The sequence below is a fragment of the Oryza glaberrima genome, chromosome 2, assembly GCF_000147395.1.
Source record: "Oryza glaberrima chromosome 2, OglaRS2, whole genome shotgun sequence".
NCBI classification, from domain to species: Eukaryota; Viridiplantae; Streptophyta; class Magnoliopsida; order Poales; family Poaceae; genus Oryza; species Oryza glaberrima.
Genome location: NC_068327.1, coordinates 13,003,090 through 13,075,178, shown reverse-complemented (window position 1 = coordinate 13,075,178; position 72,089 = coordinate 13,003,090). Strand labels below are relative to the sequence as shown.

General features: G+C 41.1%; 4 protein-coding genes and 2 pseudogenes across 4 annotated transcripts in view; 2 read left to right on the top strand and 4 right to left on the bottom strand.

Moving 5' to 3' along the window:
• LOC127761129 (AUGMIN subunit 6) overlaps positions 1-1,177 on the bottom strand; it is a 10,660-nt gene extending 9,483 nt beyond the window's left edge. Inside the window, exons 1-3 of the mRNA XM_052285357.1 lie at positions 536-1,177; positions 387-443; positions 199-293 (exon numbers count right to left, since the gene is read on the bottom strand). Coding sequence (XP_052141317.1) covers positions 199-293; positions 387-443; positions 536-754 — 371 coding nt within the window. The 5' untranslated portion in view covers positions 755-1,177. The remainder of the gene's footprint in view (positions 1-198; positions 294-386; positions 444-535) is intronic.
• A 9,222-nt stretch (positions 1,178-10,399) lies between these two features.
• On the top strand, positions 10,400-11,187 carry LOC127761199 (uncharacterized; annotated as a pseudogene).
• A 17,223-nt stretch (positions 11,188-28,410) lies between these two features.
• LOC127763797 (uncharacterized) lies at positions 28,411-33,080 on the bottom strand (annotated as a pseudogene).
• On the bottom strand, positions 29,330-33,415 carry LOC127763798 (uncharacterized). Its single transcript, XM_052288589.1, has 3 exons — positions 32,948-33,415; positions 30,728-30,793; positions 29,330-29,574 (listed from the first exon to the last, which is right to left on the bottom strand). The coding sequence occupies exons 1-3, from the start codon at positions 33,186-33,188 to the stop codon at positions 29,537-29,539; spliced, it is 345 nt and encodes a 114-aa protein (XP_052144549.1). The 5' UTR covers positions 33,189-33,415; the 3' UTR covers positions 29,330-29,536.
• A 20,506-nt stretch (positions 33,416-53,921) lies between these two features.
• LOC127762515 (uncharacterized) lies at positions 53,922-55,918 on the top strand. Its single transcript, XM_052287027.1, has 4 exons — positions 53,922-54,275; positions 54,596-54,788; positions 54,876-55,262; positions 55,869-55,918. The coding sequence occupies exons 1-4, from the start codon at positions 53,922-53,924 to the stop codon at positions 55,916-55,918; spliced, it is 984 nt and encodes a 327-aa protein (XP_052142987.1).
• Positions 55,919-56,009: 91 nt separating this feature from the next.
• LOC127763025 (fruit protein pKIWI502-like) lies at positions 56,010-67,726 on the bottom strand. The gene is made up of 5 exons (XM_052287596.1): positions 67,115-67,726; positions 63,096-63,195; positions 62,926-63,021; positions 62,756-62,836; positions 56,010-56,404 (listed from the first exon to the last, which is right to left on the bottom strand). The coding sequence occupies exons 1-5, from the start codon at positions 67,636-67,638 to the stop codon at positions 56,342-56,344; spliced, it is 864 nt and encodes a 287-aa protein (XP_052143556.1). The 5' UTR covers positions 67,639-67,726; the 3' UTR covers positions 56,010-56,341.
• Between the last annotated feature and the right edge of the window lie 4,363 nt (positions 67,727-72,089).

The following is a 72,089-nucleotide window of genomic DNA, read 5'->3' as shown; positions in this document are numbered from 1 at the left end:
GCAAAAGATGTAGAACACGGTCTAAAGAAGGGCAAATCAACCAGTGATTGATACGAACTCTCCACAATTTCAATTATGAAATGAAACGTTTCATACGTTTCCAGAATACAATTAAGCTGCATTGCTGCTGAAAGCTGCAAAAATAGTACTAAAAGGTGGTTCAACCCAAGAAAATGCAGCTGTGTGCTTGGTACTAACCTCGGCCCACAGCAGGTGGCGAGTGAAGATACCCTGGAGTTGCTCCGTGGCAGAGCTCCCTGCTGCTCCAGCTCGCTGATGATTCCTTGCACGATCTAAACAACCAACAGATGTCAAGGTCAAAGCATCAATATGCTTCTGCACGTAGTAAATTATCCGAGAAGCAAACTAGATCTGCAAAATCTTACCTTCCTAAACTCTCTGGATTGTGCGGAGTCGAAGATCGGCCACACCTTATCAAAGTCCTGAGAGTCCAATGAAATAAATCAAATACGATTTACAGAAAACCTAGAAACAAAATCAAAAAAGAAGAAGAAGAGGGCATCAGTGCACGTGCCTTGGCGGACTGCGCGGGCCCGCGGAGCGAAGAGAGGAGGAAGTAGAGGAGCTGTTCGCCGAGGCGGGGATTGGAGTGGCGGAAGAGGCCGACGCGAGGGCCGGCGGCGGGGGACGAGGGGGAACCGAGGACGGCGAGATCGAGGCCGAGGAGGAGGCAGTTGGTGTACATGGCGCTCTCCAGCTCCGCTTCCCGCTCCTTCTCCCGATCCGTCGCCATGGCCGCGCACTCCCGCCGCTGCTAGTCTCGCGCGGGGGTGGATGCGCTGCGGCTAGGTTTAGGGGGCGGCTGGCGTAATCGGAGTCGGAGATCTCAGTGAGGCCGAGGTGGTGGGATGGGAGAGAAACAAAACTCCAAAAAGCATTGCGAGCCGAGAGGAGCGGGTCCAGTCGCGAATATCAGATCTATGCGAGGGGGACGCGATAACTTTGGATAGCTCCGCCTCCGCGCGGGGGCGGGCACGACGCGAGACGGCAACGGGAGCCCGTGAAGGCGAAAGCGCGCTGTGTGCCCGGCGCGCGGCGGCCGTCGCGGGCGGCAGCGGTGAACCCTAGCGGCCTGGAATGGGGGTATGACCGGCTGCGCGGAGGTGGGAGAAAGCTGCGGATGGGTTGGGTTGGGTGCGCAGAGGGAACGAGGGGAGGGAGGGGAAAGGAGTCCAAATTTTATTACAAGTATAACATGTGCGTATTTCGAAACGACCTTTTTGAGCGGCATGGCGGCAGATCAAAAATTCGTCCCGTTCCCAAAGGGAATTTCATATAAGAGTAAATTTCCTATGCAGCCTGAAAACTCACTCAATCCCTTTCATACCCTTAAAATTTACCTGATCCCTTCTATACCCCTAAAATTTCAATTTGATCCCTTCCATGCCCCTACCGTAACATTTTTCATCATTTCACTGTTACATTTGGTTGCAAATGTCCTTTTTGCCCTTGATGCTTTAGGTTCAAATATAAGCTTGAAAAATAATTAAAAATTTTGTTTGAATGTACAGTATGTGCATTTTATAAAACTAAAGAGACTAAATAATTAGTGCAGAAAATTTTGACATAAATTTTGAAAACAAAATAAATGTAATAAATTAAAATTTTTATTTGAAATTTTAATAGGACAATGGATTTTTTTTATCGGGAGCATTCATTAAAAGAATGTTGTGAACATTGGTAGTTATATTTTTATATGAATGCTCCTCATTTTTATGACTTTTTTTTAAAAAAATAAATATGTATTTTTATTTCACTATCTAACAATATTTTTTGGGATAAATAATGCATCGAATAACAAACTCATAACTATAATAGTCTCATGCGAGAAGCTTTTATATTTTTAATAATGTAACACATGAATTTCTTTGTTCATCCAAGGGTAAAATGGTTATTTTTATGGAAAATAGACGGTCAACTAACGGTCAACTGACGGGAGGGGTATGGAAGGGATCAAAATCAAATTTTAGGGGTATACAAGGAAGTAAGCAAAATTCAGGGGTATAGAAGGGATTAGGTAAAATTTGAGGGGTATAGAAGGGATTTTCTCTTCATATAAATATGTCGATATTTTTAAATAGGTCCACCCAGATTTATAGCACATGATTCTTATTTTTAAGAAGTCATTTTAAGATATTTTATGAACCGTGAAATTTATTGATCATATTAGTTTTTCAAAATAATGAAGATTTTAACCAACAACTTTAATCAAGAAATCCACGATTAAAAAATTTCTTCTACACTCCATATTTTAAAATTTTAAGTAAATATGCGCTGAACATTTGCAAATTTATAAGGATGGGGATTTATAAAACTTTATAATCATAATGTCCTTTTACCACTGTCCCATCTATACTCATTTCTCTGTTGCCATTATCATCAGCTAACGCTAGTTGGTTGTTGACGATCCTTAAATCATAATATATGACCGTCAATTCCTACATATAATGAAATAAAACATGGTATTCAACTTAGTGGTAGGGTTTATTACTAATCATTTCCACTAGTGTGGATTAAAATATGTGTATACAGGTATTTTAAGGAGAAAACACACATGTCATGCGACAAAATGCAACTTCGGACAATTAGGATGTGTTTGCATGAATTGGAGGGCCCATATGTCAATAAAACCACTTAGAATTGGGCCAAATCATAATACATGATGTTGGGGGCCCATTAAGCTACCTCCCAGCCAAAGGGAGGGTTTTTGGGTTCGGCCGAACACATCCGGAGGCCGCTGATCGCCATCTTCCACATGTACGCTCCTGATTTCATCCCAATAGGTGTAACCATCATTAGGAGCCTATAAAAGGAGGAGCTCACTTCATTCCAACACCCACAACTTTGAGCTGAATTACAAGAGACTCTATTGTATCTTTTGTACGTTATAAAATAGGTAGAGTGAAGGGAAGCTTTGGAGGAGTGACCGGAAGATTGGCGCTCTCTCTGACTTCTACCTCGGCTAATGTAGCTTTCTAAGAGGAATTCTAGAGGAGTACCGGAGTTGTCGATACACTCTACTCTGGGTTCGGAGAAACTTCTTCTATAAAGTAAGCATTCGGGATCATTTCTGATGTTATTTAATTACTAGAAAATATGTCCGTGCGTTGCAACGGGTGAAGTCTATTTTAATCTTATTATTGTTATATGGTTTGGTTAAGATGAAATTCACTGTGGGAGTTCGCTTGGATATATCTATTTTTAGAAAATCATGAGCTGCAGTTAGGAGTCCGATCGTCTCAAGTTAGTATGCGAGTTTTTTTAAACAGATTTCTTATATGATGCCTTCTGTATTACCAAAAGTGAACGATCTTAAAAACCGACTCAAATACAGATATATATTTCCAAAAGCAAACGAACTTAAAAACCGACTCATACACGGATGACGTACCAAAATACCAACAAAACATCTCCAATTTTTGTAATAGTAGAGATTTAGTCTAAGTAAGATAGATTTCCATATTTATGGGTTCATTGTTTAGTATTCATACTAAGTACTCTAGTACTAGGACTCCGGATAAAGAAGGAAGTTCCTAGGCAAGTATTAGAGTAGTAATTAATAACTTAGATGTGGTGTCTAGGTTACCTTTATTTGCTGTGTATCCCATGAATTTGTCAGAGGTAAACGACAGGTGGTGACAACCATGAATCCCGTCCTAGTAACCCTCCACGTTAGGGTACATCATAGAGCTATAGCGGAACCACGCTGGCAGACCAGCAGGGGTCGGTGCCTGAAGCAACAGATAGGAATTTACCTTTAACTTAGGTTGGATAACTAAAACACATAGAAAGTCATCTCTAGCCTAGCTAGCCTACCAATAGTTGTTGTCCTTGGATAGTCTTAGCCTTAAGTAGATTACACATGTTCCCTGAGTTTGATATCCTTTTGGGGTCACCCGAAGGTGAAGTGCTACATCGGTATTCCGTGCGCTTGCGGATTTATCAGTGGTCGTAAGAAATACCAACAAGCATATCTAGCGTCGTTGCCGGGGAACGGTTGCTAATTTATCCGAGTCTAGGTCATCCTCGTATCTTTATTTTTTATTTCTTCTTCTTTTATTCCTTTCCTTGATGAAGCAACCCACAATTTAAAACCTTTATGCTCCTCAGGTTGATCTTTGTGAGCCGTCCTGTTCTTCAAAACCAATCATTTCGAATGGCTACGAAATCAGTCCTAGCTTTATAGCCATGATTCAAGAGCAAAACTTCGCTGGTAGTCAGGGTTGGCAACGGGGCAGGGTGGGGGCGGGTTGGACAAGAATGCCCCCACCCCCGATCGCTAGCTCTTCCACCCGGCCCCAGCCCCGAAGCAGAAATCGAAGCCAAAGTTGCCCTCGTCCGTAGCCCCGTCGGGCCCCCAAAACTTGGTCGGGGGCCCGAAGGTAGGGAGCCTGATGACCGGCGACGTGTTGAGGGGGGGAGAGGCTAGCGAGGTGCGAAGAGAGAAAAGACCGCAAGTAAGGGAGAGGGCCAACATGGTGTGGAAGGAAAGAAGTAGTCGATGAGCTCTGGACGGAGAAGAAGCTGGAGCGTGGAGCGGAAGCGAGACCTGCTCTCGTCATCATGCTGTGGGAGAGAGACTACAAAAATACCGTGGGAGAGAGGCCACGCCAGCAGCGGCGCAGGCACGCGATGCTGCCGAGATGGGAAGTCGGCGACGGTGCAGAGGTGGATGGGACGCGATGATGCAGATGTTGATGGGATATGACGACGCGGACGCATGGAGCACCGAGTAGTCCGGAGTCCCTCGATAGAAGATCTGCACGAGTGGATAAGATCGGTGATGTCAAGGGATTTCTTCACAGTTGTATACATGTTCACCAATTTGGGCCTATTGGGTTTTATTTTGATTGGGCCATATAATGGGATATACACTTTCGGGGCCCATAGGGTCACCCGTGGGTTAATTTTCACAACCCGCCCCCACCCCCGCCCCCAGTAACAATCAGAGCCCTGACCCGACTCACCCATGGGGCAAAAAACAGCCTCGTCCCCGGCCCCATATGTGGGTGTTGGCATATATTAAATGCCGATTCTATACTGCCAACATCTGCATAAAGTCCCGATAATAAAGCATCAAACATAGTGATAGGTGTTAAAATCTCACATATTCCACAAGTGTTGGTGTATATTTGTATGCAGGTGATGAACCCCGAAGTTGTGAGGAAAATCACACTAAAGTGAGAGAAAATATGTATCCATACAAGGATAGGTTGTGGACTTCATCAAAATACCCGAGAGTCAGCCCAAAACTTCGAGAAATGGATAAAGGAGGGCCAGAAGAGGAGCTAGGCCAAAGGTCAGGCCAAGGGGTCCCAGCCCAGGTTCGGCCTAACCCCCTGGTTCGGGCGAACCCTGGTGATCGCCGTTGATCCCAGGTTTTGGCGTGGACGCTCCAGATCACCCCCTGATGACGGTTGCGGGGCAGTTCGGACAATTCCCCTTCCTATAACCGTCATACCTGTCCTATAAATAGACATCACTTTATTCACTCTCACAAACACTTCCAAGCTTGAGCTGAATTATAAGAGGCTCTATTGTACTATATTGTATACTAGAATAGGAAGAGAGTAGAGTAGAAGAAGTCGAATGAATTCCGGAGTTGTCGGTAATCTTCTCTCATTTCTTTTATTTTGTTTATTACTCTAATTTCAATATAATATTCTTCCTGAGTAATTTAGATTTATCTTGTGAGAATTATCTCTTGGTTAGTTCCTAAATAGCATATGGGATTATTGTTCACTATAATCAACTAAAATATAGTGATTGCTTTGATGAGTTATAAACACTAAAGTAGATATTAATTACTTAGACATGGTGTTTAGGTAATTGTTATCCAGTAATTGCTGCGTATCCCACAGTACGTTTAAGGTAGGTGTAGAGGTGGTGACAGCCATCGAGATCACTTAAGTCCTCCCTGTCCGGGTACGTAGTAGAGCGATATCTGGGAATAGCAGGTTGTCAATGCCTGAAGTATTGCGTTAGGATTAAACTTAAGCTTTCACTAGACACTATTTCTCACCAGTAAATCATCTATATCCTAGCCTATCCTTTGCGTGGTGTCCTTGGATGAACCGGAGGAAGATCTGACCACACACGTTCCCTTGGATTCGATACCCTTTGGAATACTCCGTAGAGAAGTGCTACATCGGTATATCTGTGCGCTTGCGGATTTTATCTGTGACCGTAAGAATTACCAACAGTGGGATTCTAGAGGCGTTTCATAAAGGATTTCTCCAAAATCGCTAGACCCCTAATAGCCTTGCTAGCTAAGGATGCTGTTGGTATTTCTTAACGACATTACTAGAAATATAATTCCCAGCAATGGCGCAGAAATACTTCTGGTATATTATGGTTACAGAGTTCATCCGCAAGCGCACGGATATACCATTGTAGCATTTCACCCGAGAGTATTCCAAGGGTATCGTATTTATTTTATCCCATGGGAAGATCATGTAGAGAGAACTCAACTAATAATTTATATATTACTTGTGATAATCATATTCTAAGCAGGGGTTAAGATAATCCAAGGGTAGAGTGACACACAAGCATTAACTACTCATCCTCATAATATATCATCTAAACTAAGTGGAAAGAAAAGAGAAAGGAAATCTATTCCTATACTTCTAGTATACATAGTATACATACATTCTAGCTAACTGATATACTAGCTAATACCCTCTATCCGATGCCCTCCTGGTACTTCGAGAAGCCACCCTGACTGCCGAGTTCCTTACGACAGCCCGTCATGACCATACAACCGGGGCTAAATACGGAGGAATACCCTCCCTAGGAAATTAACTTAGGATTATATATAGGCGCGGAGGAATACCCATACTGAGCTGTCACCATCAGCGGCCCACCTCTCGTCCGCAATATATAACCCCAAATAATAATATCACGTAATCTAGACACCACGTCTAAACTACCAGATACTACTCTAATATCATCGTCATGACATAGAGTAATTGCATAAGCAAACACTATACTCGCACCAAAGCATCTCCTAGATAAGCTAGCCGTATATTCAGTATAACATGAACATAATGTAAAGTAGGTACTCATATACTTGGAAAGTATTTCAATACCATAAATGTATATAGAAGAGTATTCTAATAAAAGTACAAGGCTTACAAAAAAGGAAAGGAAAGCTGCTAGAGCCATACCCGAACTCTTCCGAAGACTTCCGGACTCCTGATTCCTATTCTAATTCTATTCCACCAGCTAGATACTACTAAACTAAACTTGAGAGAAATGAGAGAGCTCTTGCTTGAGGTGTGTTGAAGTGAAGAGAGTGAGCTCCTTATATAGAGGTAGTTATGACGGTTGTGGAAGGGGAATTGTCCGAAGTGCCCTTCAACCGTCATTGGGATGCAATCCTGGACGTCCATGCCAAAACCTGGATCCAATGGCGCCAGGATTGGTTCAGCCAAACCTGGGGATGGCCCAAACCAGCCCAATTTCGGCTGGTGGCCTCCTCTATTGCTCCACTCCGCAGACTTGTGAATTTTGGCCCAATTCGTCTTGTCAATTCTAAGTTCTTGGCCTATTCACATACAAGTCTGGTTCTCGACATCGTCCGATTGATTTATCGTCTGAATTGATGTCGATTCTCCTCTATTTTATGATCATTCTCTGCAAAAGGTTAGTATACCTAATACTAGTGGAATATTATTATTCTAACAAATATATGCATTGCAAGCATCACTAGTTCTCCCCTATTTTGGTAATATTGATGGTCGAAACTGATCGATAACGACCGTCAACAGATGCCCCGTTTGACTTTGATGATGAGTATCTAAAATCATTTAAAATCTTTAAGGAATCACTCATCTCAGCACTAATCATCCGACCACCTGATTGGTCGCCGCCATTTGAAATCATGTGCGATCCTAGTGATTTTGCAGTGGGTACTGTCCTTGGGCAAACTAAGGATAGGAAACACAAAGCTATCGCATATGCTAGTAAAACTTTGACTGGAGCTCAGCTTAATTATGCCACAACTTAAAAAGAGCTCCTAGCCGTAGTGTTTGCCATTGATAAGTTCATGTCATATTTAGTGGGAGCTAAGGTAATAGTTTACATTGACCATGCTGCACTAAAATACCTGCTCACTAAAAAAATATGCTTCTACTCCAAAAATTAGGAGCTACCGATAAATGACTATCTGCGAGACGACATGCTGTTGAAAGTCACAGACTCTGACCCGTGGTATGCAACCATCGTCAACTTCATGGTCGCGTGCCATGTACCACCAGGAGAAAATAAGAAGAGGTTGATCTACGAGAGCCGCATGCACTTGTGGGATTTACCTTACCTTTACAGAGTCTGTTCAGACGTTCTACTACGGAGATGCGTTCCAGTAGCCGAAGGCATAAAGATCATTGAGAAGTGTCATGTTGCCCCATATGGAGATCACTATGGAGCATTCAAGACACACGCAAAGATCTGGCAGAGTGGATTCTTTTGGCCAACAATGTATGATGCAAAGGAATTCATTCGGAGATGCACAAGGTGCCAGAAGCATGGAGGGATCACTGCTCGGGATGCGATGCCACTAACATATAACCTTCAAGTCGAGCTATTTGATGTATTGGGCATCGACTTCATGCGACCTTTCCCAAAGTCCTTTGACTGCGAATATAACCTGGTGGCCGTTGACTATGTGTCCAAGTGGGTAGAGGCAATACCATGTAAGGCCGCAGACGCCAAGCACGCCCGCTGGATGTTCCACGAGATTACCTTCCCTCATTTTGGAACTCCGCGGATGGTGATAAGTGACGGAGGGTCTCATTTCATCGATAAGACCTTCTAAAGCTTTTTGCAAGAGCTTGGGGCTCAATACATCATTGCCACTCCATTATCATTCCCAAACAAGTGGACAGACAGAAACGAGCAACAAACAAATCAAGAATATTCTGTAGAAGACGGTCAACGAGATGGGGAAGGCATGGAAGAACAAGTTACCTGATGCACTTTGGGCATATAGGACTGCTTGTAAGACACCCATCGGTATGTCACCGTACCAACTTGTCTACGGGAAGACTTGTCATCTTCCGGTAGAGTTGGAACACAGGGTGCATGTAACATACCCGAAATTTCAGGACTTAAAATTTCTTGTCAAAATAGTTAGATGTTAACTTCTCTAATTTTGAGAGCCAAAAATTTCCCTTTTAATTTAGGTGATGACCAACTTAAACCATTGCATGATTAAAATTTGAGAACAAAATAAAACCTTTTCATTACCAACATTAGACTAGAAATGTCATCAAGCATTTGAGCATACATGTGCATAATGCATGCCTAGGCTTGAGTCCATTGTGCATTTGGATTTTGGTCTCGCTTTTCATAATAGGTCTCATAAGCATAAACTAAAAGGGTTAAAATTACTAAACAAAACTATAGTTAATCTTGGGTGATAACATGTGGACTTAATATTAAATTCTAATATATATTTTTTCAGCCAAAAGAAGTTTAATGTAATTCCTATAATAATATTAGGTGCAATTATGAAGTAGGAACACATATACAAAGAAAGGTTATTCTAATTCTTTAAAATAATCTATGCAAGATGAAATCATGGAAAAATTTATGTAAAAATGTATGTAAACTATGTTTAGCATAAGCAATTCACTATAATATTGGTACAAGTTAATAACTAAGTTTAATACCACAAATCAATCAGTCAAAGCAGAAAACTAAAAGAAATCAAATTAAATTTTAATCGGCTAAAGCCATACTTCATCCAAAAGTACATTTAACTGCACATAAGTGAACATGGAAAATAATTTATTCAAATACTAGATTATTTATCATGCCTAAATATAATTTTTCTAGAATTTTCCTCCTCTGTTTAGGCTTCCTAAAAATTCAATCTACCTTTCTAATAGCCCATCTTTGTTTAATTTCTGTGAGCAGTCTACCCATTATTTTTGAGTGAAACCAAAGAAAATGGAATCTAGGTTAATCATTTACCTCCAGAAAAATCAACACTAATTAATTTGTTCCACACATTAAGTTATGAATCTACAAAGTTAGGGGAGAGAAAATAATCTAAAAATTCGTCCAAAACCGTGTTCACCCAGAATCTTACCCACACCTCTCTCTTCCACCTAGAGCACTTCGTCCTGGGCCCACTTGGCAGCCTCTCCAGCTCGCCCTTTCTCTGTGCCTCACCCTCAGCCGACCAAGAACACAGAGAGGGAGAGATCGAGCGAACCGACGCGTGGCCACAACGTGTCGACGACCTCGGGCTTTCCTTTTCTCGCTCTCTTCTCCTCCAGTCTGAGTTGCCATTCCTCACTCATCACTCAGAGCCGAAGAAGCCGAGGGGAGCAGGTCCTCTGCCTCTCCGTCACCAGCGACCTCACCACTGGCCATGGAGGTGACGACCATCGCCATCTCCGTTTGAGTCAAGGTCACCTCTATCTCTTTCGCGTTTCCATCTCTCCACATAATGCCGAACCTCTTCTCTGTTGACCACCTCCCGTTTTGTGCATCATAGTCACCGGAACGTGACCACGCCAACGACGCCCTGGAGCACGCACCGGAGCGCCGCCGCTTCGACATCGTTGTCGTCCGGCCATTCTCGTCCATCCCAAAGCAAGCCGTTGTGCCAAGAATCTCGCGTCGACCACCTCTTCAAGACGCCTCAAGAAACATCAAGAACACGGAGAACACATCCTTTTCTTCCTTGACGCCGATCCGAACTCGCCTCCACCGTCATCATCGATTACCGCTGCCTCGGTCAGCCATTGTTCGATTCCTCGCGCATACACCATCTCCTTGACCTCACAACCCTCGTGCATGCCTTCCTTTAGCAGCTCGTCGTCCCGTTCGAGCCGTCGCCGTTCACCCGAGGAGGAGCGCCGCCGTCGAACCGTTCCAACCGAAGCCGCTGCTATCCAAGCTTCGGCGATTTCTTCCTACAGCTTGGTGAGCCTCCTGGACCTCTTAGGAAACACATGCATGGATGCATCTAGCAAAATCAAAGCCCCTAGGCAACATGCAGTAACAGCTCACGTATACCTTCCGCTCACCCTCACCATCGGCGCTACTCCGATGTCTCCTAGCCACGAAAACTAGAGGAATGGAATCGTGAGAGCATTCTCTTCATTTTATCTTTTGACCTCATTCCCAATCGAGCCACCAATCGTCGCCGACGAGCTCGCCAAAGCCATGGCCAAGCTCCCAGTCCATCGGGCTGCTGGAGGTTGAAGATGAGGACTTTGTCCTGTAAATGATCAAAAATATAGGGTTCAAACTATAAAACTTCAGCGATTTACATGTGGACCCACGGACCTAAATGCAGTTCATATAAAGCCTAGGGATCTTTTTGTATATTGGTTCAGCCACCGATCAGTGGACCCATGTGTATAAAAATCTGGAAATGCAAAGGAAAAATAACTAAAACATTAAATGTTTAACAGGAAAACACCCAAACTTGTAAAATCCATATAAAATCAAATGTAACTCATTTTGAGATGATTCCAGTTGCTGTAGATTCTTAAAGTTATGAACTCTATTTTAGAAATATAAAACTTGACACTCACTGTACAAAACTACAAATAATGTCTCTAAAATTTATCTAAGATAGGTCATACATAAAACATGTACAAACTTATAAAATACATAGAAAATTCATCTCAATTCATTTTGAAACAAAATCAAATTCTACAGATTCATCATCATGCACTCTTTGATTAGGTGAAATAAAAGTAATTACTTACTTTGCATCAAATGCCTCTAAAACTATTATCTCTAGAATGATTAGTTTAGATAAGCTAAACTTTAGAAATTCATGTAGAACCCAATTTAGCTTAAATTTGAGTAAACTTAAGTTCTGTAGGATCACAAAAACATGTATTTCCATGTTATGAAATAAGATTATATACTTACTGTGTAGTAAAAGTCTCTAAATATTCATATAAGGATTTACTAACATAGAGCAGCCTTTAATTTGTAAAATTTGTAGAAAATTCATTTTTAGTCCAAATGAAATGAACAAAGTTTCTATAGAACCAGCAAATAGTTAGCTTCAACATAGTAAAATAAAATTTGGCACCTTTTGTAGAGAACATAGATCAAAACCTTAACCTAGTGAAATAAGAATTTAAACACAGTGTTGTTTAAGTAATACATAAACATGTATAAGTATATATACACTTTAGGTCGAATTAAACCTAAATAAAAACTTGATTGACCAGTGAAGCCATGGTTCCATCCTCATCCACTAAAACTTAGAAGAACTTAGCTCATATAACAATTTCTAGGTTAATATAATATATTGCTAGTTTAGATTAGAGCATCTCTAGTTTATAAAATATGAACCATAGTAGTAAAGACCATAAACATGTGAACTAAAAATGTTTTAGTTAACCAAACTACTTCTTTTGTTCAACTTAAACATACTGTAGTATATTCTGAACCTACAACTAAAAAGTCATGAACATATGAAACACTATATGCCTAAAACACGTTGTAACTTGTAAAATCTATAAGAAAATCATTATAACTCCAAAAATTGTGAAACCAAATGAGTTATTCTTATAAAACACACCTCTACACCCTGTGAAGTCTAATATAATAAAAATCACTTTACAAAAGTACTTTATAACACTACCTAAGACTATACTACTATAAACCGATAAAACTTCTAAAATTTATAACTCCCTAAAGGAACAAGATAAAATAAAAATTCTTTCACCTAAATTCATTTTAGACCAGTACCTAATCACTGCGCATAAATCATGCATTTTAGATTTTCAGCTCTTTCGGTGTTTAATTGCATAACGTGTCCTTTATCTAGATAACTAGACGAAACCCAGCGTGTTGCTGCGGAAAACTAAGGATAATCCATAGAAATAGCAAGCAAGATATATCCCACAATCAATATAGTATTTTGTCAATTCATGCAAAGAATGGGCCAATGTATGTACAATGAACAAATTTGAGCGGGCACTGACTGGATCCATGGGATAGAGGAATGAGTGGATAAAATTTCCTCCCTAAAACACCATGGGATCATCCAAGATTTCTAAGGGTGTATTTGCACTGACAATAAGTAAATGCATGTGCGTCCGGTTTATAAAAGTTAAAGCCTACGAAAACCTTTTAATATCTTTTTTGATTCATGACAGGTTCTATAACAGAACTTGGGCAAAAAGTATATCAAATAGCAATCAAAAGAATGGAATGTATCAGGACATATATAATACCCATATTAACCTGATTATAAGCATAAGCGAAAATATATGCATGATGATAACTTTTGTAACAACGCCGTCAGATATCTGTAGGCTCGTAAACTTAACTTGTTTAAATCCTGTGTAACATAAATCTGATAGAGATAATAACAAAAAAGATAACCACTATTCTGTACTAACTCTATAAAGAATTGGAGTAAACACAAATTCTGGAGTATAAGGAGAGGCAAACCCATATCCAGATCAGCACGAACAGGGCAGTTGCAACAATCCAGCGACCAAGCAGTAAACAACACAGGGCGAATGCAGAAGCTAAAAATTATTGCAGAAATGCTGAAATTTTTTGGTATACATACCTCAGTTTTTCAATACACTTGAATGACGCCTAGTAGAGTTCAGAAATTAACTCAATTTTCAATATTGTCATGTGGATGAATGGGAACTAAATGGATTTCTTGACACTGTCATCAAATTGGATGTGAATAAAGTAGCGCATAGTGTTAAAAATAAAGCAATAGCCCTGTAAAACAATTTTAGTCAAAGAAAACCACTTATCATCAGGACTAAAAATAAAAATGGATAATGAATTAGATTAACCCATGATGCTTAAGAGCAGGGAGAACCTACGCTGCGTAGTGTTTGAACAGTAGTATACAGCTCCTATACTGCAATGGCAACAGTAAGATCAGTAGTAGCATCGTCTCCTCTTACTGGAGTAGTTGTAGCAGCAGCAGCAATATTAGCGTGGTTTCTGGATGAGGTTATGGAGGTCAAGAACATAGTGCATCATACCTGTAGGGAGGATCGAACCATAGTGATTCCACCAGCTTCCGCCCCGCTTGGTTGGTCTAACCAATAGGCTCTGGCGCTTCTCCATTGGTGTCCAGTGCGGATGATCACCCTGTTGGCATTGGGGATGAATCGAGAGTCCTGAAAGTTTACGACGGAGTGTGGTTTTTAGAGGAACTGAAAGAGGGAAATAAATGGAATTAATCGCAACTAATGGACCACTCATTGTTGGTGACCGTTCCTGGTGATAAATGCTCTTGCTCCTAGAGGGAGATGATGGGTAGCTCAACAGCCGATCAGAAGGTGAATAGATCAACTCTGGCTATTGAAGTCGGAGATCAACATGGAGAGCGCACATCTGATATCGGATGGTTAGGACTAAAAGAGATGACGTGGCTTACTCACAAAGCAGCAAATTAGCTAGTGGGGATGACTCCTATAGGTATATAGGATTGCATAATCGGTGAAGGAGTGGATTAGGTGCTAACATTTCTTTGATCAAGGCAAGTTTTCTCCTCCCATCCTTTGAACACATTGAATCCCATGATTTGAGGAATGAAAATATTTGTTTGTAAAGTTGCATGTGAACTTAGACTATATCGGTATTTAAAATTGGGTTAAGGTAGTTGTGACCTATTTGCTGCATACCCCACCTTGAATAATTGATCCTCTTGCTGTTTGAACCCCTAGAAATGGTTAGAGTACACTCTTTGTGCTCAAATGGGTTTATATATGCTCTATGTGCAACTACTTGCTTAGCCATGCTTAGAAATATGCAAATGCTCATTCCATCTATAATTAAAATGTGGTTTTGATACTTGAACCTTTGCTGGAATAAAATGAATATGATGGGTATTTGCGAACTAAAATGTGTAAAATGTGATTTTATACTTGGGCGGCAAGTGGTGTGCATATGGTGTTAGTTGCATACCGATAGGGGGAGTGTTTGCCCAAGTCCATAAGGACCGAACTTGTGTCACCCATTTAAAGTTATTCGTACATCCACTAGTGCTAGTATGGGATGGCCTAAGCTGATTAATCTATTTAGGACTAGCCTTGCATTCTGTTAGGCCGGTGTGTATGAGTTAGTCGATAATTCTGAGGAATTAGTCGATGATTCAGAGGAACTTCCTATTTGCGCCGACGTGGTAGTTTAGGTGACTAAGTCTGTCCAATACAACGGTATTGTGCTACGTGGGTGGGTTCTCGTTGTGTCCGCCACCACGGCGTTAAGTTTAAGGCGTGGGCCCGCCACTTAACGGTTCTAGGCATATTCCAAGTATGCCTAGGATGGAGGATCACGTATCGTGCTTGTGCAAGGCTAGGCTCTAAGTAGTGTAAAGGCTTCGCTATGACCTCTAGATCACATTCAACATGAAGAGTGTGGTGGAGTCTTGCAAACTCAAAACAAACTAGAGCGTTCATATCATGTGGGTAAAGCTGTACAAACTTTGCAGAGTTCTTTAAACTCATCGATTAGCCGTGCTCATGGTCATGAGCGCTTTGGTGATGTGTCATGAGTATAGACTTTATGTTTTAAAATGTGATCATGTGACATTGGTTTGAAATTGATAAATGTGTTGAGTTGTGTGTGTGAGGTGATATATTATGACTTGTTGTCAAAGGATGACAACAAGAGATTGATTATGATGGAATTATGATGAACTTAATATTGAAACTTAAAAGTTGTTTTGTTAATTGAAGCATCAACTCCTTTACAAAAGAATTGCGAAACAAAACTTGCTTTATGCTGAAATTGAAGTACATATTGCCTTCCTTTGAATATATGCCTTACATGTAGTATGGTAGGATTGACTTGTGCTTGCCAGTACATTAACTTGTTTAATGTACTGACTCTTGCTGTTGATATAACATTTTGTTTGCAGGTTTAGATTTAGTCTTTTGAGTGATGCGGGTTCCGATTGCTTCTTCTAGGATGAGAACTTAATGGGGTAAACCCCTAGTCGATGTGCTTGTGATTGGGTAGTCAAGCTTCCGCTGTTCTCTAATATGTCTATTTGGCCGGTCGGCCTATGTATTTATTAAGTTGTTGTAAGTCTTAAGTTTCTTTAATCTTAGTTGGTTTGCTATGTATAATCATGCTTAAGATGAAAGTGTGGATCTAGTGCACATCCTGGGAACTAGATTCACATGAGTATAAGTTAGGAATATTTGAGAGGTTGTAGATCTTTAGCCATTTTTGTCAAGTCTCCTGAATGTGTAACACATCTGGTCACCACCTTCGAGTGGTTTGATGGGCACATCTCAGGCTGAAGTTGACTGGCAGGCTAAGGGCTCAGCAATGTCTCCAATATTCCTCTCTCGAGGCGTCGGATGTTTCATTATGCTTGTTTGATGACTTAAATTATTCACTTCATCTCTCAAATATAATGGAAGGTCCGAAGTGCCTACGACAACGCACTAGGCTATCCGGACTTGGAACATGGACCTAAAGGGAGACGGACATCACAGGAAGATGCAGCTCTCTGAGCTGGAGGAATGGAGGGACAAGGCCTATCACAATGCCAAGATCTGTAAGGACAGAACCAAAAGATGGCATGATAGACAGATCAAGCACAAGGAGTTCAAAGCAGGGGATAAGGTGCTGCTGTTCAACTCACGGGTGAAGCTTTTCGGACATGGAAAACTTCGAAATAAATGGATGGGCCCATATATCGCCGTCGACACTTCATCACATGGAGCCGTCATACAATAAAAGTAATATCTTTAAGATAAATGGCTATCATTAAAAAGTTTTTCTTGATCTGTTAGAAGTTGATCGTGCTAGACGTAGTGAATTTAGTCGCTTCTAGCTTCTACCCGGAGTCCTTAGGCCCCCCCTGATCCGTTAGTTTTCAATGCCCCGAGTCCTTAGGTCCCCCTCTTGTTATCTTAGGTCTAGGTTCTAATAGGTGCACTTAGGTCTAGGTTGTTTAGCTTATTTTTATTTCATTTCATTCTTGTAATGTGCCTATCATTGACGACCGTATTTGCCGACCGAAAGACCATTATGCACTTGTACAACTAAAATGGTATAAGAAATTCATAAAATCAAACTTTTAAAGGTTGTAAAAGAATGTTCTCGAAACTTTTCAATTAGTCGAGGGGGCATATTTAGAGGAGGTTTAGATTCCGAGAAGAGCTGGTTGGAATCCAACTAGTGAAAATCTAGAAAAGCTGGGAAAACCACTTTCTGCCTTCTAGTTCATTTTCAAGATTCCGCAACTACAACTTTATAGAATCTACAAAAAGGTGGATATTTTAGGGGAGCTTTCAATTCTAGGAGAAACTGTAGCTATTAGAACCTTCCCTAAACATGTTTTAGAATGTTTCTACATGTAGCTCAAATGAAATATTGAAATGAAAAAAAATATTTTATGACTCACAAAATTAGAAAAAAAATACAAAATATCCTTGTGTATATTGACTCGACATAAATTATTTTGTGAAACATTTAAGGATTAAATCATTCCCACGATGCAATTTAGAAAAACCACAAATAATTCACTTATTTTATGTTCCCAGGAAAAGTTAATATCTTTAAATGAAAATTGCTTCCTTCATATTATGTGGCATTTGATAAAAAAAGTGTTATTTCATTACAAAACATATGCTAGGGCATAAATGGTCCTTACAAGCAAACTTAATGGTCAATTGTATTGTGGTATCATTGGAATTAAGATGTTTATTGTACCGTTTGTTAGTTGACGGATAACAATATCATCTCTGTTCTTTCTTTTCCTCCACACCTTAAAAAATGTTAAATGACATCTTATCAATAGACAACACCTCCTATGGCCATATGAAGTGTTGTCACTTCTTGATATGGTTACAAGTGATATTTGCTATCCAAATTGAAAGGGAGCATAATTTGAGGATCATAGATCTCGCCTAGATGGAGATGAATAGGTGTTTCCTGCAATTACAAACACTTGCAGCGAAAATTAGTATTGACCGGTTAATCAGGTATCATTGCGGATAATCTAACAATACACAGTGTCAGACAATCTAATCACAACTAGACAGTGCAACCAAACACAGAGAATATAGGAATTCGCCTATGCACAATATAGACCCGTACAATCCAACTAAGAGTGGACAACCTTGGCCTTATAAAGAGAGTGAAAACCGTAGGGAGATGGAGCACTTTGCACACTAGATATGAGCAAGACCAAGAGGCATCAACAAGAGATAAGCATGCAACAATATGATCACCAAATAGCTCAACAAGAAAGCGGTAAGTGCAGAGTAATGAGAGATAGGAGACATTGCAGTTCAAGTCAGTCGATCCTACGTCTCCGTTGAGGGCCCCGAAAGGCCAAGTCTCTCTTAACCAACTGCAACCAATCATGCATTGGTCTCTTAAAGCAACCACCAAGAGCAAGCTCATGCTCCAAGCGACCCCCACCGGTCCAAGCTCGAATGTCACACAACTTTCGTTCGACAAGGCGAAGCTCGGTTTCCACTGTTTACCTTTTCTCTTCTTGAGGTAAGGTGTCAACCTTCGCAATCTTCTCCCAAATACACACCACACCTTCACGAGATTCTCTTTCTCCTCTTACAATTAAGAGTGGCAATTTCCCTGTTGGATCTGGGTCCCCACAGGGGGTTGCCACAACGAGGGTGTGGACGGATGCAGATTTTCTCCCACGGGTCTGTCGGGCGGGGCCCTGACTTTAGACATGGGCGGGGGTCACGCCCGGAAATATACACCATTTCTAAATGCTCAGTGCATTAATCCTCGTCTCAGGAGGTGAGGTACACATAGACATTGTTGATTATTACAAGCCACACTTGCAGAAACGTAAAGGAAATACTCCCTCTATCTACTTTTGATAGATATATTTCATCTTGACACACAGACCAAGGATAAGTAATTCTACTTATTATCCATTTAAACATGCTACTAGTTATTCCTCGTAAACAAGCAATTCATTAATATTTACATTTCTCGATGCCCATGTAGCCAATCTTGTGTGGAAGAATGGAGAGTCACGTATTAAATCCGAGAAAGTCATTAAGAGGGTAGGTTGTTGGATTGAAATATGCCTATCAAAAATAAATTTTTCAGATTTGGAAATATGCCTATCAAAAGTAGATGGAGGGAGTACTTTATTACATGGGCGACTCTAGGCCCTCACACTCAAAGATAAACAAATAAAACAGCAGAAGACTACGGAACAGCAGCAGCCACAAGCACTCGACAACGGAGCGAACTAGAGATCCAAGCCTTCATTTTCTTCAGGTCCATCCTCTGGATTATTTTTGTGAGCAAGAGTGAGTACCACCACCGTACTTAGCAAGTCACATCGGAAATGCAACAATAATGCATAGGGAAATCAAGGAAATGGCCTAATAGGGTTTATTTTGCATAAAACCATAGTTTAAACATTTTAATCAGGTTAAAGCTCATTTTAAAACACAATCCTGTTCTAAGCCAATATTTTAATCACCAAGGTCGCATGAGCCTGCGAACCTGCCTTAGCCCAGGCTAATCTCCACATGACTACACCATCATGATTTCACCCTCCCAAGGTTTTATAAAACAAAACTAACTTTTGGTACATTGCTCAGCTTGCCCATAACCGAGGGCGCGGCTATTCGAATAGTTTTTAACTCTGATCAGAGGTGTACAACTTTACCCACAAGACACAACCTCAACACGCGTTGCCACGCGCCGAGTACCACCACGGTACTCGGATAAAGGTCGTGACAAGACTATCCATCTAGGTCTACCCAAAACATGAGAACCCGCTGAGGTTTCACCGCCCGCCGGTCCCCGACAAGGTAAAGGTTGCCGGATCTTATAGAGAATCAACAATGTCTACCCCCCTTACAGAGAATCTTGTTCTCGAGATTCGAAGACGCTTCCGAAGAGGTGAGGATGGGTGGACTTCAGTTCGTCTTCTCTTTCCCATGTTGCTTCCTCTTCTAAATAATTGCTCCATTGAACCTTACAAAAACGGATCACCCGGCTTCGGGTATGTCTTTCAGATGTTTCTAAGATCCTTATAGGCTTCTCCACATAAGTCAGGTCTTCCTGAATCTCAATCTGTTCTGGATCTGCTTGCTCTATCGGGACTCGGAGGCATTTCTTGAGTTGTGACACGTGGAATACATCATGATCTTCTCCCAGAGATGCCAGTAATTCCAATTGATAAGCAACTTTCCCTCTTCTACCAAGAACTTTGTAAGGTCCCACAAAACATGGTGCCAACTTTCCCTTGGTGTGGAAACGACGAACTCCATGAAGCGGTGTAACTCTGAGATACACAAAGTCTCCTTCTTCAAAGGCTAACTCCCTTCGACGTGTATCTGCGTAGCTTTTCTGTCGGGACTGGGCAACTTTCAGGTTCGCTTGGATAACCTTGACCTTCTCCTCTGCTTCTTTTAAAATGTCGGTTCCAAAAACTTGACGTTCTCCGGTCTGGTCCCAAAGGAGTGGAGTTCGACATTTTCGGCCATAGAGAGCTTCAAAAGGTGCCATTTGAAGACTGGCTTGGTAGCTATTGTTGTACGAAAATTCAGCATATGGGAGACTCTTATCCCAACTTTTGCCAAAGTCCAGGGCACATGCCCTGAGCATATCCTCAAGAATCTGATTAACTCGCTTTGTCTGGCCGTCCGTTTGAGGGTGATAAGCAGTGCTGAAGCTCAAAAGAGTTCCCATTTCTTCCTGCAATTTCTGCCAGAACTTAGAAGTGAATTGGCTGCCCCGATCAGAAACGATTCTCTTTGGTACCCCATGAAGACAAACTATCCTGGCAAAGTATAATTCGGCCAACTTACTACCAGGATAAGTGGTTTTGACTACTATGAAATGTGCAACTTTGGTTAGGCGGTCGATAACAACCCAAATAGTCATATCCAGATTGGGTCCTTGGAAGACCGGTGATGAAATCCATCCCAATCTCTTCCCACTTCCATTCTGGGATCTTGAGTGGTTGTAGCAATCCAGTTGGCCTTTGGTGTTGGGCTTTAACCCGTTGACATACATCACAGAGTGTCACAAACTCTGCTACTTCACATTTCATACTGACCCACCAATATTTCATTTTCAAGTCTTGATACATCTTTGTACTGCTGGGGTGTATTGAGTATTGACTCTCGTGAGCCTCTTCCAGAATAAGCTTCTTGATCTCAGGATCATTGGGAACACAAACACGTCCCCCGTACCAGATGGTCCCATGTTCATCTTCAGAAAACCCAATTGCTTTCCCCCTCATCATATTCTTCTTGATCTCTTGGATACCATAATCACCTTTTTGGGCTTCTCGAATTTGGTAAAGGAGTAGAGGTTTCACCCCTAAGGTCACTATTTAGCCATAACTGACTATTCCCAAATTCAAGGCCTCAAGCTCTCGGCACAATCCAGGTGGACACTGTTCATAGATGATAGCATTGCAGTAACTCTTCCGACTCAAAGCATCAGCCACAACGTTAGCTTTCACCGGATGATAGTGGATTCCCACATCGTAGTCTTTAATGAGCTCTAACCATCTTCTCTGACGGAGATTTAGATCTGGTTGAGTGAATATATACTTCAAACTTTTATGGCCGGTATATATCTCACAACGGTTACCGATAAGATAGTGCCGCCAGATCTTTAAAGCATGCACCACAGCAGCTAGTTCCAAGTCATGCGTTGGGTAGTTGCTCTCATGAGGATGAAGTTGGCGGGAAGCATAGGCTACCACTTGTCCGTCTTGCATTAAGACACACCCTAGTCCTTGTTTAGAGGCATCACAATACACCTGGAAATCCTTGTGGATATTTGGCAACACCAGCACTGGGGCAGATACTAGCTTCTTTTTGAGCAATTGAAATGCCTCTTCACACTGCGAGGTCTATATGAATTTCACTTCTTTCTTTAGTAGCTGAGTCATTGGCCTTGTTATTCTTGAGAAGTTTTCGATGAACCTGCGATAATAGCCTGCAAGTCCAAGGAAACTGCGAACTTGGGTCACTGACTTGGGTTGATTCCAATTGGTCACTGATTCGACGTTAGTTGGATCCACTGCCACTCCTTGAGCTGAAATTACGTGTCCAAGAAATTTCACTTCTGAAAGCCAAAATTCACATTTATTGAACTTGGCATATAATTGATGTTCTCTAAGCTTCTCTAGCGCTAGGCGAAGGTGTTGCTCATGCTCTTCTGCTGTCTTGGAATAGATCAAGATATCATCGATGAAGACCACGACAAACCTGTCTAAATATTCCATGAACACTTTATTCATCAGATTCATAAAGAAGGCTGGTGCATTCGTCAGTCTGAACGACATAACCGTGCATTCATATAACCCATATCTGGTCGTGAATGCCGTTTTGGGGATGTCTTCCTCTCGGATCCTTAGCTGATGGTAGCCGGATCGAAGATCAATCTTCGAGAACACGGTTGCTCCTTTCAATTGATCAAAGAGGTCATCTATCCTCGGAAGAGGATATTTATTCTTGATGGTGACCTCGTTGAGTGCACGGTAATCCACACACATTCTCTTAGTTTTGTCCTTCTTTTCCACGAAGATAACTGGAGCTCCCCAGGGTGAAGTGCTTGGTCGGATGTGGCCTTTTTCTTTGAGTTCTTCCAACTGCATTTTAACTTCAGCTAGCTCATTGGCAGCCATGTGGTACGGTCTCTTGGAGATTGGCGCTGTCCCGGGCACTAAGTCATTCGAAACTCGATGTCCCTCTTAGGCGGCATGCCTGGTAGTTCCTCCGGAAAAACATCTAGATACTCTTTCACGATGGGTGATGAGGACATAACTAGCTCGGATATAACCATTGAAAGTGCATTAATCCCCCTAGTGGGTTTTGGTGATTAATGACAAATGTGGTTAAGGGACTAATGAGTTCATTGAGTTACTTTCAGGTGCATTAGTCCAAGGTGTGGAAGATGGATGCTTGGAGACCCCCCCAAAAGTATAAAATCAAAGCGGACCGGAACTCGAGAAGTGCATGGGATAGTTTATTTATTGCAATCGAGTTTTTAGGAAAAACCGTACTATTAAAAGGGGCTCCAGGTGATGCTCTGATATATGTCAAAGTGCTCTTAGTGTGAACCAAGTGTCAAGTTTCCCTAGGAGTTATTTTTACAAATACTCCATCTGTCCAAAAATGCAAGTCCGGAACTTCCTGTCTTCTAGGTCCGGAAATTCCGGTCTGGTGAAAAAGATTTTCCTAAATGTAGTCTAGAAGTTCCTGTCTTCTAGGTCCGGAACTTCCTGTCTAGTTTCCAGTTCAAATTGTGAGTAACGGCTAGATGACGTCACCTCATCCAATTCGAATCTGATTTTGAGTTTTGGGCCTTGTAATTGTGTCGTGGGCTTAGCCCAAAGGGGTGTGCGCACTAGGGCAACCCTAGGACGTCCCCAATCACTTTTATTCAGTAGCCGTCATCGTTTAGAGTCGGGTTTTGCTTAGATTATTCTGTTGAGAACAGTTTCGCCGCTAGATCGGTTTGTGGAACCCTAAATTCGTGTGCTTAATCATTCATATGCAATTTGCTTGCAATCTATCTTGTTCTTGCTTGTGTTCTTCGATTCACATACAGGGATTAGCCTTCTCGGCGAGGTCAACCGGGTTTCGGCACGGTTGATAACCAGAGGAGACGTGGTGCTGCGATTGCAGGGCTCAGTAGCGTGTTCGTTCAGAAGCCGGATTAAGTTGTAACAGGACCATGCACTAGGGTTCATATACTTCTGGTCAGCACCACTTTGATCCTTGCAATCGCCACGTCACGTCCTTCAAGGTGTCACGAACCAGCCACCGGTTGTACCGTCCTTAACATTGCTGGTAAGACACTTGTAAGAGCTTGGTAAGGTGCTCCATTTGGCTGAGTTGTTGAGGGGCACCACTACACCGCGTAGCAGATTATTAGGGATAACCTTCATTGTTTTTTTTTTGTGTTTGCAATGACAGGTATGAGTGGCGCTCGAAATCAGCGATACCAACAAGATGCACGTAATGACAGTACTTTGGTGTAACAAGTGCTAAGCTCTCAAATGGAGAAAGCGGAGCAATGGCAGTACCACGAATTATTTGAAACAAAGTTTGTGGTTAAGGATAGAGCATGTCGTACTATAATCGATAGTGAGAGTTGCAATAACATGGTGAGTTCAGATTTGGTTGAGAAACTTGAGTTGCCTACACAACCGCATCCTCATCCATATTACATCAAATGGTTCAACTCTTGTGGTAAGTTCAAGGTAAATAGAATTGTGAAGCTAAACTTTTCGATTAGAAATTACCATGATACTGCCAATTTTGATCTTGTCCCTATGCAAGCATGTTCTTTGTTGTTTGGTCAACCATGGGTATATGATAATAATGGATCGCATAATTTTGTTGCTAATACATACACATTTAGACATAATGGTCGGAAAATGAAATTGGTACCCATGAGTTTTACTGAAATTTTCGAAGATAATCTTGAAAGGATGAAGAATGGAATCGAGGAAAATTTCAAAGATAGTATTGAAAGGACGAAAAATAGAATCGATGAGATTTTTAGAGATACCAGGAAAGATACTATCTTTGAAAGATACCAGGGCTCAGTAGCGTGTTCGTTCAGAAGCCGGATCGAGTTGTATCGCGACTCCGCCCAAATCGACTGTTTGTCAATACCTATCGAAAGATCGGGACCTACATCCCTCATCAGTTTCAGAAGAATATATATGGAGCTTGGGAGGCACAATATATAGTAGCAAAGGAACGCAATTGTACTAATCAGAAAATGCAAAATTGAATAATAGTTCAAAGTACTAGTCAATGTGCTGGCCTAGTCTAGACTCAACTCTAGCTCAAGCAAGCACCCGACAACACTAAGGACTAGATATGAATCAATGCACAACTCTGCACTCTGAAAACATACTCCAAGGATGAATGGTTTTTCTTTCTTGCTGTGGCTTTTTTAAGCACCTTTCTGCCTTTTTTTTCTTTTTTTTGTGCGGCTTTTTCTTTCTTTTTTTTCTTTGCACCTTTCTGCCTTTTCTTTCTTTATTTATTTTTTTACTTTTTATTCAACAAGAACCGACCACTGACCTCGAACATGGACTCAAAATATAAATATCAATATTACAGGGACTCAAATGTAAAATGCAAAACTAAAATTGGATCATCTTAAAAATGGAATGCTCACATCATGTAGGTTCCGTTTTTATAAAAATATCTCAAATCCAATACTTAACAATTCTAGACAGAGAAAAATATAGATTGTCACAGATAGATCTGATCCCTCTCCTCAGGCGCACAGTACTCCCCTCATGCACGCGCACAGTGGTACAGGAGCTCTAGAAATCGAGTAACTCCCAAACCGTTGGATAAAAATTTCTCCAAAATACAAAAACGGAAACCCGACGACGAAACGATTCAATTTTTCAAGGTCCCGGCAAGAACTGACAAGATGCAAAACTGGACCTAAAATTGATGTACAACTCACACGTGATAAACCCTAGACCCAAAGTGATGAACAGATGCAATACTCAAAACTAAAAATTAAATCTAAAACTAAACCAGCACTCAACACGACGATGCAATCTAGAATTCAACAAAGCAAAATCTAATAGAACAATGCAACGGCTCAAATTGTCTAGGTAAAGAATAAATATTTTTATGTGGCAATTTTCTGATAATGGGAAGATAAATTACCTAATGGGCAACCGCGCTCTGATACCAACTGATGAGGGATGTAGGTCCCGATCTTCCGATAGGTATTGACAAACAGTCGATTTGGGCGGAGTCGCGACACAACTCGATCCGGCTTCTGAACGAACACGCTACTGAGCCCCACAATCGCAGCTACCGTGCCGAAACCCAGTTGACCTCGCCGAGAAGGCTAATCCCTGCATGCGAATCGAAGAACACAAGCAAGAACAAGATAGATTGCAACCAAATTGCATATGAATGATTAAGCACACGAATTTGGGGTTCCACAAACCGATCTAGCGGCGAAACTGTTCTCAATAGAATAATCTAAGACGATGACGGCTACTGAATAAATGTGATTAGGGACGTCCTAGGGTTGCCCTAGGGAGCACACCCCTTTGGGCTAAGCCCACGACACAATTACAAGGCCCAAAACTCAAAATCAGATTCGGACTGGATGAGGTGCGTGGCTCGTTTTGCAGATTCCCGGCAACTCGGTAGGAGTTTTGACGTGGGACCAAAACCATCTGAAAGTAGACTTCATAAGCTTTCCAACAAGTACTCATGGGCCCCGAAATTCCTTCTAGATCAGTGACTAGGTCCGTTTGAAGTTGATGCTGTCAGGAGGCCCGAATCCGAATCCAAAACGTGTAGAACTTTATTTCTTGTCTTCTATGGACCAAAAGTGACGTGGTGAGATGAAAGAAGACTTAGAGAAGGTCTTGGTTTGGTCCCCAATCAACTTCTTCAATCATCCATGTATTCCTTACGCTCGGTCTCTTTTCTTTCGCCCAAGCAAGTACCTCTGCAAACAAAAACACACGAAACTCATTGTGTCGCAACGTTTGTTCAAATATATAACAAGTAAATCTAATGTAGAACATATGCACCTTTATTTGATTAATACATAAGGTAGTCATGGTTATATCCGAGCTAGTTATGTCCTCATCAATGGGTATTTCATCCATACTGACTTGGTTCAGAACTTGCTTACAAGGAAATACAGGCTTGGCATGGAAAGTGACTCGCTGGCCAGTACCCCTAGTCATAGATATGGATCGGCTGGCACAATCTATAATACCACTGTGCTTGGTCAACCAGTTCATGCCAAGAATGACATCCAGATTCTTAGAGCTTAGAAGGATGAGATTAGCCAGGAAAGTGACTCCTTGGATCTCAATGGTTACCAATGGGCTAAAGAGCTTAGCAGGTAGTTGGCTTCCTGGGGTTGATACTATCATAGGTTTGCTAAGATCTTCTACCCTTATTTGGTGTTTTGCCACAAAATCTCTTGATATAAAGGAATGCGTAGCTCCTGAATCAAAAAGTACACATGCATGAACAGAATTAATCAGGAACGTACCAAGTATGACTTCTGGCGCAGCCTGTGCCTCCTCAGCCGAGACATGATTCACACATCCCCTCACCAGGTTGTTGTTGTTGCAGTTGCCATTGTTGTTCTGGTTGGCATTGCGTGCAGATGCAGGAGCTTGCGGACGTTTTGGCTTTGGGCACTTGTCGGCGAAGTGTCCAGGCTCATAGCTGTTGTAGCACACAAGTATCTTCCCAGAGCTATCTCTGCGTGTCGATCCAACCTGGGTAGGGGCAGAACGCTGACTGTTGTTCCATCCTGAGTTCTGCAGCTTGTTGTTCATCTGTGGACGGGATGCACGCTGTGCTACCGATGAAGAACCAACTTGAGGGGGAAACGCATAACGTGGTTTCTGACTTGGTCCTTGAAACATCCTAGCATTGGCCAACTTGCGCTTCTTGCTTTTAATCTTTCGGTACTTGTCCTCCTGGCGGATCGCCTTGTCGACTAGCATTTGGAAATCTTCGCAGTCACCAGAGATGAGCTGGACTAACAACTCGTCATTCAACCCTTCAAGAAATTTCTCCTGCTTCTCTTCATCGGTGCGAACGTCCTCGGGAGCATATCGAGCCAACCTGTTGAACTCGTGCAAAAATTCAGTTACGGTCCTGCCATCTTGCTTGAGTTCACGAAATTCTTTCTTCTTCAGTGCTACAACTCCAACAGGTACGTGAGCTCTGCGAAAAGCAGTAGAGAAACGAGCCCAAGTAATAACTTGTCCAACTGGCTGGGTGGCCTGGAAGTGGTCCCACCACTCGGAAGCAGGTCCATGCAGTCGGTGAGCGGCAAAAGCGACTTTCTCCTCATCAGTACACTGGATGAGGTCCAACTTCTTATTGACCGCGTGCAACCAGTCATTTGCTTCGACAGGGTTGGTTGTGCTTGAAAAACTAGGAGGTCGGACTCGGAGGAATTCCGACAGCTTTGACTGCGGTGGAGCGTGTACGTGAGCTTGAGCAGCGGGTGCTTGCGGGTTTTGCATTTGGTGGAGCAAAGCTGCGATGAGTTGGTTTTGGTTGGTGAGCACTTGTGCTAAGTTGGGGTGATCATGGATTGGCGGAGGTGGCGGCAGTGGTGGTGGAGGGGCGTGGCCTTGGTCCTGATTCTGGTTCTGGTTCTGATTCTGATTCTGATTCTGAGCTGAATTCCTAGCACGAGCATTGTTAGCAGCAGTACTCCTTGTGTTCACCATCTGTAGTAACCAAGATAAGAGGGAAAAGAAGAAGGGAGAGATTAGGACAAGAACACAAGCTATTAAACCAACTTATTTAAATTTTATTGATGTGATGTTGGTTACATAGAGTTCAAGTTGCTTAAGCACCACAAAGGTATAGCTATATCACAGCGGGCCGATATAGTCCATACCAAAAAGCACACAAGGCAACAAACTCCAGCAGAAGATAAACGATAAAAACATACACGCACTAAGACTTCGCGTCTACTCTTGAGAACGACTCCTAGAGGGGCTATGGTCCACAAATGGCTCATCCACGTTGCTGATGCCGTGGCGGGGACAGGCGCTTGATACAACGGGTGGTAGGGTCTTGACGACGGTTCCAGGCATCCCACTCTTCAAGTCCTTCAGCTCCTTGCGTAGAGCGCGAAGCTCATTCTCCTTGTCATGATTCTTCTGAAGCACTGCCTCGAACATCCTCTCCGCCATCCTATAGTAGACCATATGGTACTTGTCCATCGCGGCCATCATCTTGGACATGTGCACAATGGTGGTGTCCTCTTCATTGCGGGCATCGCGGAAGTCAGCATCTTTTGCGAAACCCAAGCGAGCAGGGTGGTAGTGGAACGGAGTGGTCTTCAACTGGTCAGAGTGACTCTGGCAAAGGGCCCCAATGGCATGGAATGCAGCTTCTTGGCTGGCAGATTCACGGCTGTCACCTTCTCCTGTGAACCAGCAACTTTCCAGCATCATCGAGTTGGAGATGATCATCACCTTGGCGCTTCAAAGTGGTTCAAGTACACCCTCGTCTTCAAAGTTGAGAACCACGCGGTACTCCGGAGTGATACAGTATCCGACTTCAGCGGCCAAGGCACGAAGTTGCTCCACAAAACCGGCCAAGTTGAAGGAGCGGGTAGTCTCGAACTCAGGCATCTACAACATTTTGAAATAAGAGTCAATGACCAGTTTTGTAAAGAGTGGACAGGTGAAGATAGAATAACGAAGGTTTTCACAATGAAAGAACTAGTTTCTAAAAAAAATATCATCCTAAGGCTTAGACCACTGGCTCGTCCTACGGTCAAGGTGGCTCTGATACCAACTTGTCACGCCCGGAAATATACACCATTGCCAAACGCTCAGTGCATTAATCCTCGTCCCAGGAGGCGAGGTACACATAGACATTGTTGATTATTACAAGCCACACTAGCAGAAACGTAAAGGAAGTACTTTATTACATGGGTGAATCTAGGCCCTCACACTCAAAGATAAACAAATAAAACAGCGGAAGACTACGGAACAACAGCAGCCACAGGCACTCGACGGCGGAGTGAACTAGAGATCCAACCCTTCATCTTCTTCAGGTCCATCCTCTGGATTATTTTTGTGAGCAAGAGTGAGTACCACCACCGTACTCAGCAAGTCACACCGGAAATGCAACAATAATGCATAGGGAAAACATGGAAATGGCCTAATAGGATTTATTTTGCCTAAAGCCATAGTTTAAACATTTTAATCAGGTTAAAGCTCATTTTAAAACACGATCCTGGTCTAAGCCAATATTTTAATATCACCAAGGTCGCATGAGCCTGCGAACCTGCCTTAGCCCAGGCTAATCTCCACATGACTACACCATCATGATTTCACCCTCCCAAGGTTTTATAAAACAAAACTAACTTTGGGTACATTGCTCAGCTTGCATATAACCGAAGGCGCAACTATTCAAATAGTTTTTAATTCTGATCAGAGGTGTACAACTTTACCTAGAAGACACAACGTCAACACATGTTGCCACGCGCCGGGTACCACCACGGTACTCGGATAGAGGTCGTGACAAGACTATCCATCTAGGTCTACCCAAAACAGGAGAACCCGCTGAGGTTTCACCGCCCGCCGGTCCCCGACAAGGTAAAGGTTGCCGGATCCCCCGGGACGAGACAGGCTCCCCTTGCGCCGGGTGAAAGAAACGGCATTAATCCTGGCCCCACACCCTTCCAATCAATGGTCTTTGTTTTGAGAAGATCTAAACTTTCAGTCGGGCCTTACCCACTAGACTTGTGGTTGCACGAAGACCAGTCCTTATATTAGCCGGTGTGCGACTACCAAAGTAACTAGCTTGCACCCTGAGCCCAGCTCAAAAATATATTTTAGTTGCACAAAGCATTTTATCACACATCCATTGACAAACCAGTCAATAGTCCATAACTAATCAAGTTTTAGTTGTTAACCACCATAGTCTAGTTTATCCAAAGTTCTAGGTTGGAACTAAGCAGGACTAAGCATTTACCTAAAGCAACTAGTCAGTCCATCATGTAGGGTACTAGACTAGTCAAGTTATAATTTTACTAGGGTTCACAAAGATTATGGATATCAAATCAACATAATGGCCATAACCAAGAGCACAGGAATAAATAATAAAACAATATTAATAATGAACGGTATAATTTATAAAGCAATGCAATATAAGTAAAACAACATAATTTTCACAATATGGGATTCAACATGTTTAAGGTAGATATGACTTGCCTTGATCGCTCACAAAGTCTTCAATGTCAATGACGATGAAGAGCTGATCTTCCGGAACGGCACGATCTACACGACCAATGCGAAGAAATACAAAAAGGCTAATAAAAACCATATGAACAGAAGCAATAAAGCACATAAATGGGTTCTACTCGTTTTATGGAGAAATTAGAGATTTGAACGGGTCGATACCGAGTTCAAACGGTCAAGATATGGCCATTTGAAGTTTAGGTGTTGTTTAAACGGAAATTTGCAATTTTGTGAATTATTTTTCTAAAGGAAAACTTGAATTATTGAGAGAGAGCGCACGCGGACTGGGTCCACGAGCGGGTCCCACTTGCCAGCCGCTCGGTCCACTGTGAGCCGAGCACACCGACGCACAGGCACGGCAGCAACCGAGCCAGGCGGCTCGCCGGCGACGGCCAATGGCGTGGCGGTGGTGCGACAGAGCACGGGAAGGGAAAAACGGAAAGAGGAGGAGACGACGGTTCTCACCGAGCAGACGCGGCAGCGAGAGGTTGACGATGTTGCCGGTGGTGAGGAAGAAACGGAGGGGTCGTCGTCGTTCCCGCCGTCTTCGTGCTCGACGGAGGGGTGGACGGGGAAGAGAAGGAAGCGGCGAAGCGGATGGTGGCGACTCTGGGCTCCGACGAGGTCCCAACCACCGGCGAGGGGCGGCCGGAGTTGCGACGGCGGCGGCACAAGAAGAGAGCGGCACGGCGGCTGCGGAGAGAGGAGGGAGAGGGCGGCGGTGTGTGGGGAGAGAGGAGGGAGTCGGGGTCCCTTTTATAGGCCGGAGGGGAGGGAGAGACGCCGGGGAGGGAGATCGATGCCAGCCATGGTGGAGCTCACCATTAAAGAACATCATCAAAATCCACCGCGAATAATGCTGGATCAAGTGGGAAATTATGGGGGAATTGGAGAGGATGAGGTGGGAATTAATTCCCCTCAATTAATTTGATGAAATGGCGAGTGGAGAAGGCGAATCGGAGGTTGCCGTCGCTTGGAATTCGGACGGAGAGAGAGAGGATGGCTGGAGGTTAGGGATGACGAGTGGGACCCACCTGTCATCGAGAAGGAGCACACCTGTCTCTGACTGGGCGCGCGGAGAAAGCAAAACAGACTTCGGTCTGTGGGAGGGGGAATGAGCTGGGCTGGCCCAAGGAGAGGGAGGGGGTAGGGAGAGAGGAGGAAAAAGTACACCGAAGGTCCCTCAACTTGTCGTTGGGATATAAAATCGTACTCGAACCACAAAAGCAGACATGCGAGATCCCTTAACTATACAAAACCGATAACCCCAAATCCTTTGTGATTTTGACCCCGGTTTTGGTCTACGTGGTGGCTGAGTAAATGTGAGACCCACGTGGGCCCCACATGTCAGGTGTCCACATCAACCTCTCTCTTTCCCCTCTTCTCTCCCTTCCTTATCTCTCTCTCACTTCTCTGCAAGCTGGCCGGGGCGAGGCGGGAGGGCGGCGCCGCGACGGCCGCCGGTGGAGGCGGCGGGCAAGGGGCGAGCTGGAGCGGTGTCGCACATGGAGATGGCCGCCAGGGTGGATCTGCTCAAGGCATGGCTTCCAGCAATCTTCAAGGTACAAGACCCCGGATGCAGACCAGGGCAGCGCGCATCCTCACTGTCCCCGCCGCCATTGCCATTGCCATCCTGCGAGCTCGGCCCCTCGTACTTCCAGATCAAGAAGCATGCCAGGACCATGCAGGAGTAGACCCAGACCGCGCAGAGCATGAACCTCCAGTTCAGCCAATACTAAGGAGCAGTGGTGTCGACGGCCATGGCTGATGATGGCATTGCTGCAGTGACGAGGCGTTATGCAGCCAGATTCATAATACAGGATATTACTACTCAAACCATGCCTGTTCTTCAACTGCAAATTAGATTCTTGCGCCAAGATAAAGAGAGGAATTATTATTGCCGACGAAGGGAGAAATGATCAGTACTACGATTCTTATCATTTCAAGACACACAAAAGAAAAAGAAAATCGACGCTAGCCAGATGCTATATATCCTGATACCCTGCAACCTGGATCCCCACGCATGCAGATGGTAAAGATGCAAATCTTTATTTCCATTTCCATGATTCCATACACACAAAAAAGAAACGAACAAATGCCCCACGCATGCAGATGGTAAAGATGCAAATCTCTATTTCCATTTCCATGATTCCATCCACACAAAAAAGAAACGAACAATATAGAGAAGAATACCAAGAAACACGCATTGGCGCAGAGGAGGGTGGAAAACTAACCCAATCTCAACGGTGATTGGGTTCTTGTTTCTTGACTTCTCCAATGCCTCCCCTTCTCCAACCTTTTCTGCCGCCGCCTCTCTCTCTCCATCGATTCCTCTCCCTCTCGCGACCTCGAACAAACCGAGAAGAAGCCAACCAACCAACCAACCACGTACGTGCTGCAACGCCGCCGTGTCAGGAGACCACGGCCGGTACATCTCCGCGAGCACCCGGCACCCCACCACCGCGTCCCACCGTGCGTATGCGTCGCCGGCGCCGCTGCCAGTGCCGACGCGTTCGCCGGCGCGCGCGACGACACGAGCGCGCCCACGTCGGCCGAGCGGGACGAGGAGGCGGAGAAGCCGCCGCGCTCGCACGCCCCCTCCGCCGGCGGCCGTCGCGGCGCCGCCCTCCCGCCTCACCCCGGCCAGCTTGCAGAGAAGTGAGAGAGAGATTAGGAAGGGAGTGAAGAGGGGAAAGAGAGAGAGTGACGTGGACACATGACATTTGGGGCTCACGCGGGTCCTACGCTGACTGAGCCACCACGTAGATCAAAACCGGAGTCAAAACCACCGAAAGATTTTGGGTGACCGGTTTTGTATAGATAAGGGACCCCCGTATATCTGGTTTTGTGATTGAAGGATGTTTTTTTTTATCCTGACGACAAGTTGAGGGGCCTTGGGTGTACTTTTTCCGAGAGAAGAGAGGGGTGGCCGGGCTGGGCCAAGAGAGGGAGAGATGGGCTGGAAGCAGCCCAACAGGAGGAAGATGATTTCTTTTAGCTTTTCCTTTTTTTAAAATTCTTTAATTGTTTTTGTTGCCCTAAAATTATTTAAAATTCAAGTAAAAATTGGTTAAATATTTTTAAGCATGGGGAATTTATTAAAAATATCCACAAGCCAATTTTATATAAATCTTGGTGAGTTTTAATTGTTGGAGGCTCTTTTAGGCTTTTAAAATTTCTAGAAATGCATTAAAGCACGATTTAAATTTAGGGCGATTTTCAGGGCGTTACAGTGGGGATGGGGACAGGTTGAGATCTCCACCCGCGGGTCCCCGTGGGGCCCTAGAAGTACTAAAATCGGTGCTGAGTTCCATTGGTGAGCTCTAGCCTCGACTCTAGCATGTCTGCCTCCTCTTCTTCTCCAAACATGTGGGTCCTCGACTTGTAACTAACCCCAGCCCAAGTAGGGCCCATGTGGGGTGCACCCTAGTCTGGTGGAGCATGGTCTTAGGGACCTCTTGGTCGTCCTTCCATCTCTTTAAATAGCTAGGTACCACTTCAAGGTTCCTTGGATTTCATTAGATTAATGTTTTAGCCATTGCTAATTTACCTTGTAGTTACATGTGTCGGCTAGACCACCTAATTACTCGTCTTTAGAACCCCAACTTATTGTGAGATTTAATTCCTTTTCACAATTTAGATTGCTTTTATCTTGTTCTTGCTTATTTCTTTGATTTACTTGTAGAAATAAGATTGATCTGCACCGATTTAATCAACAACCCACGGAGAGGTATATCGATCGCTAAGGTGCAACACAATAATGGCCTGTACGGTTATAGTCGGACCGTCAACTTCTCTTCCAAATCATAGTTATCTCAACTCACTGAAAGATTGAGCCAATCAAAACTGTGATCGTATCAAATGGAGCTCAAGGTTTATCAATAACACTACCTATTTATAGCCCCAACTCCTCCATCTTTGGTACCGTTCCTTGAGTCTACCAAAAGTTGTATAGGTTCAAAGAAAATCTGGTATCACACTGAATTGTCTAACTCTTTATGCTTTTTGAACGGTAACCGAGCAACTAGCTATTATGGTATAAAGAGGTGGACAATCTAGTTGCTACTCCATCCGTATCTTAACGTATGACGCCGTTGACTTTTCGATCAACGTTTGACCATTCGTTTTATTCAAAATTTTCGTTCAAATATGAAAGTATTTATATCATGCTTAAAAGAACATTTGATGATGAATCGAGTCACAATAAAATAAATGATAGTTGTATAAATTTTTTGAATAAGACGAATGGTCAAACGTTGGATAAAAAGTCAACAGTGTCATACATTAAAATATTAAAATATGGAGGTAGTATGTGATTGTCCAATTGTGCTTCTCAGAAACAATTTGGAATACGGTAGAGGACCCTAAGCCTAAGGGTTTTCCTTTTATGGCTTGGGGTCCATCTTCCAATCCAACCATACAAAAAAAAATTGACACTACCAATAAGACAGGGTTTCATCTAGTTTGTAGGAGGAACAAAAAGTAGTATTGCCAAAAAATTTCAAACCAATTCTAATAAAATCGCACATTTTTTTTAAAAAAAATGGCTAAAATTTTTGTTAAGGTTACATTGTTAACGAACAAAGGACAAACCATTAGAATATACTAGAGGTTGGGGCGGGCCTTTGCGCGCCGCCTGTTCACACAGTGTGCTCGCTATGCAAGAATTTTTTAGGGTGCTGCATACACATAAAGATAAAGGTGAAACAAAATATGATAGCATGGTTGTTCATACAGGACAGGGTGAATTGTCTTTGGTTGCATATAAGTACAAGCAAAATAACCAAAGACAGTACGTAAGGTACCGTCAGCTCCTGTTCTGTAACAGCACGCTGGCATAGTAGTTTGGGCGTGATTTTTACATGGAAATTGAGTACAAAGCATACAAAGAACGATACTAATAGCTATAGAAGTAGCAGAGTGAAAATATAGCCTACGATATTAAAAGGATAACAGCTTGTGTTGCATGAGCATCTTGCTCACAGCACATCTATTGTTGCTTGCAGCTGATTAGTCTGGTGGAAGTGAAAGATGCAGATTGTTCCAACTTGTATGCCGTTGCTTGTTGGAAAATGGGTCCATCCTGATTTCAGGTTAAAGCGCTTTTCTGTGGAGTGGTGAAGAACCATGGTGGTTGAGGGGTGCCCTGGAATCCGTACTTCGATCTGCGATGTCTTCTTCCGCACGATTAGTGCAATGTATGTCATAGAGAATTGCTTTGAAAAGTGCTGCATGATAAGTATATGTTAGTTTTTAAGGTAAGAGGTATATAAAGGGGTAGTGGTGCAGTTATCTTACCACCCTATCCTGCTTCATGAAAGTTGGATTTATGGTTGTGACATAGAATTCGTTTGAGGGGTGCAGAAATTGCGCAATATCTTTGATGTAGTCTTTGAGTTCAGTTGATAGATTGATGTCCCTCCCCGGTGCAGAAGCACATTTCATTGATAGTGCGTTTGGTGTTGCCTTTCGAAAGAGGAGTGAATGAATACATCAATGCACATTAAAAGAGACGCAAATCAATGGAACTGAAAATAGAAAGAGAAGTATCTGTACCTGTACAAGCTGACCCTATATCAGCTTTTAATTTCTGTTGCATGGGGTGTTGCATGTGTGGCTTAGTCTTGGTTCTTTTTTTCTGCAGGTGAATTGGCGTTGCAAGCATTAACGGAAATCAAAAGTAGAGAGTGAATCAGTAATGTAATAGTTTCAGATATGGTGCCATAGATGAAAATGATTTGTTGTCTTGATAGGAGACGGAAAGTGGGTTGAAGATCATTTACCTGGTGGTTTTGGTTTCTGAAGCGCGTTTTTCTTTAGCTGTGAGTTGCTTGGTTTGCTTGGCACTGGACATCTAAGATAACCACTCTTGGCTTATATGATGACATGCATCTTGGAGCGTGATAAGACTTTGAAAACCACATATTCTTTAAGCTGCAAACCAGTGGCTTCTATGAACTGGGGCCATCCTGTAGTGATGTATATTTTGCCAGATGCTCTCTTTAGTTCAATGTAGACCATTAGGTTATGGGTTGTTACTAATTTGAGTCTCTGGCCATCCTCCAGCTGATATCCTTGTGCGATTGCAGCTGGTCTGCGCTGCAGAATTGAAATGATGTATTAAGACTGGCGTGTATAGGTCAAGCTAGACTGTATATGTTATATCTGTTGGTAAGGTTACCACATAGCGCTGGTTTGCTGTGGTTAGTCTAACCGTGAAAAACCTAGGTGGATTCATGGCTGTATCTGCAAAAAAAAAAGGTAGTTAAAAGAAATTTATAAGTGCAAATTTAACAGTGGTAGGGAAGTTGCAATACACAGTGATAAACAAAGGGATAGATAACAGAGCTAAGATTGCAGAGGAGAGTGTTAGGTGCTTGTTATAGTGTAGTGGTAATGAGCACTGATCTTTGTTCTTCTGTGGATTTATTCAGATACTAAACATGAGTTGTATATTGTGATGTATAATGGGTCAAATAGGGGATGAGTAAAATTATACAACAGTCTTCTTATTGTTGAAAAAGGCTCTGTTTTAAGGGCTGCTATATGGCTAATACCATTTTTATTTGTTGCCGAAGTATTATTTTCTTTCGGTTTGTATTTGAAGGAATGGCAGGTTACCAATGATTTAAGGGCTGATATGGTTAGGTTTAACCAGGGCATGAGCCGTGCGCAAAGAATGTTGGAGTTTGCATGGACATGTAGTTTGAGCTACAGTGATCTGTAAGGTAGGAGGTTAGTTATCTGGAAAACAAACTTTAGCATTGAAATTAATCCTTGATTATCCTTTAGCGTATCATCTCTATGCATAGCATATTTATATGAACACACGAATGGTGTTTCTTCATAGCGCTTATATATTCTGAAGGGTATAAGGCACGGCCTACATTCGAAATTGTTACTCAGGCTAGCTAACAATATTTTCAGGTCCATTTTGCACATATGACATCGCACCCCACCAGCATGTGTGAAATAGAACAATAATTTACCTCCCTGGAAGTATCAGCACCAAAATTCATCTTTGTGGATCAGGCCATCGTCGATGATGGAGCAGCTGATCTTCTACTCCAACTCCAATACCGTAAAGTCAGTGACCTGCACTGAAAAACAAATAAATCTAGAAGATGTAAAACAGCATGCTAAAATTTTTACCAGAAAGAGTTGTGACTTGTTAGGTACAAACACAGCAGTACAATTTTATTAATTGCAACCTAAATCCTCCTTTACAGCACAGCAGAATAAATAATCAATGGCAATATATTTTGTCCCTCTGAATCAGAATGTGGGTAAATGCACTACCCGGTAATAACCCACACATATTTACTAGGGAGCGTATCCTATGCACACAGGCCCTCACATGTACACACCGTGTACACCAACTAAAAATTATCACAAAAAATTCTAGGAAAATTCATACATATACTTTCAATAGTATTACATCTACGTGCAAAGTCGCATCTTCAAATTCATTCTACATAGAGAATAACAAAAAAGATAAAATTCTGACAAAATTGCAACCTTAAAACTGTCAGATTTTTTGTTTTTTTTTGTTACGGCTAAAATATAATGAATTTGACGTTAAGATTTTAACCCTAGGTGTAATACAATTGAAAGTATGTGTATGATTTTTTCTAGATTTTTTGGTGACATTTTTTAGTTGGTGTGCACGTGTGTACACGTGAGGGCCTGTGTGCATAGGATATGTTGCCTATTTACTAACCCACATATCATGGTTACTGAAACATCTAGCATTAATGTTCTGAATTAGATGACCATCCTAAAGATTTCCTAATTTTTTTTTGGACAGGCTCCCAGTTTGCCCCAAGGACTGCCCAAACTAAACTGAAATACCATCACATATTCTCAATTTAAAATCAGTTCCATTCAATCATGGACCTAGAGCTAAATCTTTCGAACTTAAATATATTTAAAACTGACCTTCGCGTGAACAAGAATCACAGAACAAGAGCAGAGCACATAACTAAGGACTTGATTCAAACGCGTCCATTGCCTGTAACACACAGAGAGATGTAGAGTTACATATATTTAATAAAAAGCTGTCAATTGAACACCATAGCTAAGGAAATGCAAGAGAGCACAGACCAGTGAAGACCGATGGCGCGAAATTGTAGCTTCTATTTCATATAGGAAGCTCTTGTCCTCTGAGCACCAGCAGGATTGACGGTGCTACGAAATAAAAAAAATAAATGCGGTGAGCAAAGCACACTAACGGTAATGTGACTGAAAAGAATACATAGATAAGAAGTCTATAAAGCATGGCATCAAGAATGCTGTACCCCTTTTTTTTCCCATCAATGGAGGCTAATTCTGCACCCTGAGAATAACAGCACAAAAGTTGTTATATCTATCAATGCTTAGTCAATAGCCGACGATAAATAGTATATTTCATGTGCAGGTAAGGAAGCACTGCATAACGGAAAAACATAAACCACATAAGCCCTGCATACATATATTAATGCAGCAAAGAAATACAAAATCACCTTTCTGAAACAACAGCTGTATCTATATCCTTTCCTTCGGACGAGCCCACCTCAAAAGTTAGCTTCTTCGATGCACCTAGAGGCTGCCACAATAATTGTATAAATCAGAACCTTGACCGAATAACAAAAAAAAAACAAATGGTCTGTCTTTCCTAAGGTAGGAGCAGAACATACAAGGCGCATAATGGGGCGTCGTTTCCTGCTATCAGCATGGGCTTTCTCCATATCACCCACAGGGGTATTAGAAGAAGCAGGCGGTGTCAAAGTATGATCAGGACACTCACTTTCTCTACATATACTTGAACCACCAGCAAAAGGTGAAATGACAGATGATGTGAGTTGCAATGTCTGATCCCTAACCTGTGGAATAGTGCCTTGTCTGCCAAAGAAGTTTCAATGCTATTGACTTGAAACGCGATGTTCCTCTGCATCAAGCTCCTTTCGGTGACAGAAACGCAGAAAGTGAATTTTTGGGACACAACACTCGCAATCTCTCGAGGAATATTGTCTGATCCTCATTCCAACCTGACAAGATTCATTCCTTGCTATTGTTGCACAGATCTTCCAATTCTTACTCACGGGAGATATATCACAGAACAGATCAAAAGGCATCTGAAAAAACAGAAAGAAACAATTCGATGTACATAAAACGGGAAAGTATTAAACAAGGAAGTAAATGCGATGAATTACCTATGGGAGCACTGCAACACAAGACAGGAGAGGAATCACAGTATAGCTAACTAAGGGTTGCTAATTTTAAAACAGCTGTACGACTCCAAAAATGTGAACAGGACAATGATATCTGTACAGAACAGCTATAGTATAGGCAAAAACATATATTATTACTATCTAACAGCAGAAAATATCTCGCGGTACACGATGTTCCAAGTGCGAGTAGTGCAATTGCCATTGTCATCTTCAATTAACACCTTTAAGCCTGCGCGAGAAGTGACTCGGGAAAGAGCAACGTATAACTGGCCATGACAAAAACAGGGTTTTTCAAGTAAATACCAACTGAACGTAAACTTTGTCCTTGACTTTTATTTATAGTCATAGAGTAGCAGACACGGACAGGGAACTGCCGACGTTCTAATGTGAAGGGCCATTTTTTGTTGGTCGCAGATAAGGTTATTCTTGGGATATAAACAGTTTCCCCCGCATTAGAACCAGTTATAATACGCGCTTCGATCACCCTATCACCCAAGTTTGTAACAATCATCCTTGTCCCATTGCAAAGCCCAGCGGTCTGATCTAAATTTCTCAAAAGCATTATGGGAACACCTATTTTTAGGCACAATTGATGTTCAGGATAATTGTTAACTTTGATGCTATTCAAAAGTTCAATTGGGTATAAAACATCTAAATCATCAGACTTTTCATTTGTTTTTGCAAGACGATCAAAGCTCAAGTACTCTCTTGCTTCACCAGGAAAAAGTTGTAAAACCCAAGAGTTAATAGCAGCACACACATCATTCGTAGGAGAAACAATAGCACGGTCTTGCAGATATACTGGATCATTGTACTGTTCAGCAAAGTTGGTGTAAACTGCAGCTACAATAGCTCCAATCTTTTCATCATTATTCATGACCAAAAGATCATGAGGGATTTCAATCCAAGTTGGTTCAACATCGCTGCCGTAACTACACGCTGCTGCTGTGCCATCACCGATAGAAAGGATCCAATCACTGAATTCAGCGACTTCGCGTTGCATATCAGAATCTAGAGAGGAACAACGTAAACGCATGTTGATCGATAGCTCTAAAACACATACATATGACCAAAGAGGAGATTTTGATATTGTAGCATCAATTGTTTTCGATCTAACGCCTCCTTCAACAACAGGCAAGATCTGGCGAAAATCCCCACCCAGCACAACTACCATACCACCAAAAGGAATTGATGCAGCTGAATGATCATCTTCAGAAAGAATATCACGCAATGTTCTATCTAAAGCCTCAAAACATCGCCGGTGCGTCATTAGAGCCTCATCCCATATAATAAGAGAAGTGGATTTAATAAGGTCTGCTAACATTGTACCATGCTTTATATGGCAAATTGTTGTTTCATCAATTTCTATCGGGATTTTGAATCGTGAATGAGCAGTCCTACCACCCGGCAAAAGCAAAGAGGCAACTCCAGATGATGCAACAGCAAGAACAATCTTTTTTTCAGACCTAAGGTAGGTAACAATACAATTCCAGAGAAATGTTTCCCAGTACCACCAAAGCCAGACACAAAGTAGAAAGCAGGTGATTTTGTCATGACACTCTGCACAATGCGTTCATATGCATTTCGCACAAATCATCTATATCATAAGACATTTCATCATCGATCAATCTATTTGCTGATCCAAAGGAACCATCGCAATTCACGGTAGGTAAATTAAAAGATGACATAGCAACACCATTGCGAAGAAACAGCATGTGTAATTCTTGCATAACCATATTTCTAAGTTCATTATCAGGGACAGAATATGTAGCATTATTTAAGCTTTGTTGCAAATCAAAGAGAATATCATCAGACATCGCATGCCAATGTTTATTGAAAAATGCAGCTCCATCAGCAATACCACAATGAACAACCATGAGCACAAAGAGCGATCTGAGTTGCGGCCCGGTCCCCCAGCTCACAGCCTCATCAAATGCAAATGACCACTCTCTGTCATCACCAAGCAACCCTCTAGCAGCACAAGCCTCCTTAAATGTATCGTATACGACATCATTGTATGTTCTAATATCTGCATAGCTCCTAGCGCCTCTCACATACATAAGCAGCATTCTCATGAAATACCCTTCACCTGCAGAAGGATGGACATAGTACATTCGACCGATTTTATAACCGTGCCGGCTTTCTTTCCAGCTCCTTGAATTTTCTTCCCAAGTAAATCGAGTAGGATACTCGCAGTATGTTAAGTCACGTCCTTTTGGGAACAAATCATTAGCAACAAACCATTCAGTTAATGTTGTTTTTTTTGTAAGAATGCATTTGAAACCACCGATGCCAGGTTTGCGTCTGATCTAAAGCTAACCGTGTTCATGTTTGGTAAATGGCATGCTAAACGCTCAACAGGAGGGTTCCTAAAGTGAATAACATACTCAAACAATCTCCAAATACATTGGTTGGCACATAAATATCGACACTCAATGAAGTCAGCTATTTCATCTATCGGTGCTGGCACAGTAAAATCAGAACCACGCATCTTTTTTCTAGAACCTGATGAACCAGTATCATCAATCGCAACACGACTCAGCTTTCTTTTTTTGATCCTAGAAAATTTTATATTGTCATGATCGGGTCCTTTTGTTACATACTTAAATAGATACTTGATCATCTTTGATTTGTTGCACCATTCAACATTTATATGAGCCTCAAATTTACGCAGCAATGTCACATTGTATGGCACGACCGAACGATTATCAAGCTTGATACCATTTTTAAGCACATGCGAACCATTGTCACGCCGCCTATAAACAACAAATCCCTTGTCATCTACTGTTGTTTCAGAGTTAAAATCCTTTGGGTATTTTTTAGAACAGGATCCATTTCTCATGCAAGGGCATTTTCTATTGCTATCACCGCATGGACCATGCATCATAAATTCTTCGACCAACAAATAATCAAGTTCGTTTTCGTTAGGATCAGGGAGTTCAGCACTGATGTATGTGTCGACGATAGATGGTGTTGCATCGGTGCTTGGCGCATCACGCCACACCAGTATATGGACGTGTGGGAGGCCTCTCTTCTGAAACTCCACGCTGTAAAGCACTACACCATATGGTAGGAAAACCAACCGAACAAAATTAATAACACAACAAAAAATGCAAACCAAAGAAATAGCAAAAAAGGGAACTAACCAGCACGCACACGCCCAAAGGGAACACCAGACATGATGTCAGAAACCATTTCATCAAGTTTCATTTTAAAAACCCTACAAACAATGTCAGAACGGTCCGTTGACCGCTGGCCTGGTTCGAACTGCAACACATCTTCAATTTCTTGCCACTTTGGATTGCAGGTAAAAGTTGTAAAAATATCAGGTGCGCCATAGGCACGGCAAATATCCACTACATCCTGATAATTCTGGTACATGTATCGCCTACCACCAGTGAAGCTTGCAGGAAGTATTCGTTGCTTACCTACGCTCGCACCATCTAAGGAACCCTTAGCAACTGCATCTGTAATTCCTTGCATGTGTTCGCATCTAAGTTCACGTTGCTGGTCAGCTATGAATGTTAATCTACCCTCTTCAACACAAGCATAACCATCTACTTGGCCTTGAGAGGATAAACGACCGCAACATAAATAAGGATTAAATTGATCTCGACGATAATGGCAGCAGTAACAGTAATGCTCTTGCATAGAAGCCTTTGTTCGTATATCGGTACGATTCAAGTCTACCCCTCTTAAATTTATAACCAAGCTGAAAGCCACGCTCACCATAAGGAAACAGAAGTGGATACTGCAAGGCCATATAAGCAGGATGTAAGCAAGAAACATGATGGAGTGGGCCAGGAATGCTTTGGACAATTATATCGCGCTTTGCATTCTCCAACGAAAAATCACCTACAATTAACCCAGCAAGTTCATCGGCTGTTGGCAATTCGTACTGAACAGGCCCATTCTCATCTGAACCGACTATTCTAATTGCGAACTGCTCATCACCATTATCAGCTAAACGATCTCTAGCAATCCTGAATTGCTTAACCAAAGGATTACAATTGTCCAGCATATCTAGCAATTCAGCAGCAATCTGAGGATCTAAATCACAGTCTTTGACTTCTTCATTAAGAAGAGCACGCATCCTATTCTCGATCTCGTTTTGAGTGTCATAATAAATATATAGTTGAGCAAACTTTAGTGGGGTTTCTTCGCTAGGTAAAAGTGAGCCTATACGATGATGTACTTGACCATTTATTTTAAAGACATAAGGACCGCCACCGCGATTTAAGCTATCGTCAATATTTGCACCCATTGAAGTGAAAGCAAACAGCGAATTGTACTGCCTTATGTGCTGCAAAAAATGCCTGCTTCGAGCATCCCCATCGAACTTCAAAAGCGAATTTAAAGGTTCTGGTGGTTGTGCAAATGGAGGAACAAAAATTTTGCCGCCTTTGCAACAAAGACTATAAGACATATGGCGCTGAGTTATAGCTGAATCTCTCTTGCATCGTTCTTGGTACCAGAACTGAGCACCACACATGCGGCACTGGTACTCAGGAGGGCCATAATAGCATCTATCCTTCGACGTCTCTATATGCACATGCAGGTCAAAAACATATCTATATTTAGATATAATGTCGGTGCACGATAAACTAAGGCATGGAAAGGGGTAAAATAAAGTGGAAATAACCTTTTAAAAATTTGCCGTAATCACTATCAAACCTATTGGAAGACAGGGACTATATACGAGAAAGCCTTTTACCTACAGGAAAAATCAACAGACAACCTGCAAATAAGAGAGGCTGACAGGGACATATGAAGGGAAGTAAAAAAAATACCAAGCAAAAAGACCTGCAGCCACCAGTCGTTTGAGAGCCAATTTTTTTGATCGTATCTGTCGTCTCTTTGAGAGTACCAAGCAGGATAAATAGGGAAAAACACATCATCTAGTGGAGGGGGGGAAATCACATAAACAAACAGAGGGGTGAGCAGCGATGGGGCACAACAGCAGCACAATAGGAACAAACAACACACATACTTTTACGCTGCGTAGCAACTGTTTCCTAGGCATATTCACCACCAGCCGAAACAGGAGAGCACGCTAAACAGGAAACAAACAATTTAACGATGACACAAAACAAGCTGTGGCAGATCACAAACCAGCTACAAAGGAACAAATGATAATAAAGCATACATCTAAGAGAAGCACTATGGCGTTCTAGCAATCGGCGGTCCCGTCGACGAAGAGGTGCAATCACATGACCCCCCTCCATAGAGCGACTAAACGCAAAGAGAGTAACAATGCAACGAATATTAAAACAACACATAGCCAACAAAATAAACATAATGGATGAACAATTGATTAACACACAAAATAACAGAGAGTAATGTATATACCTCCGTTGATCAAATAGGATAGCAGAGAGTAATGTATATACAAAAGAATGCTGGGAGATATAATTAATATGCTAATAATCAGACATTTTCAAGGCTAGCTTTTTACCTGTACTCTTGCCACGTGAACTTGCTGTGCAAGCTGGCTTAGCCTAATCCTACTTGACTTCAACTGTTGAATGTAAGCCTGAACAATAAAGCAGTGTATATATATACTCATCAATACAAATAGTATATAAAGCCACATTAAATTTTAGCAGAACTTATCAACTTGTGCTCGTATGTGTCCATAAAACAAACATATGAAATGAAATAATATATAATTCATGTTTCAAATAGCCAGCACCCTAATAATATAAGACTCACCGCATAATACATAAGACTCATGTTTCAAATAGCCAGTACCATCATAAGATAAGACTCATGTTTCAAATAGCCAGGACCATCATAATATATAATTCACACCTGAGACCATAAAGAAATTGGAAACGCACATATGAAAAGTGATAATGTTTCTTGCATTGGTAGGCCGGTCAAATTCACAATAAAGCCAGTAAAAATAACTATGTCCTTCAGCACATAAGTCCCAAAGAAAGAGCCAAAAACAACCGCATCACAAAGTCGGTCAGCACATTTAATCGCGAGCTAGCACTCCATGCATGCATGTAGCAAAACAAATAAAGTTGATAACAAAAGCACATATGACAGCACTTGCGTGAACAACATGTACATGTCATCTTCACTAACATTATTGTTAGGATATATGTTTGTACTTTTCGTAAAGTATTGTACGTTTCTGCAAGCACATATATATACAGAAACACACACACACAGTACATGCAGGAGAGATTCCTTTCTGCTAGCTTGAATTAATAAGCTGTTGAGTTTCTTGGTTGACCGACTAACCTTCTTACTAAGGCTACTTTTCCTTGGTGCCTCTCTATTCTGTGCAAGCCTCCTCAGTGTCTGCAGAATGTGCATATATATACACACACATATTCACACAATCAAGCTGTCAGTCTCAAAAAAAGTCATAAAATATGCAGGTTATTTCCTGCAGACAGGGATCGTTCAACCTCCTAATTACTTTTTTATGCACTTTTGTGTGCTGTTGAAGTGCTGCGGAGGGAGATCATCAAATGTATCAAAGGTATGGCTGGATGGATGATTGACTCACTAACCTTAGGGTCTAGTGTCCTCCTTCCTTCTCTTTCTAGATCATTAGATGTTGCTGCACCCTTCCCACTGTTGCTTCCTTCCTTTTGCAAGGCACATTTTTTTGGCCCCTTCAGAAGACACACAGAGGAAAAAATATATATACATATATACAGCATATATAGCCGGATTTCTATCCACTGTCTAAAAAATATAATATGAGAGAGAGAGAGAGAGAGAGAGAGAGAGAGAGAGAGATGAATACCTTAATGAGGCTATTATTCTTGTTATCCTTGACAGAGTTAGGCAAGGGAACAATCGATCAAATAGGATCCGCCATACAACCTGCAGGCAATATAAACGTGATCTAGATGCTATAGCATATAAAACAAAAAAGCACACAAATTGTAGCGCACAGGTAAGCAAAAAAGACAACAAAGATGCTGGCTCGAAGAAGATAAATGGGAAAGGACCTAACCCGAACAACACACAATGACAAGGATCGAAAGAGGTTCTTCAATTACTTTGATAGCTCAAACAAAGACTCTACCATAGGTAGAACACAAATTCCCTAGCTCAAGAAAAGCTAAACTGTTATTGTGTCCTATTTTGCAGCATATGCATCTTGGTAACCTAGCAGTGCACTCAACTAAATTCTGTTGGGCCTAATGTATGTGATACTTATAGGCATCAACACAATGCACTGAATTTAGTATGCAAGTGAATTATGATGAATTTTGTGCATATAATCTCCAGTAAAAAGGACTCCAGGATACACCTAACATATACTGCCTCAGAAAGAGCCCGCCGATCTTCATGTAACACAAGTTTCTTGAAATCTCCCCATCGGGAACACTTGCCTTCAACAAAGGCTTTGATCTACCTATCTAGATATTTGCTTTAATCTGGAAGCAGTGTGCCAAACAAATAGTGGAACCCTTACGCAAAGGTGCCATAGCCTTTAAATCGTAAACTACATTGACTGTATAGATGATGTTACAAGGCATAAACTTTATATTTTCACTGCACTATATAGAACAACCAAATCCATACAAGCTGTAGAAAATCCAGGCCATGAATTACTGTATGGTGGAAGGATATGGGCTGAATAAAGGTAATTAGCCAGAGAATCACATGCAAAAAGGAACAGAACACATTTAATTTGTCTAGGACAGTAAACTATACGAAGGATTGAATTAGACAGTTTCATTTATATAAACTCGCATGTAACAGGAATAAGGGCCACCATAAATCAACTCAAGTGGTGGTTTTCAACATGAAACAGTGGGAGAATTAACTATCAAATCTGTAGTTCAGTGACCTAATGATCAGGAATACCCACCTCTTGATGCATGAAAAGCCCAATAGTACAACCTTATACTTCCCTTTGGCTTCTTGCATTTACCATCCTGCTGTAGTGATAGAAGGGGAAACATTCAGAACAACAGTAAAGCATATATACTGTCTTTCATAGTAGTCATCATGTAACAATCTACCTCTAATAAATCAATTGCCTGGTGAATACATTCAGATAACAAGTGCATCCCCTAAATCAAAAGAAGGATTGGAGGATAAGATAGTTAAGCAAAACAAATCTGCCATCACAAGGATTTTTTTCACACCTACATAACTATTCTAATCTAATAGTTAATTAAAATAAATAAGCAAAGTCTTATCAAAGCTGATGAGGAAACCAAGATAATTAACTGTAGAATTCCCAGAGGATAATCTAGCATGTTATGGCAACTCTATGCTGTACATGTGACCACACTGAAGCACTACATGCACTGATGATCTTGCATAATGCAGTATCATTTTATTAAGTATGCACCTGCCCTCAGCGACCTGATCACTAACCCAAAAAAATAAAAAGTAAGGTGGTAACAATATTCAATATATCACTGCTTATTTTTCTTGTCAAATATCTGATAACTGCTCAGTAACATGACATAGGAATAGCTCAAATGTTTTAGTGATCATATTCCTCATGCAGAGCGCCCAAAATAGATATTTTGAGCTGTGTACTGACCCTGAAGCTATATAATCTGCAGATATAACTGTGCCTCAATGCCACTTGTTGCAACTAAATGGGCACCCACATGATTGGAAGTAATCAGTGCCTATCAACAAAGATAATGCAGGTATGAGGTGAATTTACAGTTGTGGTTGGCGAGGGCACCCATTGCGGAAGACAAAGGGAAAAAAATTAGACTATCTAGGGTAGCAAAAATCTAGCTAATGAGAATCTGATTTTCCTAACCTCTGACTTTTAATTTATTTTATTGATTTAACAACTACAACTTCTTGAAATCTGAATAAAAAAACTAAATTATTTAAGAGAACTTCGAATTCTAGGAAAAGTTGTAGCTGACAAAAATTTCCCCAAGCATGCCAACCTAATGAATCTACTCCAAAATCTCTATGTAGAATTGTCATTTAATATCAGAAGTTTCAAAATAGAAAATAATATGTAATCTTATGTTTCAAAGTGATCTATAGAATATTCTTTTCTAATGGGTTGGAATCATATAAAACTCCTATAATTTCCATAAAAATCGGAATGGGCATAAATTTTTACTCGCTCTGATCTAAAATGTAGTTAATCTTATCAAATTTATGGTACTACGCATCAATATTCTACAACGAAGGCAGCATAGTTTTACTTCTGTATAAATATTCAGGAGTATCGTGCCCGCACTCTACTTTTCAATGTAATATCTTCGATAAGCCGACCCATTTCAACTACCACCTTTATTAAAACCTAATAAAATAAACATTTCACACAATGTGGTGCATACTTGCTTCATACATTGACTTGTACTTGTACTGTCTACAATATAGTTCATATTAGCCCTTAAAATGTAACCAATGAATCCGAAAACCAGAAGTTCCAGAAGGGTATACAAGCGCACAATATCAGACTATCAACTGGAAAATAGCAACGCCATATTTAAATATAATCAAATATAATTGCCCTGAATCCACAAGATGCTGTCAGAAATCACAAATAGGATAATATGACATGAATATGCCAACATGGCAACAACTAAAAAAGAAATGGTAGTTTAGTGCTACCAGCCCTCTGGACAAACGCATTGTGTTTAGTGTTTACTCATAAGTCCGGAAGATAAACGAAAGAACGAGGGCAACCTGCTCATCACCGGGAATGTCCGTGCCACCATCTCGTCCCTGCCTCCCTTGACCTCCACATCTCGCACACCGCCGTCACCTTGACACCGCAAAGCCACACGAAAAGAGTTCAGCAATAACTTAATCTTGGAATAAAACACTCGTTATAACAATTAATAAACGAAAAGAGTTGGGTATTAGTTCATGAAGAATTCTGTATGAATATGGATAAACGATGGAAAGAATAAATAAAGATCTTTTTTTATTGCATTCCATATCTTTTGTCCTATTCTTCTTTCCCCGAGGGGTATTTAAAGAGAAAAAAGGAATAAAGGGTTAATTCGTTCTTGATAGCCATTTCCTTAACAAGTGAATGGGAACATACTTTGGATCAGAATTCGAAGAAAGTACTACTTGCTCATTTCCACCAATTTCAAGTCCTTATTATGATTCCTTTTATGAGGAAAAATATCTAATGCTTTAGATTCCCTCATTACTAATCCTTTATGTAATTTAGTGTTTCTAATCCCTCACTAACTTTTGATGGATTCCCTTATGATTACAACTTTCTGTATCAGGAATCCCTTATTATTGCCCGCTTCAAGATATGATGACTAATCAAAAAATCTCAACCTTGAGGTAAAGAATTTACACCGCTTATGTTTACTTCCATTTTTTCTTGTACATAGGAAATGAGATTTTTTCTTTTTACTACAAATTAATAAGCAGTTTTGTTTCACTCATATAGCTATCTAGTTTAACTTACTAACCTGAATATAGAATAAGAAAAGGAGGATAAATATTCAATGAATTTCAGAGGAAAAAGATCCTATTTTAACGAATCGCACGTAGAGATATTGCTAGGACACAAAAAGTTAATGGGATTTCATAACTAATAGATTGAGCGGCAGCTCGTAGACCACCTGAAAAAGAATATTTATTATTTGAGCTATATCCTGCCATAAGAAGACCAATAGGAGCAATACTTGAAATGGCAATCCATAAAAAAACACCAATACTAAGATCCGCTAAAACAAAGCGATATCCCAAAGGAATAACTAAAAAACTTAATAAAATTGATATGACTGCTATAGACGGTCCAATGCTAAATAAGGGAATATCCCCTCGGGATGGCAAGATATCCTCTTTAAAAAGTAGCTTAGTTCCATCTGCTATAGCTTGAAGCAGTCCCAGGGGGCCAGCATATTCAGGACCAATACGTTGTTGTATCGATGCGGATATTTCTCTTTCTAACCACACAATTACGAGTACTTCTATTGTGATTCCTAGTAAGAGGGTCAAAATGGGTAGAATCCATATCAGTCCATAGACTTCTTTTAATAATTCCAAGTTCGAAAAAGAATTGATAGCTTCTACCTGTACCCTGTCTATTATCATTTCAACGATCAACTTCTCCCATAATGATATCTATACTACCTAATATCGTCATGATATCAGCCAATTTCATTTTTTTGACTAGCTGAGGAAGAATTTGCAAATTAATAAAACCGGGTGGACGAATTTTCCATCTCCAGGGGAAAAGACTATCATCTCCTACCAGATAAATTCCTAATTCACCTTTTAGATTAATCTGTCAAGAATAGTTTCGCCGCTAGATCGGTTGTAAGACCCCAACTTGTGAGCTTAATCATTCATCTGCAATTTTGGTTGTATTCTTTCTTGTTCTTGTTTTTGTTCTTCAATTCATAAGCAGGGATTAGCCTTCTCGGCGAGGTCAACCGGGTTTCGGCACTGTTGATAATCAGAGGAGACGTGGTGCTGCGATTGCGGGGCTCAAGAACGTGCTCGTTTAAGAAGTCGGATCGATTTGTGTCACGACTCCACCAAATCGTTGATTATCCGAACCTTTCGGAAAATCGGGAACCCTTGTCCACATCACATTTCCTCGTGAAAATCCTGCCAATCTAAGTACATATTTATCGTGTAGCTACAAAAGTTGACATATCATCTGTTCTAGTAATATAAACATAAATTGTAAGGTATAGATGCCACACTATTAATATCTAGCACACCACTCTCCCACAACTTGTTAGGGCTCGTGTTAAGTTGGGCTACAATTTCACCGTTTTACCATGCCATCTGAGGTAGGGAGACAAATCTATTCTCAACTCTCCTCCCTTTGCTAGCTGAGCACAGATCTAATGCGATATTAATGGTCCGCTTACATCGTCTTACTGTATTCGCTCTAATACAACTAAGAATGATCCGATAGTTGTATTTTTATATCGGTAACTGGCAATGGCTATTACCCTGTTGAAGTCGCTCAATGAGGTTAGTCATGTTCTCTTGCCAATAATACAAGAGCCGAAATTTAGGGCTTAGAAATATGATGATTGCTGTCATATTTATGTAATATTATGTTGCTGTACTGTTTTTGATTTCATATAAGAGAAAATGTTGGAAAATAGAGAGGAGGATCAAAATTAGAGAACTTAGGAGTGAAAAACTATTCCAGCTTATTCGTGAGAGTGATATTGCTTATACTGAGAGTGATATTGCTTGTATAAGCGAGCTCCGAACGGACAGGAGGACATTTCGCATTCTATGTGACATGCTTAGAGACGTCGGAGGGATCAGTAGCTTCATTCTTATATATACTATCTCACCATTTAAAAGAATAGAACAATAGGAAAGTTTTTTTTACCGAAATGGAGAGACTGTAAGTAGGCATTTCAATTTATGATTGCTAGCTGTTCTGAAGCTTCATCAACTTCTACTTAGGCCTTGTTTAGTTCGCTAAAAGAAAATTTTTGGATGTCACATCGGACGTTTGACCGAATATTGGAAGGGGTTTTCGGACACGAATGAAAAAACTAATTTCATAACTCGCCTGGAAACCGCGAGACAAATTTATTAAGCCTAATTAATCTATCATTAGCACATGTAAATTATTGTGGCACTAATGGCTAATAATGGACTAATTAGGCTCAAAAGATTCGTCTCGCGATTTTCATGCAAACTATGCAATTAGTTTTTCATTTTATCTATATTTAATGCTCCATGCATATGTCCAAAGATTCGATGTGACGTGTTTGGGAAAAAAAATTGGAAACTAAACAAGGCCTTAAGAAGCCAGAACCTGTGACGTGTTTGGGAAAAAAAATTGGAAACTAAACAAGGCCTTAAGAAGCCAGAACCTATACCTGAGGACACAACCAACGATAGATGGAAGTATTTCAATGCAACCCATTCTAAAAAATAAATCACATTTCCTTTCAAAAAAAAATCACATCTCACCACTATTAATTGTACAATATTTTATTGATGTGGTGTTCTAGATTGTAGAATTGCCTAGGTGCATTGGATGGTACACACATAAAAGTAACTGTCCCAACCAGGATAAAAGGAAGATATAGGTCAAGAAAAGGAGACATTGTTGCAAATGTATTAGGTGTTTGTGCACCCGATATGCAGTTCATTTACTTACTACCCAGTTGGGAGGGTTCTGAACATGATGGCTGTGTCCTTCGTGATGCAATTCACAGGCCGGATGGGCTTCGTGTCCCTCAAGGCGAGTTTTTTTTCCAATCAATTTATTTTGAAGTGTGACACTCCACAGCCTGAATTATATTGATATTTCTTTTTTTTAATTTTAAAGGTTGCTATTTTTTTAGGGAAACACTGTAGGGGAAGCCCCCATAGTAAAATTAATTAAAATATAAAGAAATATTTACAACAAGTTCAACCAACCCAAGAGCAGATGTCTCTCTATTACATTCAATCTATGAACTAACAAAGAGAGATCACTTTTAAAGGTTGCTATTACTTTGTTGATGCTGGTTATACAAATGCAAATGGTTTTTTAGCCTCTTACGGAGGCCAAAGATATCATTTAGGTCGTTTCACAGCACTTGACCGACCATGTAGTGCAGAGGAGTACTTTAACATGAGGCACACAAGTGCTAGAAATATTATAGAGAGGTCTTTTGGAAGACTAAAGGGTCGTTGGGCGATTTTGATGTCTCCATCCTATTTTCCTATCAAAACTCAATGTTCTCTATTGCACAACTTAATTTTGCAAAAGATGTCTAGTGATTCATTTGAGGATGAGGATGAGATACTGTCGGATATACTTAAGGGAGAACTCGCTGAACCTGAGTTTATCTCAGCTATTTCGACATCTGATGATTGGACGAATTTTCGCAACACTCCTGCTCAAGGGATGTATAATAGCTATAGGGCTCATTGAGGTTTGTGTTTTAAATGGAATTTCTAATTGATTGCAAATCAGAACTAAAAACAAATGTTGGTACAACTATGGACGCTCACTGATGTTAGTTTTCTGTTGAATTTCTAATATTGCAGTTATGGAGCATCTTGGAAGCTCAAGCATTGTGCGTGGGAGAGGCAAGAACAAGAGGATTTGGACGTACTTCGAGGATGAGGAATTGATCAAGGCACTGTTCGAGATTGCTTTAGATCCAAGCTGGAAATCAGAAGGGGGTTTCAAAAATGGATACTGCCAAGTTCTAGAGAACGTGCTTGCTAAGAAGTTGCCAAATTCTGGCCTTACTGCTGTTCCGCACATCGAGTCGAGAGTAAGACACTTTAGGACCAAGTTTGGCGCAATTGAAGTGATGCTAACCAAAAGTGGCTTTTCTTGGGATGACAACAGAAAGATGATACAATGTGAGAAACAACAATACGATGATCATTGCAGGGTAAGTCATCAAACTAACTATATAATTATATGGAATACAAAATTTATTTATTGATTCATTAGTGCATTGAATTGAAATATGTGAAACTAACTGTAAGATATTTTCTGAAATTTTGTTCCAAATAAGCGGCTATGTAAAATTCCTTTGAAATGTTTGCGAAGACAACATTATGGTTTTCTTGTAGTATGCTCTCTCATAAATATGTTCTCTTGTGTTTTTCATGTAATTGTTGCATTTTTGATGTCACAGTAGCTGCATAGGTCTCTCTTCTGCTTGCTAAACCATGACCTTAATTTTGTGTCATTCTTTGTATTTTACAGAAAAACAATGAGGCAAAGGGTCTGTATGGTGTAGCATTCCCTCACTATGATATACTAGCTGCAATTTATGGTAAAGACATTGCTACTGGAGAAGGTGCAGAGGGTTTTGGTGAGGCTGTTGCTAATATGGAGAAAGAAATTGTTCAAGATATTCAAGATGAAGAGGATGAGGAGGATGAAGAGAGAGTGTCTAGAGAAACACCTCGACGGAGCGTTGATTCATCAGCACCTCGACGGAGCATCGATTCAGCTGCACCTCGGCGGATCATCGATTCAGCTGCACCTCGGCGGAGCATCGATTCAACTGCTTCAAGCTCTAAGAAGTGGAAGAAAGACAGCAACAAACTGAAACATACCTTGTCAAGTGACCCTTTTATGGATGTCTTTGCCAATGTTCAAGGTGATCTGAGGGATGTTACAAAGCATGTGGGAGCAATGGTGGCATCTATGCAACATGAAGCTGAGATCCAAGAGAAGGCAATGGCTGAGGAGGACCCACTACAAAAAATTCAGAATGAAGCTATTCTTGAGTGTCAAAAGCTTGGATTGACTGAAACTGAAGTTGTCACTGATGCAGCTGCTTTTGTAAAAGTGCCGGCTCAAATGAGTATGCTTCTTGCTCTTCCAGAATCTCTCAGGAGGGAGTACGTCCTGAAAATACTTGCTGGTAATTCCCTATACACATTTGCATGTTGTATTACATACTTTATTTTGAGGTCATTAATTGTAAGCATATTGCATTTTACTGTGAACAAATTCGCATCAAATACCTTTTATTGCCTTATATACTATTTGTCTGAAACCATGAACAAGTATAATGCATGTATGGGTCCAGCTGTCCAGCTCAATGCCATAGGAATTAACCTAAGGAGGCATAATTCACTCCAAACTACTCCTAGCTGGAGTATGTGCCTTTGCCTTTCTTGCTTGCTTGCACCTATAAAAAAGTGGTTCAAGAAAACAAAGCTTTTCTACCAATTCCTTGTACATATTCTGTGATCAAAGTACTGTCCTATTTTTAAGACAAAAGTACTACCCTAGCTTATTTGTTAACTAATCTGGTAGTTTCACTCATGTCAATTGTTCATCCAATCCTTTATCGATTGAATTTTGAAGGTGTGCCATTGATTATATTTTGCAAAATATTATCTTTTGTCTTGAATTCTTGCTGTCAAAATTTGCATCCAAATAGAAGTGACAGTGTTGTGCTTGTTCACTGCATTTGCATCCAAACAGAAGTCTCCATATTATGTATTTTCTCGTTGTGTATCAGTTTCAGAATTTGATTTCTCAACCGACACATGTTTTGCTTGCACCTGTTAGTCTGTTACCTGGCTGCCTAACCAAACAGCGCGAATGAATTGGTATCCGTTACAGCAACTATCCAGACAAAGCACGTAATCGGTTACCGGTGGAAGCATTCCCAATTACGTTTACGTTAACATTATTGAACCAAACACCACCATGTTCTCTTGCCAATAATACAAGAGCCGAAGAGTTGCCAAATGTTACTCTGCCATTTGCAAGTTCCGCAAGGGACCGCATAACTGCAAATAAGCCTGGAGCTCAATGCTTACATGGCCTGAAAAGGTGGCCATACTCTGAAGAATGATTATAATGTATACATATCTATGTGCTGAGAAATATAAAAAACTATAGGACGAGAACAGCTAAAATACAACAGAAAAAAGAACATCTTGAGGCCAAAGGAAGCACTGAGCTTTACAGGAGGCTCGCCAATCCTTGCTAATAGTTGGTCAAGATTTTATCTGGTGATACACCATCTGCTACAAGGGCTGATGTGATCTCCTGTGAAGCAGAATACATCATCATCATCATATACAACTAATGAACGGGAATAATGGAACTCATCGGATTTTAGTTAACGATAGAACTTAATGAGATAACTCGTACCAAACTGCCATCCAAAAGAACAAGACAACAAAGACCGATAAATTCATCTGTACAATCGAAAATCCGTACAGTGCACGGGCAAACCGCAAACTAATTTGTAACTTTGCACCACTTGCACCCATGTATTGGTAGCCAAGAGCAGGCTGGCCAGTGTTGTGTGTTGAACCAAACAAACTCATCGACAATGAAATCGACATCGCAGTGCTGGCCATCGTGTTGAAACACCATGGTGGTTTGAGCCTACCACAGCTGCTGCAATCTCATCGACAATGAAATCGACATCGCAGTGCTGGCCATCGTGTTGAAACACCATGGTGGTTTGAGCCTACCACAGCTGCTGCAATCTCCACCAGAAACTTATCATGCTATTGAAGATGGCCACAACCCAAGCAAAACCAGCTTCATAGACATGAAGGACTAGCAGGTCCTTACCATAGATGACCCGAAATGGAGTGGAATGCTTAGCTGTCTAGAAATGAGTTGCAACGAATCTTAGCACAGGGCATTCAGTGAACTCACTGTGGGCCGATCATCAGCGACGCAGTAAAGGTACATCTGCCAATGGGATTGGGGATAAAAGGCAAAGCTCATGTGTAGCATGACATATACCAACTGGAAGAGATCCTCTTAAAAGGCACTGGTGAAGATGGGATCCCTTTTGCTCATAATAGATAACGGGATACTCTGTAGCTGGACGATCTCATTGGACAAGGCCCTTGCAATGGAGCTTGCTATATTGGGATGGTCAAGGGCGATGAATCGCTACTGTGTAGTTTGGATGATGTTGTACAAGAAAGCACTTGGGGCGGAGCTATATTAGGACGTTCAAGGGCAATGATGTGAGCGCACTTCAAGAACCAGTCCTTGACGGTAGGACGGCATACATAACATTCACCTTTCGGAGAACCTCAAAAAGGGGATATGCACCTACATTAGAGATGACTCCTGAAGGGGTTGCATGAGGCTAAAGGGGTGGAGGTGTTCTATATTATTGTTTTGCCACATGATATCCGCCTATACAAAAGTCCTATAACAAATGTCGCATGCTGGCAGTGGCGTATCTAGGTTTTTCTATGGGTGGTCCAACCAATATATATTTTTTTAAAAAACCCTAAATATAACGAAGCTAGGAGTATAAATTGATCAAATGTGCATCAAAATGCATTAATAAGGGTGCTTTTTTTCTTTTTCCCCAAAAAAAATTCATTTTTGTATATATATGCATTGGGCTAGGATTTTTTTTGGGTGGTCCCGGGACCACCCTTGGATCCGCCTGTGCATGGTGGACACATGCAAAAGTGCAACTGTAGTTGGTGCAAGGTCTTTTCGGTGTCCTCGTCATACCATGGTGTCGGCCAACAAGTTAGCGAAATTATCAATCGACTGGCACATGGAACTTTCCACGGTGCCGTAGGAGACCATCGACCGTGCTCTAATATTACATGTTCCTTGTATCACAATATTGCATCGAGGCCTGCCTATACTCTACCCTAAAAGCATAACAGCTTACCTAATTATTTGGTGGGATTGTGGAGAGGCATTGATCCTAGATGTACTTCAAGCTAAGAGGTAGGTGAAAACTATGGAAAACATCATTGTTGCTTGATGTGTGACAATTCTCACATCATAGGTCAACAAGGAGACATCGAGATCAAGTCACACAACAATGCTAGATTCAAACAGTTGCCAAATGTGCATACGGGCTCCTTTTCAGGCCCATAAGTACTTGGTCGAAAGCTCTTGGAGTCCTCTTTCCAACAGATTTAGCATCATCTCTATATTCCATCAAAGTTGGCCACAATTAAAGAAAGATGGTGTTGTGCCACCTGTCATGAGCCTTTATGCTTATAATTTTGTGTGGAGACTAGGACCTCGGTCCAAGTGGGGCCCATGTGGAGTGCCCCTCAATCATGTGGAGCACAACCCTACACATCCCAAGGTCATCCTCCCATCTCCTTAAATAGCTAGGTAACCTTCAGTATTTCTCGGGTTTTCTTATATTAATTTAGTCATTGCTACTTTGCCTTGCGTTGCACGTGTCTGCCAGACCGCCTAATTACTCGTCTTCGGAACCACACCTTATCGAGTGTTCGATTTATCGTGAGCTTGAATTCCTATTTGTATTATCAAATTACTTTAATCTTGTTCTTCCTTGTTTCTTCGATTTACTTGCAGAAATAAGGTTGATCTGACCAGGTAAGATCAACAACAGATGGAGAGGTGTATAGATCGCTAAGGTGCAATACAACGTCTAGTACAATTGTAGTCGGGTCATCAACTTCTCTCCCAAATTGTAGGTATCATCAACTAACAGAAAAATTGGACCATCCTTGCTCATATCGATTGGAATTACAGAGCTGTGAGCGTTTCACTACTAAAGACAACCTTAATAAGTTGGATCAACTCTCACTCTTAGGACAATAACTTTGTGTTAAGGTATGTCTGCCCTGTTGAAGAAAGCAAGGAGGGAATCAACTTGATGGAGAATCTAACTGAAGTCTAGACCCAAGGTGTCACAATCGACTGCAGAAAGTGTGTTGATGTTAGGATCTACAAGACAAGCTAGTGATCAACAAAAAATTTAAGAGGTTGGAATGTACGCTCGCCTTTGGTCCTCCAAAAAACTCCTTCACAAGCTTGGATAGCTAAACAAAGTCGTAATCCTAGATAAACGTTTTGTAGTATCCACACAAAACCACCATAAGATCTATCGCTGTAGAGGATTAGGTATTTAGCTCACATGGTGTGGCCTCTAAGCCATGCTAGGTGATGAGATGTCGAGATGGTTCTGCCACTAGAAGGACATGGGCGAGCCATCAAATTTCCATACATGTGACAACATTTTAAACAACTATACATTGACGATGTCGAATCCTCCAAGAGGAATTGTCACCCTTTTGCTAAGCCAGGTGCTTGTCACCCAATTGTTATTAGTGATGCCAAGCTTACACGCATTGTCTCATGCACATAGTTGTGTGAGTTGTAGACCATGAGTGCAACACAATGGAGGTGCCCTTGATAGAGACTAGCAACTATTCTACTTGTGTGGATGATGATAACATTAAGTGATACCTAGATGTCCTCGGTTGGCTTACAAGGCTCTTCCAACTCTCTATAGTACAGCACCATGGGCGATGTAGTGGTGGATGAGACCAAAATTCCTAGGCAATTCTAACATAGCCGCCTAGGTTCGATTGGTCATTTTCTTGGGTTAATTAGATCCATGCCATCACAAATTTCACGATTTAGAAAAATACCATTACTATTCACCTATTTTTAACTATGCCACTGCAATACATCTGAAATCGGATCCATGCCACTCTATACAACTCAAACATGTTTTGAAACGTATTTTTGCTACTGTATTTTCATAGGGACCAAAATACCCCTCGTCCTATCCCCGTAGGACCCACCTGTCAGGTTCATCTTCCTCCACCCTTCCCAATCTTCCTCTTCCCACTCTCTCCACAAGCTCTTCCGATGGTTTGCAGGGACGGCTCCTGATAGTGGAGGCAGTGACGATAGTAGCATCCGACGAAGCCGCGACCTGCATTGTGCTCTCCGCTAGGCTCGAGGTGCGGTGGAAACGAAGCTCCAACCAGCGGTATCTTCTGAAGAAAACTTAAAAAAAAATACGGTAGCTTCTGAAGAAAACTAGAAAACTGAAAAAATATTAAGGGGAAAGGGACAAATCAGATGACGGGAGCTAGCAAATCTCCTCTCCTGTCCAGGGTGCTTCTGCAAAGGCAGACCTCCTCCCATAGCGGCCAGGTCGGTCAGCTTGTCGGCCTGATCCTGCTACTACTCTCAGCCATGGCTCCGGCAGCGCGCGCGGACAAGCCTGCGAGGGGCTGGCTGGCAGTGACGGTCGAGGTGGACGAGTCCTCCGCTGTGTACTACCCCCATGGGTATGGCTCATCCAAAGAAGAGAGGCAGAGTGGAGGAAGATGATGGATCTGACATGTGGGTCCCATGTGAGAAATGGGACCAGGGGTATTTTGGTCACTATGAAAATACAATAGCAAAAGAACATTTCAAAACGGGCCTGAAGTGTACAAAGTGGCATGAATCCAATTTTATATGTATTGCAATGGTATGGCTATAAATAGGTAAATAGTAGTGTTATTTTTCCAAACCGTGAAATTTGCTATGGCATGAATTTAATTAACCCCATTTTCTTTGGGTGAGTTGATTGGACCAAGACATAAGGCCTTACATTGGGGGTGAGGGTCGCTAGCGCCCTGTTAGGGCATTGCTGTAAGCATTGAAGGTGGCTCATTGGACGCAGTTGGCTTCGCAACTGGTTTGGCTGTGATGTCCTCTATCAAACGCCATTGGAAAGTGTGAGTGAGGCACATGGCCACATGGAGGTTGTTTGGCATATTCCTCCTTAAACCTCTTAGGTGGAGTAATTCCAATTTGCCAACAGATTGTTACACATTCGTGGTCCATGTGCATATTATCTAAAAAGTGAGGTCATGAAGGACTCCTCATCACGCTCAAGCATATGGTAACATTATTGTGCTACTCCAGAGAAGTGGTGCAACCAACCACAACCCTACTCTGAAAACAAATGTTCACATCATTAACACGGGAGAAGGTCGTACTTACGTTAGAAACTTAAGCTATCTGCGTAGTGCCGCTTTCTTAACTAACAATACTAACTTGAACTAGATAGAACTAAGGGTGGTAGTTTCTCCATTGGGTCTAGGGCCTAGGCAATTTTCTCACCCACGAGTTGATCGGGGTGAGGCACTTACTGCTTCCGAGGGGCGGAGGCGGGCTATATGTTTCATCCACGGTGATCGGCAAGGCCCCGTATACATAGGAGATGAGAAAATACATACTCCACAAAAGCCCATCAAGAAAACCCTATCCTGTTATGTCAATCTCTCGGTCCCCACAAATCCATCCCACACCGCCATCGCAGACCTCCCCTTCGACATCGTGTCCCTTGATCTGCACTAGAACGCATGTAGCCAAACCACTATGCTACGTTCGTCGTTGCGGACCTATCCCTTGACCTTGACTCTGTATCCCGATGAAGTAGCGGCCAGGGCTCCTACGACACTGCAGCTGGCCTCAACCTCATATTCCTCTATCCTAAAGCGTGGTGGTCGACGGTGGCTGATGGCTGGCCTTAACCTCCTATTCCTCTGATGTGTCGCTTCATCTTCCACTTCCGTCCTCAGAGTGGCCAGGGACTGATTTCGCCCCACTCTTCACCCTGGGGCTGGGGTTGTTCTTGTCCAATCCACACCCGCCCCGCTCCGTTGCCAACCCCTAGATACATCTATTGTCACCAAAGAAGATGACATCAACTTACCACAAATCGTTTTGGACAATGACATGGTCTCCAAAAAAATAACTTTAACCATTGTTTTCTATTATAATATATATAAAAATATCAACAAATATTTAGCTTTGCTTCTCAATAAATAATATTATAATGATTATAGTTGAACTAAATTCAATCTACTTAAAATTTTACTTACCACATGCACATTGATGGTATAATACTTCCTCTATTTCACAATATAAGACATTTTGGGTTTTGAATAGATTCATGCATGGATCTAAGTATGTGCTTCATATATGTCTAAATTCATAAGGATGTTAGTAAATATAGACGAGTGATGGAGAGACCAAAACATCTTACATTGTGGAATGGAGAGTAGCATTTTGTACCCAAATCTGAATTTTATATTGATTAAACGTATGTATTGGACACTTCATGATGTGGATTATACTCCAATTCATAAGTCTGCAAACTAACATTACTAGCTCCTGACTGCAACTTGCAGAGTTCAATAAAATTTCAGGGTGAATCAAATTAGCTTTATCTCAAGATGTAATACAGATCTGAGCACACAAAATAAAGTGCAAGAGCTAGTGGTGGTTTGATATAGCTATATTTCTTGCAACAGACAGCATTGGGTTTATCACAATTATGATAAGAATCTAGGAACTACACTAAGCGCAGGGCAACATTTGATTGCTACAAAGTGCAGGGCAACATTTGATTGCTACAGTAAGTGTAAATTATTTTTCTTTTTTTGGGAACAAATAGCTATCGGCCTGGAAAAAAAAGGTTCACTTTTGGAGTATTTACTGCACAGTATTGAAATATATCCTTAAGGTTTCAACTCTTTGGCCAGAAGAACCAAACATAATATTTGTAACCTGTAGCACACATAACAATAGGAATGTGCAAAAGTAAAAAAAAAAAAGAGAGGATAAACATGCCTCAGACATTTGTTTTTGTCCACAGAGCACTGCCCCAGTAGAAAAATGATTTGCTATGTTCTGGGCTTTCAAGAAAGCATCCTGGAAAATGAAAATGATATGATATAAGGTTGTATGTACCTATGAACATATAACAAGATTATAGTAATGTTGGAGTTTTCATATATTACCTGAACATATCCCCGTTCTCCTTTCCAACTATCATCTGCTCGTGACAATACCGGTATTATTTTAAGCCCAGTTGACTCCCAGTTTGTAAACCTATCCTGCCAGAGAGAAAAGGTTTATGTGAAGATATTGTTTACATAGAGCAGAATGAAGGAAAGTTCCAAGTCTCAACCTGATATGCCATTGTTTGGAGATTTCTGGCACCGTAATAAAGTCGTACATCAGCTCTTTGATCCGCAGCAAAACCAAACTCAATAAGTGACCGAACCGGACTGCATGATTAACATACAAATTAACCCGGGTAGGATTCCATCAAAAGGATGCCAGACTATACTTGATCACCAAAACCAGACAGTCAGCAACAATATGGAATCAGACTAAATTATCGTAAAAGATGTATCAGCATTCAAGACATATTTAGCCCTGTCTTTCCTATCCAGCAAATAAGATAACAGCATGCTGATCTCCCTTAGAAGCAAGGAAACCTTTTCCTGCTCTTGGGTAGTTACAAACAAAATACACGTCCTTGACAAACGCCAACTAACATCATGTACATGTTAGTGAAACTATCATGAAACTCCAACATCTTTTTTTCGATTGCCCTATTGCTAGGTTGATCTGGAACATTGTCATGTGTGCTTTTAATTTGGGACCTATCCTGAACAGTAATCAGTTATTTGGCACATGGCTTTCTGCGTTTGGGAAAAAACTTAAAAATCTGGTAGTCACTGGGGTGGCTGCAGTGTTTTGGGCTATTTGGAAAACAAGGAACAAAAAGCTTGTTTTGACAAAAAATTTCCTAATGATCCAACTGATGTAGTTTTCTTTGTTTGCCATTGGATTGAATCTTGGGTTCCTTTGCAGAAAGTGGAGGTAGATCAAAGAAGGCTGCTATTGGGGGCCAAACTCATAAGACAGGTAGCAAATGAGATCTTCAATTCCAAGTATGGATTGAGAGGAGGCGCAAGAAGGATTGGACTGTGAAGTCAGCTTAGATTTGAAGACCTGTGGTGGCTGCAGCCTTGCTATGGTCTTTGGATTCTTAGGTGTCTTAGCTTTACTTTAAAACTGCAGGGAGTTGAGTCCTTTGTGTCATAGGGGAGATTTTGGTTTGGAGTCTTCTGGAAAACCGTATTTTGGATGTAGTTTCCTCAGAAAACTAGCTTGCTGGTAGTCCTTGTTTCCTTTGTATGAAAGAACTCTGTAGTATGCTCATTTCTAGTAATGGAAATGGGGGCTTCATGCCCTTGGTCAAAAAAAAAAATAAAATCATGTACATGTCCTTGCCAAACGCTAACTAAGTTTGCTTTGATGGTGAGGAAAGGGAACTAAACATTCTCACAATATTCTAACAAATGTGAAGCAATAGTTCATTTTAGGTCCAGTAAATTGGTACAACCATTCAAAAACATATAGGAGCAGAAAGAGAAAGCAGAACCCTTACTACTATAGTACAAATGCATTTATCTATTTAACTTTATGCATTGTTCTCTTTACTACTACAGTACAAATGCATTTTTCTATTTAATCTCTACTATTATAAAAATTGAAGATGTTTATGCCGGTCCTTTGGTATGTCATCCGTGTTTGAGTCGGTTTTTAAGTTCGTTCACTTTTAGAAATACAGAAGGAGTCGTATAAGAAATCTCTTTAAAAGAACTCGCATGCTAACTAAGACGATCGAACTCCTAATTGCAGCTCATGATTTTGTAAAACAAATATCCAAGTGAATTCCCACAGGCAGCTATGAGACATTAACATTGGCATCTACTCCCTCCTTCCCAAATTGATCATCACATAATGGAATTCAAAATTTCTCAAATTGATCATCATATAACCGCATGGACACAGATTTCATCAGAATACAATTAATACAGCATAGGAGAATGTGTGCATGCTAAGGTGTAAGAGCAGGTACAATAACAGGCTATAAGCCAGCTATAAACATATTTTAATGAGATAAAGGAAGAGAGAGAAGAGCAGCGGGCTACAGATCTGTAGCCAGCTGCAGCACAGACTCCAAGACATACAGTGTGTAGGATCATGTATTAATAGTGTTGTAAGCAACTATTGTATGAATTGGCTATTACATTGGCTATAAATGATATGGAGCTAGTAGTTAGCTATACTATTAAACTTGCTCTAACTGGAATGATGTTTTAATCGATGCATGCATTGTGGGAGAATGTGTTCATGGTGACTTGATTGATGTGATTTAAATTATCATTGGTCTTGATGCATAAAATATGATGATCAATTTGGGAAGGAGGGAGTAATGTTTTTCTTTAATTTTCTTTTTCTTTGCTTTACTTTATGTTTGCCTCTATGGCTTCTTACGAATAAGAGACTACTTTGAATCTTCAATACTCTTAAAATTTCACATGAACAGATATTAAACTGGCAAATTAGTTTAATGTTCGGTTTTACATGCTTTATATGTAAAAACTATTTTTTTTACTTTTCCTAATCAATTTCAAGTAGTGACATATGATATAAGTTTTCCCTTGAAGAAAAAGTATTGCTATATTATAAGCTTAGCTTTCACAGAATACGATATCTTCCATGATAACTGCCATCGCCATTTTGGGCCCATGGGCCATGAGACTAAGACATGAAAATCATGATTCTTTTAAACCCTTGATTACATGATATTAAGTTAGCTTAAGTCCTACTTTCTTACATGTTTCCCTACAAGAATATTTGGGGCTAAATGGGGGGTGATGGCCAAGCAGATCAACAAAACCAAGAGTGCTGATTAACCTATACATATTTCGTACTAAAAATTGAGAAAGCCAAAGGAAATTGCCCACTATTTGGCTTATTAAAAAAATTGGCATGCGAAAGGAAATTAGTAATACTAAGCCAAAACTAGCCAATCTGCAGACCATTCGATGGGAAACAAACAGCTCACAATCTTTTGCTGCCCAATCAGCATGCTGGGGCAGCTGGGCTGACATGGAAGGTGGTGATTGGATGCACGAAATATGCTATTGGTTTATTTAGTACTAATGCTTAAAAGATCATATATTCTAAACTAAAAGTATTTATTTTGTAATCCATTTAGGAAAAATCTATTTCTCATAACTTAGCCCAGTCAGTCCAGTCATAGAAAATTCACTTTTTTTTACATAGAGAGTAATAGAAGGAAGGTAGAACCACCAATTCGTCATAGTCATATACATATTGGCATTTTACCTTGCTCAAGCCAAAGGCTACCTGCTACCCTACCTATTTGCCAAAACAGCATGCTATCTACCCAATCCTTCAATGCCAAACATTTTGTCATGCCCAGATATCGGTTGTAACCAAATCTTGATATGGTTTATCAAGGCTAGCAATCAAACAGTCAACACAACTAAGGTTTGGCTATTTCTTCCGCCTAGCCACCGCTGCAAATTTTGGCATGACTACTGACGAGGGATGGTGGCCAGAGGGTGTGTGCCCCAACAGGCCCAGGATCACATGCTGTTTAACAAGCCATCTCAACTTGTGTCACATTGCATATGCTGTAAGGCAAAGTGCGTTGCCTCACCATACTGCTGTAGTAAACATGCCATTTAAATAAAAGTATGTAATGCAGTATAACGTAATTGCTAATCTTCGTACACATACCATCCATTTCTCATGTTAATTTTTCATATAGGTAATTCTTTTGTGATCTATTTCATCTGTAAGGAATGTTTGATCCTTAGCAAAACAAAAACAAAAGGCATTTTTTAAGGAAAGAACCAAAGGTGAGGTACTAATTTTCTAGGCTTGATTTATATGCATAAGTAATAGATAACACAATTATGTCAGCACCTACGGTTATTATTAGAGATACTGTTGCTCGACGATACTGTTATTTTCTCATCTTGCATTCTTCCGCTAAGTCAGCCTTTATTTATTTTAGCAAACTGGATTATAGTAAGTAAATGAGTCGTCCGATTAATGAGATACATCAAAAGAAACAAGTTGCATTACGGTGACAACATGTTCAAAATTACTGAAGAACATTGCGATATCTCTAAGCTTAAACATATGAAATTTGTTATAGCTCAGAACTATTTTAAAAGCTTCACTATGTGTAAACTGCAAAATGCTACTAATAAAGCAATATGTGTGACAACTGACTATTGCAGTGTTAACCACATTAAACTCAGCTCAGCATATATACAAAAACAAGCATTCATCAGAGAGAGAAGCAATCACCTGATCCCGGTCCCTGTAGCAAAGAGAAGCACAGTTTGCGCCTCATCGGGCGGATTTATCCTGCTGATGGGGAACCCATTACCCATTATCGCGCCAAGCTCCAGCACGACCCCGTCGCGGAGCCCACACAGCTTCTCCGCCGTGGTACCAGGTACGGTCTTGACCAAGAACTCGAACGCGGCACCCCCAGGCGGCGAGGCGATGGCCATGAACGCCGGTTTGAGCTCATCCTCGCCGGGGACGCGGATTAGGAGATACTGCCCCGGCGTGGTGTAGGATGCGGCGAGGTCGGTAGCGTCGGAGAGGTCCACGGAGAAGTGGACGAGCGAGCCGTCGGCGGTGGCTGGGCCGAAGGAGGAGACGGGGGCGGGGGTCCAGACGGCCGCATCCTGCTGGACAGCGGCGAGGCGACGGGAGCGCATTCGGCGCCGGAGGAAGGGCAGCGAGCCCATTGCGGGCACGGCGAAGGCATGAGGGGAGGGAAGGAGGGGGAGGGTTGTGACGGTGTTGGCGACCGCAGCCATGGCGACCGGCGGCGGTGGGATTCTTGTTGGGGAGCACCCTGGTCGACTGGGGATTTGAGGCGCCGATAAATCTGGAGGGGATAGAATCATAGAAATATAGAATGATGAGGTGGGGTCACTGGATGGAAACACAAAGATAACGGGTAGGAGCCAATTGGTTGTTTGGAACATGGGGGGCTATTTGAACCGAATTTTTTGGTACAGTGTTTCAGGTTACAGTACGTTTTGAATTTGGTCAAAGTTAAATTATTTTAAATTTTACTACTTTTATAGAAAAAAATAGTAATATTTTTAACCCAAGATAAATTTATTATGAAAATTTATTCAATTGTATATTTAATAAAACTATATTGATGTTATAAATATGTAACATCCCGAAAATTAATTATTTTCTAATTATGCATCATGCTGATTCTTATATTCTTAATAATCTCCTAAACCAAGACAATATAATTAGAGGGACCTCCTAAAACTAACTCGCATAAAACCTCTCCTTTTATTTAATTTCTTTCGTATTTTTCATGTAACTAGCAAAAATACCCGTGCGTTGCAACGGGTAAAAACATTCTAATGATAATATACGTTTTTCATGCATAATCATGTCAATGACAATGTTTTATTTTAATGAGCGGCTTGTTTTTTATAAACAATGTTTTTTTCTTGCGAGATTTTCTCAAACCATTTTTCAGAAATGGCGTATTTCTTTCTAACAGTTTTTTCCTAGCATTTTATTTGCTTTTTTTACTGACAAAGAAAACCATATTTTTCTCCTTTTTTTGCTTTTCTTTTCTCGTTTGTTTTTTTGCATGTTTTCTCGCACGTTTTTTTGCTTATTTTTTTTCGAATGTTCTTTTTTTCTTTTTTCTAATACAGGAGAATATATGACAAAATAAAAGCCGTGTAGTAGATGGCAAAAAATCGATGAATCCTATTCGACTCAAGTGTCCATCAATTTAGTTTTTTTCTGATAGTTTTTTTTAGAGCGATTTATTTTTTAATAGACGGTATTTTTTCTTGCGTGGTTTTTTAAAACCATTTTTTAGAAATGGCATGTTTTTTCTGACAGTTTTTCCTCGCATGTTTTTTTAAAATTTTTTTACCGACGATGGAAATAATTTTTCTCGCATGTTTTTTTATTTTTTTATTGAAGATGGAAAACCTTTTTAGCGTGTTTTTTTGAGCTTTTTCTGACTTTTGCCTCACGCGTTTTTTTAACCGTTTTTTTCTCGTGTATTTTCTTTTTTTTAAATAGTTAGATTAGATTAGAGATAGAGAAGAGATATATACTTGTTAGAAATAGGATTTTTTTCGCCCTTTCCAAATTTTTTTTTTGCGTGCATTTTTTATTTTATACAAACCAGCTTTTTATTTTTTACGAACCATTTTTTTCGCCACTTTCTTAGGGAATCGGACGAACTTTTTTAGATGTTTTTTCGGATTTTTTCGCCTTTATAGGAGTTAGACTTTTTTTCCTGTTTTTAAAGGAATCGGTTCTAGCCTTTTTTTTCACCACTTTTTTTTTGCTTTTTATATGAATCAGATTTTTTTTATTCGGATCTACAGTTTTTTTGGCCACTTAGGGGAAAAAGACTTTTGTTATCGTTGTTTTTCTTTATTTTCTTTTTTGTGCGGCTTTTCTTTTTCTTTTTATGCACCTTTCTGCCTTTGTTTTCTCTCTTTTATTATTTTTTTAACAAAAACGACCTCAAATATCTTATTGCAAGATTATAGGGACTCAAATGTAAATATAAAAATTATAGGGACTTAAATGCAAAAGTACAAACCCAAAAATTAAAATCATATAAAAATGAAATGCTCTCGACCTGTAGGTTCTATTTTTTAAACAGATTTTCAGTTCGGCTCATCAATTTTTTTCACCAATCCAGAGTCGGACTTTTTTTCGTTTCTAAAAGGGAATGGATATAGGAGTCGGACTTTTTTATTTTTTATTTTTCGCTATTGTTTTTGTTTTGACGGGAGTCGGACTTTTTTATTTTTTTTTCGCTATTACTTTTGTTTCGACGATGAAGAAAGCATCTCTTATTTTTTAAGTAGTAGAGAAATATATTTGGTTAAATTGAGGTATTTCTTGATGGAATTCTATATTAAACCTTCTTTCGACTAAAATTCTTGTATTGAAATTTAGTTTGAAAACCCTTTCTACTTTTATGAATTATGGTCCAAGAAAATCCTCCAATTCCAATTTTGAATTAATTGTTGACCCATCCTTTGATTCTAAACCTATCCTTATCCAAATTCCTCCTTTTTCTCTAGCCGCCAATTTAATTTATGTGGCTTAATTTCCTCCTTGGTTCAAGAATAACAGTATTATAAATATCAGAATGATTTCTCTTGTGCTAAGAAGAATAGATTTTTATTTTATTCCTCTCTTCCAAATTAATTCCCTATTAGCCACAAATATTTCTTCAAATATTCATACTACCAGTTTCCATCTCTCAAAATTATTGCACTCAAATAATTAGGAAATCTCTCTTTTGAAAACTATTTCTAAAAATAAGTTCATCTCAAAAGTTAGCCACCTAAATTTCTTCCAAATATTAATTTGGATTCAAATTTCATCCTTCAAATCTAATTCAAAAATACAAAAAGATTTTTTATTCACTGTGGGCCAAAAAATTTCAATCTAGTCCATTCCTTTTCCCCTTTGCTTGGCCCAGCGGGCCCAAGAGGCAGGCGCCTCTCTCCCTCCTTTGTGAGCGCGCGTGGCGCATGCAAACACGCCGCCGCCTTTTCGCCAAGCCGACGCGCCATCGCTGTGCGGCCTTGTTGCTCCTTCTCCACCGCTACTGCCACCGACGTCAGCCGCCACCTCACCTCGCTGACGTCAACCGCTAGCCGAACCGACTCCATCATCCAATCGGAGACAGAGCCGCCGCCGTGCTCCTCTTCTCCACGCCGCCGTCGCCATGTCGTTCTTCTCCTCCTCCTTTACGAACCAACCTCTCGCCGCCTATAAATAGAAGGCGAGCCCTCCCCTTTTCTCCACACATCAACAGAGCCTCGAGCTCTTCCTCTCTCTCTCCCCACCATGGCAACCACCACCGGCCGCCGTCGATCTCATTCACCAGAGACACGCCGGCCAAACCCTCGCGCCATAAGCTTTGCCTCGACGAGGCGAATCCATTCCCCAAATTCATCTAAATTCAAAATCTACATTTTGATACTAAATTTATTATTTTAATATTTTATTTGAATATCCAATTTAAACATATATTTACCTTTCAAATATTTCCCTTTATCCCAAAATACCTATTAGCTACTAAAAAGCCGCCGGTTGGAACTTTACGTCTTCCATGGGGACGTTCGTGCGGTCTACGGGTCCCGACGTCAGATCATTGGTTGTAAAGCTCGGTAGAACCAAACCCAAGGTCGAAGTGCTGCTCTTGGCACCCCACGCCTTGATGCGTACAGCGGTCAGAGCTTCACTATTCCATTGACCTCCACCGCACGCTGCACAGTTAGCTCTCGGGCTCTGTGTGATCCTAGCCGCTCCGCCGCCACCCACGGTTGTCGGAGTAACACTTCCACCCTGCTAAACCTGCACCAACCTCCTATTCCTCTAGCCGATATGCTATCTGTCGACACCAACTAGAGAAAATACCAAACCTAGTCATTATACTACCCAACTCTAGCAACGACTAGTAAACAACCAAACCCTAGCCGATATGCTTCCCTACTCCACAATTGGCTTAAATATAACCAAACCCCAGACACTATACTACCTAAACCTATCACCAGCTAATACTAGCCATATGCCTACTTAGCCAGTTCAATTACCTAATATACTCTGTATCTCCAAACAACCAAAGCCCATACATAAAATGTAAGCAACAATAGTTGCTTAATCCTCTATCCAACTTAGCCTACAACCCTTTAGAACCTACATATGAAATATTAGCCCAATAATCCCTATATCCTATAGAAGAGATAGATTATACCCTAAACCCTAGCCCTCCTAGTTGTTTATCGTTCTCTTGTTATTTTATGGCTTTTATTGAATTTGGTTCTTCCTCTTCTTTAGTAGAATCTATTATATTTTGGATGACAACCTATGGTATTTCGAGGATCGGATAATCAGGTTGCTTATCTCGGATTTATTTGCGTTGGAGCAAGGCAAGTTATTATTCCCCCCCTTTGAGCATAATTATTGTCGTGACCTAAGGGCATGGACAAAGTTGGGAGATAGAAGGGAAAATGTAATTTCCCGTCTATCCTGAGAGTGAGCTCAAAAGACAAATACCAAAGTGAATGAATGTGCTTTTTCTATATTCATCTCCTCCCGTGCTTACAGTATCTTGGTTGGCTTAAATAGTGCTCAACCGCATGTCCAAGATTTACAAGTTTGCCATTACAGGCTTACATGAAGTTACCATTTTACCCCTATAAAGTTTATGACCTATAGGGGCATTTTGGTACATTCTGGTGGTCCC

What these genes read in the sequence shown, in the direction of transcription:
- LOC127763798 (XM_052288589.1), bottom strand. Translation starts at nt 33,188, where the DNA reads ATGTACCGGCCGTGGTCTCCTGACACGGCGGCGTTGCAGCACGTACGT. An exon ending in GCGCCAATGCGTGTTTCTTG is followed by an intron (nt 30,794 to 32,947) that starts GTATTCTTCTCT and finishes TTGGTCGTGTAG; the next exon opens with ATCGTGCCGTTCCGGAAGAT. An exon ending in AGACTTTGTGAGCGATCAAG is followed by an intron (nt 29,575 to 30,727) that starts GCAAGTCATATC and finishes AAAATAATCCAG; the next exon opens with AGGATGGACCTGAAGAAGAT.
- LOC127762515 (XM_052287027.1), top strand. Translation starts at nt 53,922, where the DNA reads ATGGAGCATCTTGGAAGCTCAAGCATTGTGCGTGGGAGAGGCAAGAAC. An exon ending in AATACGATGATCATTGCAGG is followed by an intron (nt 54,276 to 54,595) that starts GTAAGTCATCAA and finishes TGTATTTTACAG; the next exon opens with AAAAACAATGAGGCAAAGGG. An exon ending in GGATGAAGAGAGAGTGTCTA is followed by an intron (nt 54,789 to 54,875) that starts GAGAAACACCTC and finishes TCGATTCAGCTG; the next exon opens with CACCTCGGCGGAGCATCGAT.
- LOC127763025 (XM_052287596.1), bottom strand. Translation starts at nt 67,638, where the DNA reads ATGGCTGCGGTCGCCAACACCGTCACAACCCTCCCCCTCCTTCCCTCC. An exon ending in TCCAAACAATGGCATATCAG is followed by an intron (nt 63,022 to 63,095) that starts GTTGAGACTTGG and finishes TCTCTCTGGCAG; the next exon opens with GATAGGTTTACAAACTGGGA. An exon ending in GAGAACGGGGATATGTTCAG is followed by an intron (nt 62,837 to 62,925) that starts GTAATATATGAA and finishes TTCATTTTCCAG; the next exon opens with GATGCTTTCTTGAAAGCCCA.